Here is a 71,465-nt window from a genome sequence, read left to right as displayed (position 1 = left end):
ACAAGTTGTAAAACCATCTAGAACAAAGAGTTCAATTTATACCTAGAGAAACTGAAGTTGGAGAGAAAAGAAAGAAGTAAAAACCATTACATTTTTCATCTAATATTGAGGAGTCAGTGAGGCAAGATTTCAGATTCTGGGTTCTTCTTATTTTTAGAATTAAAAGTATTCTGAAGTCAAATGCAAAAAGATGCATATATCCAACCTGGTGGAGAAAAGTTTAAAGAAGAAAATGATTTATTTATTCATTTATTTTTCTTTGCTGAGGAAGATTCGACCTGAGCCAATGTCTGTTGCTAATCTTACTCTAATTTGTATGTGGACCGCTGCCACAGCATGGCCACTGACAGATGAGTGGTGTAGCTCCATGCCCGGGCTGCTGAAGTAGAGCATGCTGAACTTAACCACTAGGCTACCAGAGCTGGCCCAAAAAATTATTTTTCATAGGGCAAAACTAGTAAAAATAAAAATGTCAAATATGAAACAGGACCACAGAGATGAAGGTACACGTATCAATTATACTGTATTTAAGTTACTTAAATCACTTCCTTTTTTTTTTTTTGAGGAAGATTAGCCCTGAGCTAACTGCTGCCAATTCTCCTCTTTTTGCTGAGGAAGACTGGCCCTAAGCTAACATCCGTGCCCATCTTCCTCTGCTTTATATGTGGGATGCCTACCACAGCATGGTGTGCCAAGTGGTGCCATGTCCACACCCAGGATCCGAACCCTCGATCCTGAGCCACCGAAGTGGAATGTGTGAACTTAACGGCTGTGCCACCAGGCCGGCCCCTTAAATCACTTTCTCAGTATTGAATATTGTTCTATGTCACTCACAGAAGACACAGGAAATCAACATGGAACATAAATACTGAAATAAAGGGGATTATCAATGATATTCTTTTTTTTTTTTTTTTTTTAAATATTTTTTATTTTTTTTTCCCTTTTTCTCCCCAAAGCCCCCCGGTACAGCGTTGCATATTCTTCGTTGTGGGTCCTTCTAGTTGTGGCATGTGGGACGCTGCCTCAGCGTGGTGTGATGAGCAGTGCCATGTCCGCGCCCAGGATCCGAACCAACGAAACACTGGGCCGCCTGCAGCGGAGCGCGCGAACTTAACCACTCGGCCACGGGGCCAGCCCCTATCAATGATATTCTATACAAGTGCTCACAAAAGCAAAGCCACAATTAATATGAAACTATTATACGTGTAAGTGTGTACTGTAATACACGTATCTGAAGGCAAAAGGTACTAAGGAATACAATGTAAGTAGAGTTTAAAAAGCATATGCTAAATAATATATATAAAGGAAAGATTTTAGAAATATGAAATAAAGTGAATCTAACTATAACCACAGTAAGAGAACTCACTGTAACCTCTCTTAGTCTTTGTCCAAAATACATCAATATACTAATCATGTACAATGTTAACCTTGGTTTATTATTAAATATTTGAGAAACAGACCCAATCTACATATAAATCTCAAACTTTCTAACTTGAAAGTAGAGAAAGCATATTATTATGAAATTGATCCTTTCCTCATTCAGCAAGCAAGTTCTATATCATAGTCAATTCCAGAAATCTCCTGAAGACAGAGATCCTTTGGCCAACCACAGAAATTCTGATTCAGAAGCTCATCATGTGAACAAGTAGATTTGAAGTCCAGCTCTGTAAACCATGCACTCACACAAAATCCTCATTAACTACCAACATATTCTACATAAATCAGATAGTTATTTTTTTGAGGAAGATTAGGACTGAGCTAACTGCTGCCAATCCTGCTCTCTTTGCTGAGGAAGACTGGCTCTGAGCTAACATCCGTGCCCATCTTCCTCTACTTTATATGTGGGATGCCTGCCACAGCATGGCTTGACAAGCGGTGCATAGGTCTGCACCCGGGATCTGAATTGGCGAACCCCAGGCTACAGAAGTGGAATGTGCGCACTTAATCGCTGTGCCACTGAGCCTGCCCCATCAGATAATTTTTAACCACTAATCACTCTAATGTATAACTCTTGGTTCAAACAGGAAATCAAACCAATGATTAGAAAGGAGTAGCAAGGAACCCAGGAGAGAGAGGAGAGAGAAAGGAAGAAGAGAAAGAAGATAAGCTCTCAACCCAATACAAGGGGAAAGAAGAAAGAAAATATATATAAAATAATTTGAAAAAAGATATAAGCAGACTTAAGCATATAAACAAATAAAACACAAGTCCAGAGGAAAATTAATCAGTTGTTTTAATTCTCTGGAAAGATCTACAAAATTGACATCATTCAGACAAGACTAATTAAAAGAATACTTTGAAGAAGACAAACCTTAATGACATTAGGTGGGAGAAAGGGACCATGAGTGAAGCCACAGAGGAAATTCTATAGCCGTCATGAGAATACTGTGTATAATCACCTGGAAAAATTGTGTATAATCACCTGCGTATATTTCACCTGGCATCTCAGTGAAAGACCTGCTTTTTACATGAAAATGTAATTACCAAACACACTCAATCATAAAATAAAGAGGAAATTATATAAATGTTGCTACATGCCTTCAAGAGAGATTTTAAGAAATAAAATTCAAATCTATGGCAGGGCTCAATGTCTTTACAGATGAGCTGTTTCTAAAACTTAAGAATAGATATTTACCCTATTAGGGTACCCTTCCCTACCCTCCCAGAAGATAGAGTAAGGAGGTATATCTCTATTAATTATGAAGTTAACCTGAGCTTGTTACCAACACCAAAAGGAAAATATGAGCAAGAAATCATCACAAACAGACTATTAGAAAATTAGATAATCTTTTCATATCCTCACATTCAATGTCCTCACATATCTGCCAGGAGATAAACACTATGCTCATTGAAGTATACAAAGGATTCGATACCATTTGACATGCATTTCTAACAGAACATATGATTTTTGGAGGACACTTCCTTAAAATGTTTTTTTTTTTTTAAATAACTAAAACTAAAAAATCTCCTCTCAAGTCAAAACACAGGTCTTCTTCAAACAAGAACAATGAGTCACATTTACAGGTGGGTGAGGGGTGGGCACAGAAGATCACCCCAAATGGGGGCTGCTCTGCACAGGCTGGGATGTTTCCCCCGGCAGATCTGAAGGTCCAACACTACGAGCCATGGCTACTGCGACAGCGGCTCATCTCCCTTGAGTGCTGTGGGATGAAGATGCTTAAAGAATCTCTGCATGAAGGGCATGTCCATTAAAATCAGGGACAGCGCCATAACTTCTGTTAGCACCAATATTATTGAGTATCTTTCTGAACTTCCTAATTTATTAGATAATGCAATAAAATAACAGGTAAGAAAGAATGGAACAAGGGAGCAAGCAGTAGTATTTTGCAGAGGATAAGATTATTCACCTGGGAAACCAAAGAGAAAATGTGGAGAGTTCTTATAACCAAGAGATAAGGACAAGCCAACCAAGCACTAAATAAATATACACCTGCCAATCGCTTGTCAACGGAACATCAGTGACATAACAGCATTATTGGAACCTATATATAACATAGCAATGCCCTTAAGAAAAATCACACTGGCTTTTGGGGATAATATCATAAAACCCTATTTTCTTATGTTTCTTATATAAAATATTGCATAGATGTTGATATTCTCCAGAAAGTGCTGTCAAAATAATATAACAAGCTAAAAGTTGCAAGGTAATTTTTTTAAGATAGTTTCAAAATTACTTTAGAGGTTTCCTGGAAGCATGGAAGTTTCAGGAAGGGAGTGAAAATAATTCAGACTATGAAGGGGATAATGTGATTTTCCAGAAACGATCATTACAATCATTGATTTACGCAATATCTTACACAGGGTGGTGTGGGAAGACAGAAATTCATCAACAGCACAGAACAGAAAATAGAGAGATGACTGTGTTTATATAAATGTGCCATGCATCACACAGGTGTTATTGGAAATCATAGAGAAGTAATGAATTGTTCTATTAATGGTAAAGATAAGCTCATGTGGAATATAAAACCAAGTTAATCCACTTAACACCTGATGCAAAATAAATTCTGAAGCTCTAACCTGTTCAGAAGAAAAATAAAGTACTGAATTAAGACATTTCTATCTATAAAATTGTAGGTTGGAGAAGGCATGGCAAAAAGCCAGAAAGAATAAGCCAAAGATGATTACATTTTACTCTACACAAAAGTTCATGTTCTTTTCTATTTTGAACACTCCATACACAAAATATTTAAAATCAACAACACCCTGGTAACACACTTTCAGAATATTCACAACCAAATCATTTTGTCTTCAAAATGTAAAATGTTCTTTAAAAATGAAGAGGTATAGTTGAATACAAAATGGCAAAAGTCACAAAAAGTAACCCATCAAAGAACATATTCTTAAAATTCAGTAAAAATATGAAAATGATCAATCCAACACTAACAAAGGAAACACAAATGTAATTAATGAGATCTCATTTTCACACATCAAATTGGCCAAGTAGTAAAAGAAAAATGTGAAGGAAATACATCCTTTCCTTCACAGTTAATGAAAGTATCAATGAGCACATTTCAGGAAGGTTCTTTGGCAATATAGCTTGAAAGCCTTACAATACACCTAGCATTGCACCTAGCCATTCTACATCCAAGAATTCATTTGCTTTAACTGGAGTAGAGTGCAAATATGTGTCTACGAGCTTGCCTGCTATGTTCCTAACTATAGTAACAAAAATTAGAAACAAATTAGTAATCCAAAAATCAATGTTGATTAAGATTTGGCTAGCCTCAAGGCTACAATAAGTACTGTATAGGCAAAATAATTACCTTCAGTTGAGGACAGTAGTATCGTCAGTTAAGGACTGACATTAAGAATAATAAGCTATTTACTTCTTTTTCTATAAATAGATATTTACTTATATAGATACATATTTATGATATTTTGTTATGTAAAATGATTACAGAGGAAGGGGGACAGATAACACCACTTTTATAATGTGTTCATATTTATAAGCAGAAGAATAAAAAGTAGGATCAGGACCACATTACGACTTTCTTGGGCTTGAGGCACTTTTGCCTTTGGGGGCCTCTTGCTCTCTCAAAAATACTAAAACGTAATTCATGGCTGTGTTGATATAGAGACAAATATATTCATCTTGTCTATAGAAACATGTTTCTTTTTCCTAGAGTTCATTTTTCCCTCCTGATTTTAGAAGAAATTAAAACATTCTCATGGGTCCCTAAAGTCTAATGGATACTGGTTGCCCTGTGCCTAGGGGAAAAGTCAGCTCAGATGTGAAAATCTCCTGTTTTCTTTCAGCAGGATGTTCTTTTAACAGAGACAGAGTTTCCAGGGCACACGTCTTGTGAGAGCCGACCTGCCCAGGGACAAGATCCTCTGAGCTTGTGTGTGTGAGTTGAGAGCACAGGACAAGAAGAAAAGCATTTAGCCTCTCGTCCTGCGAGGAGAAACCAACTCTGCCTACACCATCCAGGTGCCTGAAGCTGCGGGGACATAGGAGTTGAACTTACCTTCCATGTGGGAGACTCAGGCCACACCTTCCCGGACTCAAGAGCCCCCAGATCCTGCAGCCCTGGCGCTGGCTAAGGAACCACAACCAGCAGCCCCCCTCAGAATGACAGTGTGTGCCTTAAACACACTGATAACAAGATGGCAAATACAACTGGGAAAATCATGGAAAGAAAAGAACAGGTAAACGTGGAAAGCATCAAGGAATGAAAAGATAAGTAGACAAAATATCTAGAAGTAAGAGGGGATATAAGCTAGGTGCAGATACTCTGGCAGGGAAGGGGCCCCAACTCCCAGCCCTGCCATCCTCACCCCCAAATGGGTGCAGCTACTGCAGGCAAAACTTGAGGATCCAGCGCTGTCCTGGGGAGTCAGCAATCACTGTCTTCAGAGAAATCCCCTCTTCTCACACGGGCACTGACCCTCTGTGGGAATCCCTGAAATTCTGCCTCCTCAATGGTTTAACTAGACCTTAGGATGCTGAACTGACATAGGCAATATCCAAAGATGGAGGAACAGATCCAACAATGTTCTCAGCCCGGCTTGCAGCTCTAGGACGCATGGAACACCTCACTATGAAACAACGATATCGAGATGTTTCAAAGAGTAGCCAGATGCCTACAGGAAGAAATCTGACCATGCAGGCGGGGCAGAGACAGCAGTGGCCTCCCTGTAGGGATGTTACAAATAAAACGCATGACAAAAGGGACATTGGGAGACTTTTCACTTAGTGAAAGGGACATTTTGCTCTAGCTTCTTCACATTGAACTCCTGCCCATGGGCTGTGTTTCTAAGGGACTTCACTTGATCCAAGGCTGTGGCAGCCCAGGCAGAAGGGGAGGGCAGAGCTGCTGGAGTACATTGGTACATCTCACTAAGCTTGCAGCCCTGAAAATGGGGAAAAAAAGGAAGGAAAGCAGAAAACATAAAATCTCTCTTTCCCCTCTGAAGGAAATGATGAAGTCCGTGGGAAAAGACAGAATTAATTATGGAGAGTTCCGGGGAGGTGAGGGTGCATGGAGAAAGGAAAGACCAGGCAATGTGGAGCGGTATGGTCTATCCAACCACAGATCTCCTAGGCATCATTTATCTAATAATGAAGCAGAAAATAAATAAATAGAGAGGTACTTACTGCTCCAAAATGATATCCTTGACAGGCTTAGTGTTCCTACTGTAAGAGAAAATTGTGTAAAGGGGGAAAAACCCACCAACAACGATGTCTCCATCCTTGTATACACTGGGTTTCATTCTCCAAAAGCAGAGGGTATCAGCGAAACGTTACACGAATAGAGGAAACTGCAGGAGCAGAAAGATGAAAATCCAAAGGAACATCTTAGAAGCGTCTGCAAATCCCTGAGTTTGTGTGAGGTTTGGGGCGGGAGAAGCAGAGGTGGAACATGCAGCCTAAGCAGATATATAGGTGCATATATACATACAGATCTATATGTATGTGTTATTGTTGTGGACTAGAGAAGCAACTCTAATGCCCCCCGACTCCTTTCAGCAAAGTCTCTTCCTCTCCCCTCGAGAGATCCAGATCCCTTTCTGCCCTGGGGCTCTGCGTCTGAGGTCCCGTGTCGAGACGAAAAACACAGGTTGGAAAACATGTTTGCGGATCATCCTCTGCAGCCCGAGGTGCTATGATTTCATCCGTGTCCATGAATAGCAAGGCCCCGGGGACCACGTCCTCTCGGGCAGATTGGGTCCCAAGCCTGTGTCAACAAGTCATCTCCATGAATGCCATTTGTGATGATGCAAATGAAGTGCATCAGAGGATGCGATGTCAGGTGAAAGGGTCACAAAGGACTCATGCTGCTCAGGGCTCAGACAAGAACATTCCAGCATCACACCCTTCAAAGTCTAAGATAGGGGACAGCCTCCCATCCTAGTCCCAGGACAGACAACCAAACAAAAAGACCAAGAACCCACTGCACAAATGGACACATGCTGAGAACAGTTCACAGAAATACAGAGCACTCTCGGTCTGAGAGATGATTCCTAACTCCGCCCATCAAAACAAAAATACGAAGTAAAACACTGAAATGCCATTTTTATCTAGCAGATTAGGAATTTTTTTTGAAATACGTTAATGTATTAGCCAGGACTGGAGAAAGTGGCACTCGGATACCACCGTGAGCAGGTGAATTTGAACCACCTTCGCCTGAGGCCACAGACGCCTTGCACGACTACCAGAGCCCAGCCGAGCCCGGGGCGTGGCGCGGAGAGGCGGAAAGAGCCGAAGTCCGGCAGCGAAATCGGAGAAAACCGAAGTCAGGCTGAGAGAACCAGACGGAACCACTGAGCCGAGGACAGGAGAACACAGGCAGAGAGAGCCGAGGTTAGGCGGAAAGAGCCGAAGATGGACGGAAAGAGCCGAAGATCTGAGGAAACAACCGAAGTCTTGCGGAAAGATCCGAGACCTGGCGGAGGGAGCCGAGCCAAGGCCAAGCCGGGAAGAAGTGAGGTCCTTGGGCGGTAGAGACACGAGAGGCTGGCTGCACCGCTGAAGGATGCGGAGGCGAGGACCACGGAGAGCGAAGGCGGTCGCACTGGAAGGAGCCGTGAGGTCGAGCCTGGAGCCTTCCGCGCCCCCGAGCTGCCCCAAGCGCCCCGCCGGAGGGTCGTGGACGCCGGTCCTCCGCTGCCCTCCTCGCTGCTCTTCCTGCCCCGCCACTGCCCATGGTGTGGGGTGGTCTGGCCGGACAGCGGCGTGTCGTCTGCCCACGAGGAGGACGCGCGTGTCCCCACGGCTGGATCCTCCGGATTTGATGGTTCCGTTGAGCCTCTGCACCATTGTCCGCGGAGGGGACTGACCCCTCGGGGTCCAGCCTCCTAAAGACACGGAGCTTGCGGACCCAGCCCCGGGGGAAGGCTGCTGGTCTGCAGTGACCATGCCGGCTGCCCTGAGGTCTGGGAAGAGGCGCAATCCAAGACCAAGGCTGGAATGCAAATTGTGGGCCCCTCCTGCGCATGTGCCCACTTCGAACACCAACGCCAGGCTCTCTCCTTCAGGGTTCTTGATTGTGTGCAGCAGGAGGATTGTTACCGTCATCACTCACGGAGCCCCTGGGCGGACTGGGACCTAACTGAAGCCCCACTGAGGCTGCTTCTATTAGCTGTTGCCCAAATGCATCATCATCGGAGCCTTGCTCCTACCTCCGGGTTCAGAGTCTGTGTGGGTGCGTCTGATCCACAAACGGTGCCCTGGCTGCAGTGCGGAGGCTGCAAGTGGAAGTATCTGGCATTTTGTGCTTTTAAATTGGGAAGCTGGTGTTATCTCCCCCAGGATCATAAAGTGGGGAAAGTCCTCAAACATGGGATAGGGGTTCAGCAGCTGAGAAAACAAGAAGGATGGCAGATGTCTCCTAGGAGGCCCTGTATTTTAAGTTCTTTTAAGGGGAACCACTGGAGACCCCACGGGCCAGCAACTTTTGGAATGTCTGCTCTAATAGTTTATATTAAAGTTACTCCGCTAGAGTGCATGTGTTGGACTTGGTGATCTTCAGTGAGCTGGCCAGGACCTCTCCCAACCTTTGCCATTTAGGAACCTTGCCAAGGGCTCCACCGGTGGTTACCTTGAGGAGAGCTGGTGTCTAAGCAGGTCTGAGCTGACTGGATCTAAGCAGGTCTGAACTGACTGGATGGCAGGGAATAAGAAGGGTGATGGGAGACATTCACCTGGGGCCACTGAAGGTGAAAGTGGGACCAGCAAAAGGTGGACCAGAGCAAGCCGATGGCCATCAACGGAGGAGTGAATAAACAAAATGTGATCCGTGTATCCATACACTGTATATTATTCAGCCATAGAAGATGCGAAGGACGCATACTACAACATGGAGGAAAGTTGAAGACATATTGCTAAGTGAAAGAAGTTAGTCAAAGAAGACTGCATATATGATTCCATTTACATGAAATGTCAAATATGGGCCAATCAGTACGGACAGGAAGTAGACTCATGGTTGCTTCAGGCTAGACAGGGGAGAAGGAAATGCAAGGGTAGTCCTCAATTATTTCTCTCTGCTTCTTTTTGCAATTTCTCTCTCTTGATATTCTCTGTGAGTTGAGACATCATTCTCTTTGTTTTCTTTGGTTCTTTGTCCCTACTTTCCATTAGCCTTTAAGACAGTTGTTTTCTAGCCTTTGTCTCTTAAGCCCAATGCCTGGGCTTTGTCAGGGACCGTTTTTGTCAATTTCCATTTTATTTCACATGAATGGGCTGTACGTTCCTGTAGGTTCGTATTCCTTGTAATTTTGTGTTGAAAACTGGAAATTTTGCAAATTGTAATGTGGTAATTGTGAAATTCAGATTTTCCCCCCTCCCCAGGTTTTCTGCAGTTGCCTTTTATGAGCAGCGGTCATCCTTTTGTTTAGTGACTTTTCAGACTATTTTTGCCAAAACTGTATTCCTTGATGTGTGTGGTCACCGAAATCTCTTTTTGGTTAACTCAGAAATCAGCCAGTGACCTCATGGAAGTTTCTTTAAATGCAAGGATCTAAAAGAACACATTTAAAAAAGCAAAAAACCCAACTCTGCAGTCTTTGAGCTGGGCCCTCTGCAACTCTTCCTCAGACTCCACCACCTGCTTGCGTGGAGCCCACAAATCTTCCAAAGGTACAACCCCAAGGTCTTCTCAGGTCTTTTCTGAGCTCATCCAGCCTTGTGCATGCACATTGCTCTCTGGCTTCCCTGGTACATGCAGTGGCCCTTCTAAGCCTTTATTACCCTGAAAAACTTCCTCCTCAGATACTTCCTCTCCAGATTTTTGTGTCTGTTTGCTGCTTGCCACATCCATCATCCCATGCCCAGACATTTACTTATAGCATAAATCTTTTAAGTCTTTCATCATGTCATGATACTACCTGGAAAGTCTTTCCAGCCTGAGGGGGAGAAATCCCTGCCAACTTCTGCACTGGTCCCTCAGGGACCCAATAGACAGGCCACCACCCTCGAGTCACACAATCCCCCTATTTTTTTTTTTTAAGATTTTATTTTTTCCTTTTTCTCCCCAAAGCCCCCCAGTACATAGTTGTACATTCTTTGTTGTGGGTCCTTCTAGTTGTGGCATGTGGGACGCTGCCTCAGCATGGTCTGATGAGCAGTGCCATGTCCGCGCCCAGGACTGGAACCAATGAAACCCTGGGCCGCCTCCAGCGGAGCACTCAAACTTAACCACTTGACCACGGGGCCAGCCCCACAATCCCCCTATTTTAAGAACCAGGTTAATAGTTGACCCCTGGCATGAGGGAGCCACACATGGAGTCTGGGCTCCTTCCTCACTACCTCCAAAGAACCAAGGAATGGCAGTAGGTAGACATTAACCAAAAATGCTGCTATGTTTCCTCGCCCAAATTCAGCCACCTCTTCCTTCATTCATCACTCCTCTGGTTGATGTAAGTTTTTTATTGTATTCCAGAGTTCTAAAACAGTTGATTCTGTCAGTTTGTCCAGCTGAATGGTTGCTTCAGTGGAGAGACTGATTCTGTGAGCACATTACTCTGCCAGTTTTGTCAATGTGGCTGGGGAAATGTTTTGATATGTCACCTTTGTCCTTATTCTCTCTCATATTTATTTTGTTTGGTGGTTGCTTTTCAAAACTGCTTTCACCTTGACAAATTTCCATATGAATTTAAGAGTCATCATCACAATTTCAAAAAAATTATGATTTTTAACTTTCTTACATTGAATCAAGTACTTTTGAGGAAGACAAACTCCTCCCACATTGTTACCATTCAGATCTGCCTGAGCCACGAAGACTGTGTACTTTGTATGGCTACTGCTGACGTAACCCCTTCAGGTCCCAGCAGGCACAAGAAAGTCACTTCCAAGATGAATTTCTCTCAACCTCAACTTGATGGTAGACGATTTGGTGGGTTGAATAATGCCTCCCAAAAGTCATGTCCACCCTAAAGCTCAGAATCTTAACTTATCTGGAAATAAGTCTTTGCAGATGTGATTAAAGATCTGGAGATGAGCTCATCCTGGATTTCGGGTGGGCCCTAATGACTGGTGTCCTTGTAAGAAGAGGAGGACACAGAGGCATGGAGGGAAGAAGATGATGTGAAAGACAGAGGCAGAGGTTGTACATCTGCTGCCCCAAACCAAGGAGGCAGGAGCCGCCATGAGCTGGAAGAGCTAAGAGAGGATTCTCGATTCTTTGTTGTTGGTAAACTGTGAATCAATTGGAGGGGTCCCCACTTCTCACTCAATCCATTGAAACCTAAAAGTACCTTGTCTTAAAAATTGTAATTATCATGTGGCTTATGATATGGATGTCGTGAACAGCATGACCATGCCAGATGCCATCACTTAAATTTCTCAGGTCCACAGTTATCACACAAGAGCTCCATTTTTCAATGTAACTCAGAGAAGTCATACTCCATCTAGGAGTCAGTCAGGAATAATTTAAATATGGGAGAGGAAACCCAACTAAAATTAGCTTAAAATAATTTAACAGAATATAAGAAGGAAGAAAAGATTCAATGAGGGAAGAAATCAGCTCATGCTAATGAGACTTGAGTAGATTGTGTCTGGCACAAATACATGCAGGATACAAATGAGGGGGCAGGCCTTGTCCTGACCACCCCTCATGTCTCCTCCCAGGTGGCCTCAAACCCTGTCAGCTGTGACACTGTGACTCTCTCAGCTCCACTTCCCAGACCTCCAGTTCTCTCAGATAGAACCCTCTGTCTACCTGGCTCCACCTCCTCTTCTATAAAAGGGTCCTGCCTGGATCCTGTTGGACCAGAGAGGGCCATTTGACACCCCCTGTTCCAGGACATTGGTGTTTGGAATATGAAGGTTAGCTCACACTGAGGAATTAGAACACCCTAGACCTCGGGCAGAGTCAGGCCCACAGCAAATCTGTGGGCTCTGGGAGGGAGCCATCATCGTGTTAAATCCAGCAGCCATTGTCAAGAGGCACAAGGCACAACTCTCCACCTCCACTCACTCTCTACCCTTCCGCTTCTCAATCACTCTTTGACTCTCTGAAATCAGGCTTCCTTCCCCACCAAAGCTAAAACTACTCTATGAAAAGTCTTCAAGGAGGTCCAGAAAATGCGAGATGCTTCCCAAACCACATCAGTCCTTTTCCTTCCTGACCCAGAGAAAGTCTTCCCATCACATTTTTATTGAATGATTATTATGTGCCCCACACTGTGAGCATGTGGACGAGTTTCATTGAGTCAGGAGCCAGTGTCAGGGCAAAGGCAACTAGCCTGCTGCCAAGGTTCTCTCCGTGTGATATGTTCCCAGTCAACGTTTTCCTTCTTCAGAATCTTAGGTTAACTCTACTTTAAAAAGCCACGTAGGTAATTTTAGATAACAGATAAGGCTGTAACAGGTAGCCTAGGTGCTAATTAAATTATATGAAAATGGCTTATGGCTGCAATAGCATTTGGCAGAAATACAAAAACAAAGAAAAGGATGGAACTTATGTTAGAATGAGATGTAAAAGCAAGCTTAATAAAATAAGATTTATGGAATCATTTTAATGTTAAAAAATTAGCTCTTTACAGTAGGTATCGTCTTTCCCTGAGTGTAAATATTATAGGAAAATATTATAATTAGAAACACTAAATAACTGCTCAGGATAAATTACCTCTGTAGAATTTAATATAAAAATGAATAAAAGTCATGGTAAACAGAAATTATGGTGTACCAGGACAAGTAAAGATCTTTCTTGTCACATGAAACCGATGTCTCACACACAAGACCAACTACTCTTCACATTTTTGTGTCTCAAAAAATTTAATAAAGTACAATTTTAATATGATAAAGCATCACAGTCCAGATCAAGAAGCAGAACGGACATTAAAAGAGGCGAGTGAAACTGAGGGCTGCTCACAGGGACCACCTGCCCAGGGCCACACTTCTTGGCTTCTTCAGCACACCGACCTATTTCCATCAGTTCTCAGAACATCCTTCCTGGCTCCTCCCTCTCTGCCTCCCTGGCAAGCCTGTCTGCCCTCAGGGCCTCAGCAAGTCTCTCCCTGGCTTTTTTCACTTTCTGATGCTGTCTGCGGATATCTCCATAAGACACCGACTGTCTGCAAACTGACTGTGGGAGACGGAGACCTGCTCCTGGGATCATCTCCACCCAGTCTGAAGACTGTGCAGCGGTGGGCTCGGGGCTGGTGTGGAGAGACCCGGCACCAACATGGTCCTGGGATTCACCTGGGCTATGAGGTGCAATTATTTTTAAAGTATTTGTAATATCGAAAGTACTTAAAAGTTCTCCTTCAGTGCTGCAGGCCTGGAGACCCTGCAGTCTCCTGTAAGCACAGACTTGCTGGGGCTTCTGCAAGGTCTCCTCCCATCGACGGCGCCTGACCCGATTGCCAGGATGGGAAGTTATTTTCGTGACAGGCCGCTTGAAAATGCAGCTGGTGAGTCTTATAGGAAGTTCACACCTTTCACGATGTCTCCGCTTCGTCTTGGCTAAATGAACTTGTCTTTTCTTCTCTGAAGTCTGGGGCAACATGTTTCTTTTGAGTTTCCCCTTTAGAAACAAAATGAAAGGTGAAATTTGAATAAAATGGGGGAGGCCTACTGCCAGCCATAGAGAATGTTCTCAGCTGATTTGGATCTTCCAGTTTCCTCTCTACCTGGAGAAATGTGTCTCAACTTTCTGTGACTCATTCATTCCACATCCACGCCCTCTTCTAGGCCATCCCATCCATTTCCCGGGCTTCAAACACCATTAATGAACTAGAAATGCCCATTGAGTCAGCGCAGATCTGACTTCGACCCTGAGACCCAAATAGCCATCTGCCCACATCCACATCAGTGATAAATCAATGACTCAGCTCACAGCGAGCAGGTCCCAAGGTGAAACAACTAGCTGTCCAACTAATTCACCCCATCTCAGTGTCCCCTAAACTCACCTGTTGGTACTAATATCCTGTTTACCCCTGAGTGTCATCCTGGACACCCTGCCACCCCACACTCACATGTCAATGAACCATCCATCCACCCTCCTGAATCCACCTAAAGCTTCTCACCTTTTCAGTAATTCTCGAGCACATTTCAGGTTTCCCACAAAATGCCATTTCCAGAGTGACCTTTCCTCATCCAGCAATCAAAATTAATATCACATTCTCTCTGTGTTAATTTTTAAAATTTTAATTGTATGTATATTATCTATTTCTTTCATAGTATTTTTCTCACTAAATTGGATACTCCATGAGGAGAAGACTAATGTGGATTTTAATATTTCACACTGCTGTATTCATTTATTGCTTTGCCCTTAGACGGTGCTCAATATATTTATTGAAAGGAAGTATTCGAACACAAAAAATACTTTCTAAGTTTTTCAAACAAATTCACTCTACTACAATTATACAATGATAAAATCTCTTTCCTGGTATACTTCAGTAAATTGCTACTGAAATTTCAAATCCTTTCTCTCTGTAATCCATTATAAGACTCTAGTCACAATAATCTGTTTAAAATGTAAACCTTATCAGTGCACCTTTCCTTTATAATCTCTCATTTCTGTCCGCAGAAGATATTTTTTCAAAGGGAAACCATACATCTCAGTTCATTCGTGTTGTCCTGCCATAAATGGTAACACCACCCCTTTCATTCTCCAACATGTCCCAGCTTGGAAGGGAAGTTATTTGGTCCTCCCATTTATAAAGAACCTAGTATAGGCCAAGTTATGTACTAAAACCCGTGACCCACAATTTAAGTCACTGCCCCTGTTTATTTTAATCTTGGCTAGAGGAAAGAGTAAATAAACAAAATAATGAATGTCTAATATAGTGTTAAGTATACTTAGGTCCTTTGATAAACAATGCTGACAGAGAGAGAGAGGGAGGGATGTAGGAAGAGAGATGACGGATAAAGGGAGAAAGAAATTAACTGCAATTATTGATGAGGAGATTAGGGAAGCACTAACTGAGTAGAGAACTGATTTTTTTTTTTTTAAAGAGGAGCCAGCCCAGTGGCTCAGCGGTTAAGTTCGCACGTTCCGCTTCTCGGCGGCCCGGAGTTCACCGGTTCAGATCTCGGGTCTGGACATGGCACCGCTTGGCTAAAGCCATCATGCTGTGGTAGGCGTCCCACGTATAAAGTAGAGGAACATGGGCATGGATGTTAGCTCAGGGTGAGTCTTCCCCAGCAAAAAGAGGAGGATTGGCAGTAGTTAGCTCAGGGCTAAACTTCCTCAAAAAAAAAAAAAAAAAGACAAAGAACATTGTGGGTAAAGAATTTTCCAGAGAGGGGATTAATTGAAACAGTGCAGGCTGAATACTACTTCCATTCCTTGTGATGTTGTTTAAAAACAAAACAAAACAAATCTCGAGACTATTATCCCAAGAAAGTTCCGTATACAAAAAAGTAGAGTACCTTGAACATGACTCAACAAACACTAATGCCTAGGAAATAACTTTCCATAAGCTATCTTCCTGTTTGAAGAGCTATTTTCTGCTCACTTAAAGAGCTTCCACAGAAGGACAGATTATACACATGGACACTCTCACTGTCCGTGTGGATTCCACACTCACCAGAATAGGCTGGCTGGGCAACCAGGTGGATGCAGGTGTCTCCAGGGCTGCAGACTCGTCCTGCTGACCCCACTCCTGACGTGCAGACAGCCTGTGGCTTGCTGGAGAAGGCAGTGACTTCTGCCTCTGATTCCCCTTTTATGGGGGAAGGGAGTGGATAACCCAATCAGGGGACAATCCAGAGGAGACATCCTGTCTCTCATTGATGGGATTTGAGAGATTCCTAAGTTTTTATAGGGAAACATGAAAAGGTGGGGTTTCTGACACTGTCAGATACTGTTGGTAGATGACAACATTTAATAAAATTGTGTGTGGGGAGGTGGTATTTGCAGTTTCTATCCCCATTTTAATGTTTCCTTTTTCTCCCACTATGAATACCTTCTATAAATATAGGAAGGGAAGTTACTATGCACAAAACTTTCTCATGTTTTAAGAACAACAATGTTCTTATGTCAAAAATCAACATGTTTTAAAAGGAAAAAATTAGAGACTGTGTAAATGTTTATCAATAAAAGAATGTCCAACACATTTATTAAAAACTTTATATCACAAGCCCTTAAAAATAAATTATTTTGTGCATTTAAGTTTCACCTAATTACCAATCTAAATTTGAAATTATTTCAACCATCTTACCTTTTCCTTCCCTTTGACCTAAATAATTAATGTTTCTTTTTGAGGAAGATTAGCCCTGAGCTAACTACTGCCAGTCCTCCTCTTTTTTTTGCTGAGGAAGCCTGGCCCTGAGCCAACATCGTGCCCATCTTCCTCTACTTTATACATGGGACGCCTACCACAGCATGGCTTGCCAAGTGGTGCCATGTCCGCACCTGGGATCCAAACCAGTGAACCCCAGGCCGCCGAGAAGCGGAACGTGTGAACTTAACCGGTGCGCCACTGGACCGGCCCTAGCTAATGTTTCTTTACTCTCTTTACTTCTCTGACTTTGATTTAATAACTCTTTTATTATTCCAGTATTTCCTCTATAAACTCATTACTTACAATCATATAGAAATCTGTGTCTAATTGTGCTAATGGTTAAATCGTGAATCCTTTACATAATGTAGTCTAATACAAATAATTACTTTAACCACCTCCCCCAAATGCTAATGTAAGTGAGCAAAAGTGAGGCCATCTTGTTATGCTAAATGGCCCCAGCCCCTCCTCTGTTTGACTACTTGCTGCTCTGCACATGCTCTAAACAAGTCACATGCTCTCCTGATTTATGGCCTCTGCTTACCTATGTACTCCCTGATACCTTGATAAATTAAAACTTTGGTCTACGAGTTTCTCTCCAGGAACAGACAGACCATAGGTGAGAAACACACCTATAAGGGATCGATCACAGCTGACAGACAGTGGAACAATGTGATGCCTGGAGCCCAACATCCCTGGACACCCTCCTCACTGCCCATTTCCCAACATAACTGCCTCAAGACTCTGTAACCCTTGAAGATGGGTTTTTGAGACATTAGTCACCCATCTTTGGATTGGCTGGATAATCTAATTAAACTTCCTTTCTGGAGCTCTAACTTGACGTGATTAAGTGGCTCAGCTGCAAGCAGAGCGAGCTCATTGCCAGTATCACTAACACCTTAAATACTTTCCATTCTACTGATGACCTTCCTGACTTTTGTATTACTATTGTCACACATTTTAATTCTATATATATTTTAATCTCCATGAGAGATTTCTAGAAATGCTCCATAAAACAAAATTCATTTGCATTTATTTATAAATTATCCTTTCCTTTCTTCTTCAGTCCTTCCTGCATTCCTGGTTTTCAATCTGGGATTATTTTCCTTTGGACTTCACTCACTCTAGTATTTTCTCTAATTCAAAACTGGTAACAATGCAAAGTTTCACTTTAAGATTTTTCTAAGGCATCATTATTTGGTGCACTATTGCTGCTGGGTATAGAACTCTGGTTTGACATGCGATTGATTTTAGCATCTTAAAAATTGTACTCTGTTTTTTGGTTTTTTTTTTGGAGGAAGATTAGCCCTAAGCTAACTGCTGCCAATCCTCCTCTTTTCGCTGAGGAAGACTGGCCCTGAGCTAACATCCATGCCCATCTTCCTCTACTTTATATTTGGGACGTCTACGACCACGTGGCGTGCCAAGTGGTGCCATGTCCGCACCTGGGATCCAAATCAGAGAACCCCGGGCCACTGAAGCTGCACCACCAGGCTAGCCCCCAAAATTGTACTCTGTTAATGTCTACCTTATTTTACTTATGGCCAGAAATCACTAATTAGCCTTTTTTCTTGCTTATTTGTCCTTTATAGTACCTAAAATCCTTTACATTAACTTTGGTTTCTAGACCATAGTGTAGCTCGTTGATATTTCCTGTGTATTCACTCTGCTTAGGGGATATTGCATTAACTGAATCTGTGGGTTGATATCTTTCACCAACCTGGAACCTGCTTGTGTATTTTCACTTCTGATATCAATTCTTCCCCAGATTCTCTCTGCTCCCCTTTCAATCACATCACACGTGTCCTATAATTCTACCCTAAATTTTCCAGCATTGTTGGCCCTGTGGTTTGGTTGGGAGATTTGCTCTTGAATTGTCTTCCATTTTAGAAACCAGCCTTTTGCTGGAATCAATTCCTTCTTAATCACTTAAATTCTTAATTTCAGTTCTAACATAAACACAATACATAGCTTTAATTTTTTAAAAAAGAGATTAGCAGACCAGTTTCACAACAAGGAGAAAATGATTTCCATGTGATACAATAAAGCTCACGTAAATAGGAGAAAATTATGAATTGAATCTTCCTAAGATATATGAGGAGCCAGTATGCATTAAAATTCATCACTAAGATAGAGGGGGTGGGAATCCTGAGTATGTTGTTCTTCCTACTGATGTGGGCTACATTTTGAAATGATAATATTTAGATATTTTGGGTTAAATAAAAATGTTATAAAACCCAGTTTCATCTCTTTGTATTTACTTTCTTTAACGTGTATTCTAGGAAATTTGAAATGACATAGGTCACATTGTTAGATTTCTATTGTTCTTGGCTGGATAAAGCTATGATGTGATTGTTAATTTTAGGTGTTAACTTGAGGAGGCTAAATGATGCCCGGATAGCTGGCGAAGTATTATTTCTGGGTGTGTCCATAAGGGTGTTTCTGGAAGAGATAAGCATTTGATTCCAGACTATGTAAAGAGACGCACCCTCAGCAGTGTGGTTGGGCGTCATCTACTCTGTTGAGGGATCAATAGAACAAAAAGGGAAAGAAAGGCTGACTCCACTCTCTCTCCCTGAGCTGGGACTTCCATTTGTTCCTGCCCTTGGACATTGGAGATTCTGGGTCTTAGGCCTTCAGATTCAACTGAATTATATCACCCAGTTTTCTGGTTCTCCAGCTTGCAGATGGCAGATTGTGGGACTCCTCAGCCTCCTTGACCCTGTGAACCAATTCCTATAATAAATATCCATTTCCATATGTTTATATCTGTTCTATTGGTTCTGTTTCTCTAGAGAATGCTGATTGATACACATGGAAAACTAAGTCCATAGTAGATGCACAGGGAGGAATTTCCCAAGGCATAAGAGGCCCCCTCACCCACCAGGAGGAAGCAAACCATCCCACCCTGGCAGCCTGCATGAGTACACACACACACAAACACAACTAGCTTGAAAATATGCTCAGGCTCAAACTCTCTGCCTCATTGTTCATCACATCAGGAATTTCTACATGACATACTACAAATGTGTCCCTCTGTTTATTATCTCTTTCCTCCCACTAACGCTACGTCAAACAGGGGATGTGAATCTGTTCAGTTTTTTTCTGGATCACAGGTTTTTTACGAGAGCTTTGCACGTAGTAGGTGCTTGATAAATAAAATGGCCAAATAGTTTTCTCTCCACACTGGAAAATATCTGGGAATGAAAAGGGTAGGATTAGGAATTATGATAGGACAACAGGGAAAATATCTGCTTAGACAGAAATAGAGGATTTAAAAGTTAAGGTGAACTGATTGGGTTTGCATTTTAAACAGATCATTGTAACTAGAATCTCATGATTGGATTATGGGGAGATAGGATTTGGAATATTGAGCTGGAATTGTTAATTTATTGCTGTACACCCATCAAAAGATACTATCTTTGTATAACGAAGTTAAGTGGATGGGTTTAAAATATTTCAGGAAATGAAGTTTTAGTATTTGAATTAGATGGATAGATGACAGATAGATATGATATCTGAGCTCTTTTTGTGTGCAAAGCCATATGTGAACACTGGTGAGGGAAACATCTGGAAAATCCATATTAGTCCTGCCGTCATAGACTATCCAATTTAATGAGAAAGAACTAAACATTGAAAGAAATAGATAATGTACATATAAGTAAAATACAAAAAAATAATCAACAAAGAAGAAAAATGGAGTTTCATAAATTAGGTTGCTAGAGCAGGAGAGTTCACTGTGTGGGAATGATATTTTGTGTGAGATCTGACAGGTGATTCGAAATAATTCAAAAGTGGAGAAATCTGTAGGTGGATTCAGGAGGGTGGATGGATGTTCATTATGAGTGTGGAGTGACAGTGTGTCCAGAATGACACTCAGTGGTAGACAGAATATTTGCACAAACAAATGAGTTTGGGAACTCTCAGAGAGAAGTGAATTATTGGGGCAAGCGGTTTGTTCAACTTGGGACTTGGTCATTGTGAGGTGAGTCATCACTGGTGTGCTGATGTACAGGAACATCAGTGAGGCCACCTTGTCACACGAATTAATCCTTTCCTGGTTAAAACCCTTCTAGCAGGTGATCAGTATAAACTGCTGCATGCTTTCATGACTTGCTGGCTCTGATCCTGCGCACATACCCCTACTGAGGTGCTCTGATAGCTTTGTTCTTAACTATTTTGATGAATCTTCCCAAGGAATAAGAAGGCCTCCAGGAAGAAGGGGATCATCATCACTGACGAAAGAGACAGAAGGAAAGAACAATGAGAGATTCCACAGTCTGCTGTCATGTACATTTCTAAACCCCCTCCTTACTGCCCATTTTCCCTATATAACTGCCTCAAGATTCTGTAATCATTAAAGTTGGTTTTTTTGAGATATTAATCACCCATCTTGTGATTTGTCAGCTGATCTAATCTAGACTTCGTTTCTTGATCCCTAACTCATTGTGATTAATTGGCTCAGATGGTGGTGAGCTGAGTGAGTCCACTGTTCGGTATCAGTGAGTGGGCAGGTAGGTATTTGGGTCTAGGGGTCAGAGTCACATCTCTGCTGAAGCTTTGAACATTTTCAGTTCATTAGCGGTATTTGAATCCAGGGGAAAAGATGGGATTGCCCAGTAGAAGGGTGCCGGTGGAGAACAGCTAGCACGGCAGGGCTGAGTTCTGGGAAGCCTCAGTCAATGTGGGTTGGTCATGTAGTGGGGGAAGACATGTCCTCTACCCTCTGGGTCCTCCTGGCTGGGCTACAAATTCAATTCACGTGAGACGAATAACAGGAGAAAATCAAATAAAACTTTATAACATGTACACATGGGAGACACTCAGGAAAACTGAGCAACTGGCCAAAATGATGGAGGCTCTCATCATAAATACCATCTTCAGCTAAAGACAATGGAGGATATTGAGGGTAGTGGTTTGGGACTTCAAGGGGGTGGAAGGCAATTTACATGGAGATGGAAATGCAAATGGGCCAACTACAGACAATGTGACCTGAGAGACTCTTTACATTACATTACAGTTAGCTTGTGGTATTAGCTCCTTCCTGGAACAGGCCCTTCTATTTTAAATTCTTTCAGGCAGGTGTGTGTGTGTGTGTGTGGGGGGGGGGGGGTGTCAAAGTTTCTTTCAGAGTCTTTTGTTATTAAAAATAATCAAGCCAAAGAGACACCTTTTAGGGCAACCAACTCTGATTCTCCACAGTCATGCAGAGAAGCCAGGAAGTGGCTTAGGAAGTTTGGATCAGGATCAGGACGGAGTAGGCTGGATCCCAAGAAAAACGGTCACTCTAAAGTTAGTTGAAGTCCACAATGTCACATGCCACTGCAGGGCACGTCAGAGAACAATGAAAAGTTCACGTTGGATTAGTAAGAAACATGACTTTTGAGTTCAGCAAGAGAAGCATCCACAGAATGGGGATATGGGATCGGGTGGGCACTGTAGAAACAGAGGCCTTGGGATGTATGCGAACTTTTCACAGTGAGTCCCGGCAGGAGGAGGAGAGGGAAGGCATGTGGGTGAGGAGTCCTAGGAAATGTTCTATGAGGGATGGGTTTGTAGATGGCAGAGATCTGTGCATTTTTGAAACATGAAGGATGATTACAGTAGGGAAGTGATTGAAAGTACTATGAATATTGATGGTATAAGGTCACTGAAATGGAAAGGATGAGATAAAAGTCAGAATGGTTTCAGCTGAGAAAGAAAATTTGGCTCTCACAATAGAAAAGATGTGATAAATGATTTCCTTAGAAGGAATATTTGTAGATCTGATGAAAAGAGAGTGAAATAGCTCTTGTCTGGTGGTTAACAATTTATCCGTGAAATATAAAGTAGACCAGGAGAAAATAGAGTTTCATGGAATTCAAGAAACAGAAAGAGATTAACAGCATTCAGGAAGCATTAGCGAATGCACATAGGCCCACTGGTTGCTCTTGATTCTCTGTTGGGATCCAGACTCCTCGTGTGCTCTCTCTTCAGTGGTGATGCTCAGTGCAGGTGTCAATGTGGCACGGGAGGTATTTGGAATTATCCAAAGTCAGAGGCTGGCGGGGTAGATGTGATGGGAGTAAGGAATGTGGGAGCATAGTCAGTGGATCATTGAAATGATGGACCACAAATCCAAGATTAATAGGGAAGAGTAGGAGGAGAAAAGGAAGAGAGGCTTGAGAAGATATTCCTGCTGGAGTCATCTATTTTCGGAAGGATGGTTATTTAGAGTGGAGTTCTTTGTGTAAAACCATAAAATGTGGAAATCTTAGTGGGAATGTGGCGTTTCTGAGTTACTGCCTTGTGAGCATGAGAATTTTGGGTGAAGATAGGATCTGGGTGTGGAAGTGAGTATCTAAGGGTGGAATAGTGCATGATTTCATTAGAGACGGGACAGCATAAGGAGCTGTTGAGTCCTTGGGTCCCTGTGTCCCAATAATGGTGGTTGTGGGGTGACAGCATGTTTGTAGTTGACAACGACAGAGAAGGGAAGACAGTAACATCCTGAGGAAAGACGGAGGAGAGAAGTTAGTCTCGAGTTGGCCCTGGATAATGACCTTGAACTTCCTATCCTGGTCTCATATCAGCTTGGTGTTGTCCCAGAATCCCATTCTCAACATGTGGTGCCTGTACCAGCAGCATCACCACCACCAGGGAACCTTTTAGAAATGAAAATTTTCCATCCCTACCCCAGATCTACCTGGGTTAAGGTCCAGCAATATGAGTTTTAAAAACCATCCAGACAATTGTGATGCACAGTATGATTTGAGATACATTCTCTAGGGAGAAAAGGAGGATGGAATATCCAAATGAGCTGAGAACATTCTCCATGGATGGTAGTCTTCATCCCCCATTTTGTTCAAATTTAACATTTCATTTTGTTTTGAAAGAGAAAGCTCAGAAACTAGGACCCAACTTCCCAATGGAAAGAGAGACCATGAAACCAAAATCAAGCAGAAACCTGCAGCTGTGTACACCCTGAAGGCTGAGCATATTCCAGAGCCCAGGTACTAGGATAACTTCCCATCCTGGCCGTGAGGTCTGGGGCCGTCAGTGGGAGGAGCCCTCGGAGAAGCCCCAGGGAGTCTATAGAGAGGAGACACTGCAGGGCCTCCAGGCCTGCAGCAGTGAGGGAGAACTCTTAAGTCCTTTGGATTCACAAATCTCTTAAAAACAGTACATTGTGTATCCAGGAGATTCCCTGGGCCATGGGTAGAGCTGAGGGATGTGCACACCAGCCCTAGCCCACCCCTTGCCAGTGTCCATATTGGGCAGAGATGAGTCCAGGAACGGGTCTGGGTCTCTCACAGCCCCTCTGTAGGCAATGGGCAACTTCTGGACGTATCAGGAGACAGATGCAGAAAGGGAAGAAAAGCATGGGAGAGACTGAGTTGTTGGCTTGAGAACAGAGGAGACTGCCAGGGAAGCAGAGAGAATCAGGAGCCAAGAAAGGCGCCTGAAAACACGGTGAGGAAAGCGATATTGGTGCTGAAGGAAAGGAGAGTGGCGCAGTGAGAAATCCAGCAGGAGACAGCCTTGACCCCCACAGCATCTCTATGTAGCGTCCATCATGATCCTTACCTTTCATGGGAAACCTAGATTTTTACTTACCACAACTTTTTCCTTTTTATATTAAAATAAAAAGGAAAATCAAAGCTGAGGAATTAGTATTTTGAACTTATTTACTCCTTCTCGTACTTACACTCAGTGAAGAGATGATACCTGTTCAGATGAGATTCATCTTTTAATGTATATTAATTCTAATGCCATAAATTATTTTTATGATTTTGCATCTAATTTTAACATAAAATTCATTCTTTCAAATCTTGTCACATGTTAATTCAAACATGGGTAACTTCTATACTATAAAATAAGTACCTCTGATTTGTTCCCTGGCAAACTTGCGTAGCTTTGATTTTGGAATCTTAGTGATGACCATACCCCGTGGGGCATTATTTGCCACTTAGAGAACCTTGGCAGCTGGCTCAGTGCCTTCATTCCCACAGTAGATCCAGAGTTGTGGAAGGCATTCACCTTGCACACAGCACAGAGCACATAGTAATTACTCCATAAACATGTGATAAAGGAATAATCTCTGGCATCATCAGATCATTCACAAAAGCCAGACTGAGAGAGAGCTTCTCTAGGTCAAGAAGGAGAAGGATTCCTTCATATTTTCAGTGTTTTCATTTTTAATATTGTAGTGTGAACAGCAATTATACTTTTTCTTAAAACTGTCTTCTGAAAGTTTTCAAAAGTCTCCAAATTTCAGAGAAGAGAAAAATCAACCTCTGTGAACCCGTCACTTGCTTCAAAGGTTGTCAATTCATAACCCATCAGGCTTTGTTTATCCTCACTCCCACCCCCCCAGAATTAGCCATCCGTCGATGCTGGAAGCACCTCCTTTCAGGTGGAAATAGATCCATTTCTCTTACCGAAGAGATTTTTGCAACACAAACAAAACAAAGTTATCACACACAAAAATAAAAATGTTATTCTTATAATCAACTATCTAGTCAGTATCCAAAGTCTACTAGTTTTCTCTAGCTTGTTTCTTGGTTTTACATTTTATTTGAGTCAGGATCTTAAGAAAACCCTTCCTCTGCAATTGGTTGACCTGTTTCTGAAGTCACTTTTCATCCCTGTAGTCCATACATCTTGGGCATCGGGTGGGATATGCGTGTGTTTATGTGTCTACACCAATAATGTGAACTCTTTCTTTCCTGGATGGCTGTGGGAAGCAGGATTTATACTCGGCTTCTGGCTGAACTGAAAAGGGCTCCCTGGGTGACACTAGCAGCCTTCAGAAAGGAGGAGGAAGAGGTTCCAAGGAATGCATGTGGCCCTTGTCTTACAGGGTGTTTCCAGGGCATGATGTTCAAAATGCCAGGTGGTAACCCTTTAGCTCCTGGTCATGGGGTATGTTCTCAGTGTGAGCTCAGAGCAGCATCTCTTCACTAGCCATATGGGAAACATTTCAGTATTTTAATTGGTGAGGTTGTGTCTGTGTAGGCCCACATTCATCAGTTTGGTGACATTCCCCTGCTGGACCCCATCCCTGCTCCTCTCATGCCTCATCTTTCAAAACTCCCAACAGGAAACTTTGCCATCCCCATAACACATAACCACATAACCACAGCACAAGACTGGAGAAAAAGAACACAGCCATCCTGGGGGCTACACGCTGTATAGGATCAGGGCCAGCTGGCCCTTTAGTTCAAGTTGGTAACAACACGACTCAGTGTGTAAATTAGTGATTGTCCGAGACCATGAACCTCAGAACCACATGGGCTGAGACGTCACCCTGGGCAGCTAGGGAGAGTGTGGATCATGCAGCGGCCAGGATGAAGGTCCATTTTCCAGGCAAACCAAAGCTCACCCCTGATCCATCAGGCCCGGCCAGGGAAGAATGGCCACGATGTACCTGACAGAGAGGCTGGGGCCTTAGGGAATTTCTGCCCAAAAAGAATTGTAGAAGGAAGTGAGGGATGCTGGAAATCTAGTTCACAGGGAGCAGTCAAGCTTATGGAACAAAGCCCTGTTGTAGCTTTAAAAGCTGCATCACAAATCTTTCCCTCTGGATAGGAAACAAGCAGGAAAAGGACCTGCAAGTTCATGGACCAGGATCCTGGGAGGAGTCCAATCCAGGTAAAGCATGAACAGGGAGCCCTTAGAGGCGGCCTGTGGAGGGATGTCCTGCCTGCCCTTAGTCCGTCTGCAAATGGTCTTCCTCTGGTCTTGTCCTTTCCACATGCAACACTTTAGCTTTTTACATTTTTTTCCCCATTTAGTGTTGATGCATTTCCAGAGATTGATTACAAAACTACATGTTCCAGTAATTGATCAAAAGAAAGCTCCACAAGAGAAGCAGAAAACATTCCTTCTTCTTCGAAAGCTGTAGAAAGGCAGCCACTGTCCTGGGGCAGGACATGGTCCTGGCAAGTGCCATCTGAAAGACCCACATTTCTGTGCTGGTTGCTCTGCTGGGAAAGTCCCTCCAGCCTCTAAATCCAGGGGGATCTGAGGGGCTGTCTCTGCTCCTGGCCCAGGGGAACCACACTGAAACGAACCTGTCCTCTGAGGAATGGGGACATGGGGGGCGGGGGGCGGTCCTTAACTAGCCAGGGACAGGGGCTGGCCTTCCTCCCTTCTCTCACATACAATGAGCTGTGACCATGCACCAGTTCTTAATTCAAGGAGGAAGGTGAGGTTCTGTGTCTCGTTTACATGAGCACAGGAGGTGAACCACACCACAACTCCCAGGCTATAACAGAAACAGGAATTTAATAAACATTCAAATGGAACATTCAGTATTAAAGTGATAATATGCCTTCTCCCCAATAGGTCAATAGACACTGGGGTAAAGATGTCAGGGAGTTGGAGGGGGGTCATTCCTTCCCCATTCAGATTTAGGGGAAACCAGGAAAATCCTTACAATGTCCTCCTTCACATCAGGATGGGAAGAGCTGGCCTGGTGCACCCCAAGTGTCCCAGCCATGTCCCTGCGCCTGAAGAGTCTGAGCTTGTGGTAGTCTCCAGAGTGTGACAGTTCCCTGAGAAGGGCATGGCAGCTGAATAGAAGAAACAGGCTATTTTGGGGTCCCTCCCTGAGATTCATGGCCCACCTCCCTGCCCCCACTGCACTCTGTGCTCCAAACCCGGTGCTGAGTGCTCAGTGCATCCACAGCACCCCATTTGTCCCTGACATTGAGGAAACGATGCGGGGTCGGTGAGCCGAGAAGTCGAAAGAAAGATTTCTTAGACTCTTAAGATCTGGCAGTAGTGCTCTTTTATTTAGAGAACAGAATAGCATAGGGACAGGACCCACGGGCAGTCAGAGATGCTGCTGGCATGGGGAGCTGCTGCTGCTGCCGCTGGCATGAGGACAGGACCCATGGGCAGGCAGAGCTGCTGCCGGCATGTTGCTGCTGCCGCTTCTGCTGCTGCTTCTGCTGCAAAGTTGGGTGGAGAGTAAGGCTAAATTTAAGGCATAGGTATGTGAGTTATCTCTTTACAAGACAAAGGAAAGAATATGTAAAAAAGTTAAAAATGGTATCATTGCCTGTAGGGTCTGGCCATTTGGCGGTCCCACAACTTTTAGATAAGAATCAAACTGGATTGAGTAAATGGCAGAAGTCACCACTTAAATATTATCCTCAGCTAAAGACAAAGGAGGATGGGGGGGGGGGGCGGGGGTCAGTTACATGAGGTTGCCAGACAGTAACCAACTTAAGTTCTTGCCTCTGGCATTAAGAGTTTCTAGAGATAAGGCCATCCCCCTTCTTCCTGGCACAGAGAGGGAGGCATCTTTACAGATAGAGATTTCCCTTAGAAATGTAAATGTTTCCCAACAAAGGGGCAAGCAAATTCCACTCCTCAGAGCCTGCTTCTCATCTGTAGTTTTAAAAGTAACCAGCCTAAAAATCCTCATCATAAACCGTTTTAAAATTAACCAGCCTAAAAATCCTCATCAGTACCATAAAGCATCACCCATTTCATAGCTGGCAACTGAGTCCCAGCAAAGAGAAGGGAGTGGCCTGTCATAGGACTGGTCAGCAGGGGAACTGGGATCCAGGCACAGACTGAGCCCAAAGCTTTATGAGCCCCTGGATTCAGTCCCTGCTGCTCCCGACACTCACTCAGCCCCAATCTTGAGCATGGCCGGTTCTTCTTGGTCCTGAAGAAGCCTCACATTTTGCTCACCTTCAGGTCTGGGGGCTCCAGCTGGCAGGACAGGCTGCAGTTACAGGACAGAGTGGACCTGTGAGCTACCAGGAGCCACACCTCAGGTGTCCCTCCCAGAGCCTGCCAGCAGCTGGAGTCTTGGTTCCCCAGGGGTCACCAAGCAACAAGGTCTGGGGCTGATCAGGGAGCCGTGGGCACATGGTCCGGAGCTGACCGTCAGAGAGAGTCTGCCCTGCCCTCACCCAGCTCCTGAGCCCTCACCTCTCATCCTCACGGAGGGGCTCCATGGCCTGGAACCAGGCCCCAAATTGCTCCTCGGGCTGCAGGTGGCATTCATTGGCAGCCTCCTGGAGCAGCTGGATCTCTTTAATGACCTGGAATTTCTGGGAGGAAGGACAGGATGCAGATGGGGCCTGGGTGGGGAACCCTGTCGGGGGCTTGTGGGGATTGAGGGGCTGGTCTGGGGTCTTTGCTCACTGGGAACTCTCCTTTCCGGCCACTCCATTTGATGAGGATTTTTAGGCTGCTTAATTTTAAAACGGTTTATGATGAGGATCTTTAGGCTAGTTACTTTTAAAACTGCAGATGAGAAGCAGGCTCCGAGGACTGGAATTTTGCTTGCCCTTTTGAGAGACATTTGCAATTGTGAAGGAAGGGGGATGACCTTGTAGGGACCTGAAATTGGCCACCCCAAGCTATGTCTCTTTGGCATCGGGATTGTTTTGGGGCTGATTGCTTTTGATAAACTGGGACAGGGAAGGAGGCTCTGAGGAATGGAACTTGCCCTTGTTGGGACACATTTACATTTGTAAGGTAAATCTCCACCTGTAAAAGGTGCCTCCCTCTCTGTACCAGGAAGAAGAAGAGAGATGACCTTATCCCTAGAAACTCTTAATGGGGAAGGCAAGAACTTAAGTTGGTTGCTGTCTGGCAATCTCATGTAACTGATTTAGGGTGGTGGCTTCTGACCTTTACTTAATCCGATTTGATTCTTGTCTAAAAGTCATGGGATCACCCAACGACCAGACCCCACCTGCACTGATACCATTTTAACTTTTTTTCATGTTTTTTCCTTTGTCTTCTAAAGAAATGATTCACATACCCATGCCTTATAAAATTAGCCCTAACCCTCAACTCGGGGCAGCAGCAGGAGCTCTGACTGCCCGTGGGTCCTGTCCCCATGCCAGCGGGGGCAGCAGAAGCGGCGGCAGCAGAAGCTCTGACTGCCCATGGGTCCTGTCCCCATGCTATTCTATTCTCTAAATAAAAGAGCACTACTGCCAGATCTTAAGAGTCTAAGAAATCTTTCTTTCGTCTTCTCAGCTCACCGACCCCGCATCACATTCAGGACTTGCCTGTTCTCACAGTTGAGTTGAACTAGTTCCTCATCCAGGAACTAATTCCAGGATCCAATGTGATGGGATCCCAGCTGTGTGTATCTAACTCTCCTAATAAAGATAAGACCCAAGGGATGAGGCCAGAGAAAGTCTTGCAGGGGACATCTCTGACTGCCACAGTCCCACCCTCCCCACATTGAGGGCACAGCTGCTCACCTCACTCTATTTCTGGAAGTTCACCCTATTTCCCTGGAAGGCAGACAGCCAATGTCCATCAGAAACAGCCCCCTTGGCCCATGACTAGCCCCCAGCCCACCCCTTCCCAGGTTGCAGGACTGCCAGGGCCCAGCAGAGGGCAGACACTGCCACAAGGGGAACCTGAACCTGGGCCAGGCTCCCTGAGGCCAGAGACTCTGCAGCCCAACCCTCTCTGATGACAGACAGGGAGACTGAGGCCTCGTGCAGGGAGGGACAGCTGGACCACAGATGTGCTTCCTGACCTTCAGGGGCTGACTTCACCCCCCCAGGGGCAGGGCCTGAGGGAGAGGCTCAGTCCAGCTCTGACACCACCTCCTGCAGCTCTGCAGTCAGGCAGCTCTGAGCTCCCCCAGCCCAGGGAGCCTGGAGGGGGCTTATGCAGAGCCTTCCTTCCCCCATCCCTAAGATGTGCCTGAGGCCCCAGCCCCAGGGGCGGCCAGGAGGCTCTCAGGAGAGGAGCTTTGCCAAGTGCTGAGAGCTCAGGTCCCAGGGCGGGGCTCTAGCCTCCCAAACCTCTGGATCCTACTCCCTGTTCCCCACTCCAGGCTCACTCACCTGCAGATAATCCTCTATCTCAGTGTCCAGCAGCTGCAGGTAATCGAGGAATGCGCCCAGGAAGGGAACGATACCCTGTGCCAGCAGGATGGGAGGGGGGATGAGGCGAGGCTGTCAAGTGCCACCATAAAATCTCCCCCAAAACCCTCACCCCAGCCTCCTGCCTATGCCAGACTCCCACATAGAGCAGCCCAGGACCCTCAACAATCTCCCCCAGGAGCCCCCTCCAGGAACATCAATCTCCCCCGTCACCTCCCAGGGTCGGCTTTTGCCAAATCCCAGGGAATATGGTCCCTGCCCCTCCCCACCCGAAGTCCCTCCTGGGCCCAGCCCTGCCAGGCCTCCTCCTGCTCACTTCTAATGCAGCCGGTTCAGGCTCTGAGTGGCCAGGAGCTGGGCTGGAGGAGGAGGGGCCCCTCTCTTGGTGGAGGCCTCGAGCTTGAGGGTAGAGGCCCCTCTCCTCTGACACATGGAACCCTCCCCCACATCCACCCTCACCTGCTGCTGCTGCCTCTCCTGGGCTCCCCAGGGGCCCATCTCCAGGGCCTTCCAAAGAGAGGCCACTTCCTACAAAGTCAAGAACAGGGTCAAGGAGGCCAAGGAGGCCATACTCCCTTCCACATGTCCCCCATGCCCCTGATCCTGTACCCTGGACATCTGGTGTGTGTGGCTGCTCCCTTTTCCAGAGTGCTCTGATTCTCGATCAGTCCCAGCTCCAACACTCGCTCCTCTGTGGCCTCCGGCCTGCCCAGGCCCCTCAGCCTCTCTCCTCATCTGGAAAGTGTGAGGAGAACTCCACCTGCCTCCCAGGGCCTCCTGAGGACTCAGTGTCGTCTGACTGTCATCACTGCTCTCCCCTCACCCCTCGAGGAGGAGGCGGCACACAGCTCCTGCACATTCCTCTCCTCCCTTGAACCTCATCCCCCATTTGTGGGGCTTGTAGCACAGATCACCTCCCTCCACGTCCCACATGAGGAGACCGAGGCTCACAGAGGGGCTTGACTTGCTCAGAGGCCCACAAAGGAGACACCACTTCCCCTCCCAGCCAGAGGCCCTGTCCCCCTGCCTTCACCCCACCTACAGACACACCTCTGAACAAAGTCATGTCCTCTGGACTCTCAGAGTATGAACAGGCCCTCAGCCAGGCTGAGCGATGGATGGGGAGGTGCAGGCTATCTCGGGGCACCTGTCCAAGTGGCATCTGCCTGTCCAAGCCCCATTGGATCAAGGCCTCAGCTCCCTAGGATCCCTCAGGATGTTCCCCTGAACAGAACTTTCTTTTCATCCACTCGGGAAGGTGACCCTTTGTGCCACATGTGAGTGACAGTTATGAGGTGACCAGGGCACTGGTTGATGGTGATATTTGCTTCCTTTTGTTCTTGGAAACTTCTAACATCCACTCAAGAAGGTCCATGAAGTATCTATTGGATCCCCCGCTACTCTCATTGCCAACAAGGCACCAGGTGAGAACCCCACTGGGTGTGTCAGCAGTGACCACTATCAGGGCACAGTGGGGAGTCCCAGAGAGCACACAGTTCTGTCCCAGATCCACCATTCATCCCATGCTGGGCAGTGCCCATGTCCACCTGATCCATAGGACCCCGCAGTGCCCATCCCTGGGGCAGGCAGGGTGCCCTGTCCTTTGAGGTGCAGAGGTGACAGAAGGAGCAGCAGGGGCCTGGCTTCCTGAGGACAGACTGGGCTGCTTTAGGAAGAAAAGAGTCCCCACCCCCTCCATCCACCCACAGCCTGGAGAGAGTCAAGTCCCAGCTGATGGACCCGCATGGAAGCCAGAGACCTGCTCATCCTGCAGGCTCCTCTCCCTCCTGGAACAGTCCAGCCAACACCCCTGGGTCCCATGACCAAGGCCTCCTGTCCCTACTGCCCCCACCCGTCCACGCAGCTAACACCTCTCTTCCTGTCAATCAGAACAATATAGACGGTTATTCCTCAGAGAAACTTTAAGGGAAAAACTAAACCAAGCACATCTGGCCCAGTCCCCCCTCCCCTCTCCCCTCCCCTCCTTCCAGATCTGCAGCCTCCACTCACCTCCATGAGCAGCTTCCTGCTCACTCGCTGGTCCTTCATGCACAAATTTTTAAATTTTTGAGAGCTCTTCCTGAGGGGGGAAAGAATGGAAAGCTTTGTGGTGGTTTAGGGATAAATCCCATTTCTTCGAAAACCCAGAAGATCCAAGCATCCTGGATGAGGGTTTTCCCTGGGTCCTCTGAGCCCTGGGGTCTCCATGGGACTGGGCGGGGGGGGCTCTCCCGGTGTGACCTGGGCTCCATTCCTGTAACTCCTGAGCAGATGTGTTTTCAACAGTCGTGGTTTCAGTCGGACGGAGAGTTCTGTTGCTGCAAAGCAAATACTTGAAAATCTTCAGTTTGGCTCCACCCAGGACCTGACATTCAGGGACACTGATTCCTGAAGCAGAAGCCCCCGGCCTAAGTTTCCAGAGAGACTCAGAGTCCGCCAACCAAGTGAGTCTCTGTCGCTAGCGTTTACTGTCTCCCAGGAGGTGCCAGTTTACTGAGGGGGCAATGCCAGCACTATGGGGGTTGTCTGGTCCACCCAGGTGATGCTCACATGAAGAGAGGCCTACCCGCCTGGAAACGTGTACCCAAGTCTTTTTGAGCTGATGGACGGTGTGGCTCTGCAGAGCAGAGAGGATGGCACGGAGTGAAGCAGAGTTCCTCACGCTTTGGCACTCCTGGGGAAGGGAAGAGAGTGAGCTGGTGAGGGGAGCTGGAGCCCTGCTCCCTCTGGCTTCTGTTCCCTCAGGAAACTCTGCTGTCCTGGATGAGACACATGCTGAGGAACCCGGGGAGGGCACCCCTGGGACCTGATGAGTAACACTCCCAGACTGGAGGATTTGAGCTCAACCCAAGGAAGGAGCCCAGGAAGAAGTGAGCTTCCCACGCTGGGACCAGAAGTCAAGGTCAGTGACACCCCGGCAGGAGGGGCCTGGGGACTGTGCAAGGGCTCAGAGCACAGACTTCAATCCTGAGAGCTGAGGAAGGAGAAGAGGCAGTTTTACGACTCCAGAGAGGGGCTCCCTGGGCCGCCCACAACTTACCCTGGCCCCCTGGATCCAGAGCTCCACCACCCTGGCCCTGTCCTGGGCTGTCATGCTCAGGTCTCCCAGGCAGGTGGTGACAACACAGTTGACCACTGTGATAAACTGGGTGACGGTGGCACAGATGGTGGGTGCCAGATGCTCATTGCCCCTGTTGTCCCACGGGGACCAGATGGAGTCCAGGCAGTGGCGGGGCATCACTTGCTTGAACAGCCCCTGGGGAGGCAGGGAGTGTCACCCAGCCCTGCCGCATCCCAGCTCAGTGTCCACAGCCCACAGTCCCAGGCAGGGTCAGTGCTCAGAGGTGGAGCTCAGGAAGCTGAGGATGTGGCCTGGGGCTTGTGGGGGTCCCTGGGTTTCGTCTATGTCCACTGAGGGCACCCAGCACAGGATGACCCAGGACCAATAGTGTGGGGAAGGAAAGTGGCATTCGCTCCCAGCCCAGTCTCACTACTCCAGGCACCAGAACCCGGCTGATACTTGACCATCGCAAGGGGCCTTATCCACCCATTCTGTCTGACTCCTCATTCAGATGCACGATCCCTTGAGGCAGTGACGACCATTTGCTTTGTTTGTCTGTCTCTCGCGTAGTCATATAGAAATGAGGTGCCTAAATAATTCTGAGGCTGTTGAGGCCTCCTGTGCAAATGGACGATCGACCCAAGGACCTGACAGCCCTTCAGTGACCTCCCCTCCCCCACCAAAGGGCCAGACTCTGCCCAACTTCCTCTCTGTTCCGCCTCATTCATCTTCACAACTGCTCTGCATGGCAGATGCTCTTAGTGTCCATCTCTAGTGTCCCCATTAGGACAGCAAAGGCTTGGGAGTTAAGAGGTTGCCCAGGGCACATGTGTGTAAGTGGGGAAGCTGGGATTGGACTACATCATGGGATTCTGGATCAGGAAACGGCAGGTCTTGGGCCGCTGATGGCACGGGGAAGGCCAGCCCCACCTGCCCTGAGAGCCCCCCTGCTCACCGCATCCATCACTGTAAACTGGTCTGCAATCAGCTGGGGAAGGAACCCCAAGGAGTCAGGCTTCTGCTCCCATAGCAGGCTCTTGGTGGTCACAGCCCGGGTGCAGGTGGGCTCTGGGGCTGGATCCGGCTCTGATGTTCTCTCTCCAGACGGAGTTAGAATTCTCCCTGGAGACAAGGGTCCAGCGGGATCCAGCTCAGGAGCTGGCGCTGGGGCTGGAGCTGATGTTGGCCCTGGCTCTGGCACTTGTGGGACTGATGGAGGTGACACAGCTGTCAGCTCTAGCACAGGTGGTGGAACTAGAGCTGGAGCTGGCTCTTGCTCTGGCTCTGGAGCTGGTGGGAGCTCTGGAGATGGTCCTGGAGCAGGATAAAGCAAAAGTCTCACTCAAGTAGCTGACTTCCCCTGAGTCTTTCCAAAGACAGCAAAGACCCCACTGCCTTTAAGGGAACCCAGCCCATGAACCCCCTGCAAATTGTCTTCCCAGACTGCAGGGCCCTCACCTTCCAGTTCTGCCTCCACGGGCTCTGGAGCCTCTAGGTGGACTTGGAGGAGGGAGGCGTGGCCCTCCAGCTCTGAGGCAGGCGAGCTCACATGCACAGGGGCCAGCTTCATCCTGAAGCAGGGGAGGTGCAGGGGCTCCCAGAAATCCTGCACTGGGTCCAGGCAGGTTCCCACCAGAGAAGAGATGGCACTGGGGGAAGGCATTGGGCAAGAGATTCAGAGGCCTGGTCTTTCCCTCCACACTGCCCACCGAAGATACCCTTATTTGGTCTGGGCCCCTATGCCCACCCATTCCCATCCAGAGGAGAGCCCCAGCCCAATCCCGACCCCTGTGTGGCTGTCCTGGTGGTGGCAGGACGGCTCATGCAGCAAGTTGAACACAGAGTCTGCTGTGAGTCTGTTCTTCCCACTGACACTCTCCTCCTAAAGTGCCTCGACAAGGCCCTCTGCAGCCCCCCAGGTACTTGGGCAGCTGGACTGAGGACTGAGGCTGACTGAGCAGGTTGTTCACACACCTCCTGTTCTGGCCTGGTGGTGGTGCTCAGAAGAGGGAGGTGGATGTGGAGAAGAAGAAGGTGGTGGTGAGAAGGTAGAGCCAGATCAAGATGGGACTGTGGTGGGGATGGGTCTCTTGGGGACAACCCAGCCCAGCCACCACTCTGGTTCCCAGGGGTCCTGGGACCCATCTACAGCTCTGTGACTCCTGTCCTCCTGGAGTGGAAGCCATCAGCCCTCAGCCTTCCCATGGGGATGGAAAGATGTGTGAGATGTAGGGTGATGCCAGGCCAGCCCCCCTACAGCCGCTGTACTCTCCGCCACCCTGTTCTGTAGAGACAGGAAGCCCTCGTTCTGGACCAAAGACCACTCACTTTATTAGGGGGTCCTGTGGTCTGTCCTCCTCGTTGTCATAATGGAAGATGCCTCCGGATGTAAAGGTGGTGACGAGGGCATCATTTGGGATGTGTGATGGACGACAGGACCTGCGAATGTTGTGTAATGTGACTGTTTGACTCTCAGATTACAACTGAGCTGCAGGAATTGTGTCTGTTTCATTCACTGAGTTATGCTAACTGTCTCCAAAAGTCCTGCATGTAGTAGGTGCTTCGCATCCACGGTTGAATGAATGAAGTCCAACGAGAACCATCCCAGATGTCTGAGTGGGCCTGGGGCCCCTCTGCTCCCCAGACATCCTTAATTGGCTGCACCAAGCACAAGGACCAGGACCATCTCTCTGGAATCTCAAACTCCTTGACAGGGTGCTGTCCGTGTGCTTTGCCAAAATCAGAAAGACCACATCCCAGAGACGGGTGAGGCAGACTACTTTCCATGAGGAAGAACCAATAATAACGATGGACAACCACAGCTCACCCCACAGCCCTATCTGCAGAGCCAGGCACCAGGTCAGCACCCGCCATGGCTGATCCCATTAGTCCCTCCAAGAACCCCATGACGTTTATCCTCTCCCACCCCGCTTTTCAAAGGAGTAAACTGAGGCTCAGAGAGATGCAGTGACATTCCCAAAACATAGAGCTGACAGTGGGCAGAGTCACCCTGCGCTGAGGGGGGTGGGAACTCACCTAGTGAGTACCTGGTTCAGGATCAGGTGGGATGTTTTGAAGGCTGGGTAGCTGAAGGTAGTGACATTTGAGATGTTTCTCCCCAGCAAGGCTGGTGCCATGGACTCTCCCAGAGTCTCCATCAGGCCTGCCTGGAGGGCATACATCCTGCAGGCTTCATTGGAATTCATACTGGACTCATTTTCAAACTGGGTGAGAGGAGGAGGGACACGGTCAGTAGCATCACTGGGAGCCAACACGGGGATCAAGGTGACTTTCTTCCTGCCTATGTGGCTGGTGGGGAAGAGTGGAGCTCCCTCTCCTGTGGGAATGGAACTGTGCGACATGCTAGTATGGAAAGCCGCGGAGGGTCCCAGGGGAGTCTCAGATTTGGGTCTGGATTCTGGTACTGCCTCAGTCATCTCAGGGTGCTGGGTGTGAAGACCCCTCTGCACCCACACTCACCTTACCCCAGCCCTGGTCATTGTTGGTGGGCTGGAGCACCCGCCCCTGTCCAGGGAGATGGCATATTTGAAACCAACCACCAGCTCCTTGACCATCTCCTCGGTGCAGCTCTGCAAAGACAGAGCCCGGGAGTCAGGCCAGGAGGTATCTGGGGCCTGCCTGGACCTCACCACAGGGGAACCCCCACCACAGATGAGGCTCAGAGGGGCATCTGCATAGACCTCCAGCCAGGGCTGGAATGTGATGACACCTGGTGGGCTTGGGATTCACATACGGATAAAGGAGCTTGCTCCCCAGCACTCAACTTCCTACCCTGCCAGCCAATATATGGGGTATGAACACGATACACCACCAGGATTCTAACATCTAATTACCTGCTCCTGCCCAGGGTGGGTCCCCCCATCCCCACCTTCCCTAAGTCCACCCCCCAACACACACAATGAGGGTCAAGAGGTTTGGAGCTGCCCAGCTTGGATCACAGTTGTGACCTGATGTGGCATGGCCTGCCGGGTGCTGCCCTGTGTTACTTGAGTATTCTTCCTGCCAAAAGGCCCGAGGCATGAGAGGTGAGAGTTGAGCCAATGTCCACCGCGATGAAGAGGCTCTCATTCTCAGCTTTCCAGCAGCCAGAGAATCTGCAAATTGGGGCACAACACGAGAACATCCTGTTGTGTTGAGTGTCTCCACTCAAGTAAGCTGGACATGAGGCTGTGTCTAGAATGTGGGTGCTTGGTAACTGGAGGTCTAAGTTCTGTTGGGGCCTGCCACCAAGCAAGAGAGGTCACTTCTTAAGGTCCCATTACCTCAGCCCCTTCCATCAATCAGACCCACCCAAAGCCCCCTTCCAGCTGTTGGCTGCTCTCCCTCTTTGCCCATGTCATCTCCATCACCGCACACAAATGCCCATCACTGCCCTCCCCACCCCTCCTTGGGAATGGAACCAGAGCCCAACTTTCAGGAGACACAGCTGAGTTAAGATCTCTTTTTTTCCTATCAGTTCTGTGTCCTGCAAAAGCCACTGTGCCTCTTAAGATCTCCCCAGTTTCCCAACCTGCACATTGGAGATGGTGCTAAAAATAGCTTCCTAGGGACATTTTCAGGTTCATATGTCATAATGCCTATAACACCTGTGGGCTGATGTCACATGTGTCTGATACACAGACTTAGAGATGGAAGAATTACAAGAAGGAGTAAGATGTAACTTGGAATACCACCTAAAACTTCCCTGGGTTCCAGATGTGTGATCTTGGGAGGCACTGCTGCTCTGGGCCTCATTTTCAGGTCTGTACCTTTAATGGGTTGAAATTAGAGGAAATTCAGGTCTTGTCATCCACTGGCACTAAACCTTCCATGGTCTCCTGTTTTACTTAGAATCAGACCCAAGTGCCTCATGTTGGCCTATGTGGTGGGCAGCCTCCAAAACGGCTCCCAGCGCTCCCTACCTCCTGGAGTGCACGTCCTTGTGTGACCACTAGGTGGTTAGTAGCTGGCTTCTGAGCAACAGAACACAGCCAAGGTGCTGGGAAGTCACTTCCAAGTTTTATTACAAAAACTCTGTCACTTCCCTCTTACTGGCATTCTTGGGTTCCCTCCTTCTCTCTCTCCTTCTGTTTTCAGCTCTCCTTCTCTCTCTGTCATATCTCTGGAACTGGGAGAGCAAGTGCTGATGCTTTCAGTTGCCCTGTGTAGAGGCTCCATAGGAGAGAACTGAGGGGGTGCCCAGCCAACAGACAGCCAGAACTCAGACTCTCAGTCCAGATGAATCCTCCCAACACCCATGTCAGTGATCTTGGGTGGGAGTCCTCCCCTAGTTGAGCCCTGTTGAGACCGCAGCCCCTGCTTCATAGAGAACTTGAGGCAGAGCCCTCTGCTAAGCCGTGCCTGATGCCTCGCCCACAGAAATTGTCAGATGTTATATATTTGTACTTTATAGGTGAAAGTTTTTGTAGCAATGTTGTCACAGAGTAACAGAAACTAACAGTCAACCATGTCCCACGGTCTGGCCCCATCACCCTCCGTTCTTACTACCTCTCTCTTCTCAGGCTCCCTACAGCCACAATGGCCCCCTCTCTGGCCTCCTCTGAGAGGAGGTCCAACTTCCTATGAGTTTCTGCACCAACTTCCTATGAGTTTCTGCACCAGGGGTGCCTTCTCCTTGACACACTAACAGTTCCCAGACATAGGCAGGGGTGGCTCGCACTTGTCATTCTGGATACAGCAAATGTCACTTCAGTGAGACCTTTCAGAACCTCCCAGCAAAGTCTCTACCATCAAAGATCTCACATCCAGAAAAGCATTGCATTATTTCCTCCTTCTTGATCCCTTTGAGATAAAATGAGTCCATGAGGAAGGGCTGTCTGCTCTGGTTGAAGCAGATGCAATTCCTCCTGTTTACACCAGTCACATGACTATCTTCCAGACTTAATATTTCCTGCCACAAGTCCATTGTTTTAACCATCTTTCCCTGCCTTTCATGGGTCTGGCTTCCCCAAGAACACAATGAGCCACCCCCTCTCCCTGTACTGCAGCACCAACCACTAAACCCACAGAAAGAAAATAAGCACCCAGGTTGAAACACCACAAGATCCTGAATTCACTTGCTCCTGAGACCCTCCCATGAACTCTGTAATCCAATGGTAACTCCTGAGGTCACCTTTCCCCTGAGACACAACTCCCAGCCTCTTTTTACCTTATTAGAGTAACACTGAGATTTAATCAGAGCCCTCCCAGCCTGGGCAGGAAATGTTTGGAACTGTCCTCTGCATTAATTTTCAGGAACTGGGGATATCGGCAGAAGTAATTTGGGTGTATATGTGCAATAGTTTCCATGGAGGGAGTATATTATTCAGGCACAGACAAAATAGCGTGGCTGTTGGATGTACCAAGAAAATGGATACTTGATCACAGTTTTTCATGCTGTGAAGTCTTTAGAGAGCAAAGATCATGGTTCAGAGCAGAGACTATGGAGCCAACACCTTATGTTCAAATTCCAGCTCAATCCCTTACTAGATACTAGGATTGGGCAAATTACTTACCTTCTTGGTGCCTCAGTTACTTCATCTGTCAATTGGCAATAGTGATAAGTGTACCTACTTTTGTAAAGCATTCACTAGCATTCTCTGACCACCCAGATCATTCACGTTCTGCTTTGTTGTATCTCTTACTGGTACAACTCAGCAACAATCACTCCTTATCGCAGGTACCTGATTTGCTCCTAAGTCAGTCAAAGTTGACTGCGGTGATGTCTCTCACATTACATATTCCATTTCAGTGAAAGGTCACCACATCTGCCAATAATACCTTCTGTTATATTCTCTTGCATATCCTAACTTCAAAGCACCTACTGTGTCTTTTTATTCTAATAACCATTATGAGAAGGGAAAGGCACGTCACTTAGATCAAAGGCTGGCGAACACTTTCTGTAAAGAACTGGATAGCAATTATGTTTGCCTTTGTGTATTATATGGTCTCTATTGCAACTACTCAACTTTGCTATTACAGCACAAAAACAATCAATGATAAAACCGAACAAATGGGTGTCACTAAGTTCCAATAGAAATTTGAATTTCATATCATTTACATGTGTCACAAAACCTTCTTCTTTAATTTTTTCAACCACATAAAAATACAAACACCATTCTGAACTCATAGGCCCTAAAAAAACAGGAGGTGTAAGGATTGGGACTGTAGACCAAAACCTGATTTATATAAACCTATTTCCAAGAAAATTTTTTTTATAAAAATTAAAGTTTGGGGCCAGCCCGGTGGTGCAGTGGTTAAGTGCACACGTTCCACTTCTCGGTGGCCAGGGTTTGCCGGTTCAGATCCTGGGTGTGGACATGGCAACACTTGGCAAAAGCCATGCTGTGGTAAGCGTCCCACGTATAAAGTAGAGGAAGATGGGCATGGATGTTAGCTGAGAGCCAGTCTTCCTCAGCAAAAAGAGGAGGATTGGGCAGTAGTTAGCTCAGGGATAATCTTCCTCAAAAAAAAAAAATTAAACTAACAAAGTCATTCCTTAATAATATAGTGAGTTTGACTCTGCCCTGAAGAGTAAATGTGAGCATTTTATAATTAAGGAAAACAACCAAGTTCATACAGATAATGATATAACCATTTAATATAATATTCTTGGATCCTAACTCCCATATCAGTGTCTTCTTTCAATAGCTAAGCAGTTGCTTTAAAAAATCTGTTTACTCCTGAATTTTTAGGTATGAGAAGAATACAAGAAATATTTTATTTTTGTGAAAAAAATGGAAAGTTGGAGTTACGTGCTATCTGGCTCTACTACCCACCATGTCTCCTTGCTTGAGACACTCATTTAAATCAATGCTTCTTAAAACTTAAGGGGCCTACAAAGCACCTATAGATCTTGTGAAAATGTTGATTCTAATTCAATATGCCTTGGGTGAAGCCTGTAAAATCTGCATTTCTAGCAAGCTACCAGGTGTTGCTAAAGCTGATGGTGCATGGACCAGACTTTGAGTAAAAAGAGTCTCAAACAAGGGCCAAATGGTGCAGAAAGCACTGAAAGGAGGGACAGAAATCAAGCAGGATTCAAGCAGGAAATTGTAATTTACAAAAAAAATGAGTGCCTGCTATGTGCCAGGCACAGTTCAAGGCACTAGGGATCCACATTGAATAAGACGGACATGGACCTGCCGCTATGGGGCTGACAGTCCTCTGGAGGAACAAAGGGTAAATAAACCAATCATTGCACAGGGAGGTGAATGTTCTGCAGGAAACCACAAGGGACTCAGATATCAACAATAACAACTACTCATATTTACTGAACATTAATAGTGTATTGACTGTCCTCTTATCACTTCATGTGCCTTTAATATTTCATTCAACTCTCATCACAATCCTATTGCTATTATTAGCACCATTTTACAGAAGAAAAGTCAAGGCACGGAAACTGCCTAGCTTGACCAAGGTCCCACTGCCAGTAAGTTTGGTGCTGGGATTCAAATCCAGCCCACTGGGCTCCAGAGCCCACATTCCTAACCCCCGGGTTATACAGACTAGAGAATCAAGGTGTGTGGGCGTGACGGCAGGGAGCTCCTTTATATAGGGTGGTAGGAGAAGGCCTTTCTGAGTGAGAGCAGTTCAGTAACCAGGCGAGAGATGGTGACACGGAGCAGGGAGCGAATGACAGGGAAATGGAGAACTAAATGCATCCAAAATGTTTTGGGAACAAGAATGGAGAGAATATATCGATGGATTGGTTGTCGGGTGATGGAAAAACAGTAGTTAAGGACAGCATCTTTCAACAAACATTTATCGAGCACCTATCATGCACAAGGCCCAATACTAGGGGTTTAGTATGCATGAGTGAAAAACCCAGACAAAGATCGAACTGAGGAAGGTTACATTCTAGAGAAGACAGTCCATAGATGACAGTTGTAACATAAGTAAAATCTACACAATGTTGGGAGATAAGTTATATGGGACAAAAACAAGAAGTAAAGTTGGGTAAGGAGAATCAGAAAAAGTGTGGATACGGGTTTGTCAGATTGTAATTTTTTTGTTTCTTTGGCTGTCTGGTGTACAATATGTTCTCTTTTTTACCTTTACTGAGATCTTCTTTTATATAATTCAGCGGTGTTTTATGGTGAAATCTGAATGAGTTAATGGTTCTATGTCAATGTCAAGTTGGGACCATTGGTAAAGACTCGGTAAAGGTTACATGAAACTTCTCTGTGCCAGGGGCCGGCCCCATGGCCGAGTGGTTAAGTTCGCGTGCTCTGCTTCAGCGGCCCAGGGTTTCCCCGGTTCGGATCCTGGGTGTGGACATGGCAGCGCTTGTCAGGCCACGTTGAGGCGGCGTCCCACATGCCACAACTATAGGGACCCACAACTAAAAAAAAACATACAACTATCTACTGGGGGGATTTTGGGAGAAAAAGCAAAAAAAAAAAAAAAAAAAGATTGGCAAGTTGTTAGCTCAGGTGCCAATCTTAAAACAAAAAAAAACTTCTCTGTGCCATTTTTGCAACTTCTATAGTCTATAGTTATTTCAAAATAAAATGTGAACTAAATTAATAGACTTTAATTTATATTTTTTAATAGAGTTTTTAAGTGTTCTATCATATTTTCCAGTTAGTGATTGCTGATGTAGAAGAATGCTACTGGGTTCCTTTGAGATTGATCTTGTATTTGGGAGCTCCATTGAACTGTCTTTTTAATGCTAACGGAACTTTTCATTAATTCCTTTTGGATTTTTATGTGTGAACGGCACAATGAATGCACAACTGGTCAGGATGAAAAGCCAGCTTGTTTTGCTTTTGTTTTTTATCTCCCACTATCCTTTCAAGCTTTATTCAAGTCTTGCATTTTCTGGCTTAAAATAACCCTAAAGTTACGAAGTCACTAAACAGTATCAATTCAGCAATTAGAATATCCCATCCAAGATACTAATCAAAACGCCAAACTTAGGGACCGGCCCGGTGGTGTAGTGGTTAAGTTCACACACTCTGCTTTGGCAGCCTGGAATTTGCTGGTTCAGATCCTGGGCTAGGACATAGCACGGCTCATCAAGCCATGCTGTGGCAGGTGTCCCACATTTAAGTAGAGGAAGATGGGCACAGACGTTATCTCAAGGCCAATCTTCCTCAACAAAAAAAGAGGCGGATTGGCAGTGGTTGTTAGCTCAGGGCTGATCTTCCTCAAAAAAAAAAAAAAAAAAAAGCCAAACTTAATCTAATACTAAGTCTTTTCTACCTGCCTGCCCCTCACTCATCTCAAATCTACTTGAAGCTAGAAGCCTGGACAGGAAAAGGGGGCTTTACAGACTTCCATTTTTCTGGCTTGGCTTTTCTCTCATTCCTCCATCTATAACACGATAGCCAGTTTTTCACTCTGCTAGGGACTAAGAGGGTAGTGAGGAGGATACTGAAAAGCATTAGGAAATGTCTTACTTGAACTCATATAATCATAAACTTACTTTCTTGTATTTTGTTGAACAGTATCACTGCTTAAGGGCACTTTCTCTAACATTTTGCTGTTAAGTACAATGTTTTCTTGAGGAAGATCTCTTGTATTCCTATTTTACTGAGGCTTTTTAGTGTAAAAAATGGTGTTAATCTTTGTTAAGTACTTTTCTACATGTATATAATTTTCTCCATGCTTTCATTAATGTGGTGAATTACATTTTAGCTTTTACTCATGGGATGAAATCCATGTGATTGTAAGGTTTTTCTTTTTCAAATTTTGATACACTTTTTGCTTCTGTTAGCTAATTTTTTTTAGATACACACATATATACACACACGTACGGGTGTGTGTGGAATTTGCTTATACTTTCCTTGTGTTAGCCTTCTCTTATTTGAGGTTCAGTTTGCTTAAAAAGAGCTGGGTAGTTTTCCTCCTTCTTCTACTTTCTAAAACAAACAATATGCAAAGGAGATTATCTCTTCCTTGAAAGTTTAATGAACTTTCCTGCAATATTATCTATGCCTTTGTTACCACACAAAATTGGGGTTCACTGGCCGGATGCACATAAGCCAATTAAATGCAGTACCAGCCTTTGGGAAAGGAGATGGGCTTTATTCTGTGAGATCCATCTGCAGGGAGAACAGGGGCGTGTGCCCACAGATCTGTCTCCCTGATTCAGGATTTGGGGTGAAATTTAAGAGATTAGGGGGAACAGGATGGCACACAGAAATGCTGGTGAGGCAGGTTTTGATTGGTGGGCTTCAAGCTATTATGGTGAGGTTTCAAACATTTCTGACAGGGTTCTAAACATTTCTATGAGGTTCCAAACTTTTTATGACAGGATTCTAAACATTTCTGATGACGTGGGAAGGAATTTTAACACTGGATCTTCCTGAATGAAGGACCCCTTTGCTTCTGATAGAGTTTGACTTTCAAGTTCTGGAGGGGGAGAGAAGGGAACCCTTATACACTGCTGGTGGGAATGAAGACTGGTACAGCCACTATGGAAAACAGTGTGGAGATTTCCCAAAAATTAAAAATAGAAATACCATATGATCCAGCTATCCCACTACTGCGTATCTATCCAAAGAACTTGAAATCAATTATCCAAAGAGATTATTGGATGTGCCAAGAAAATGGATAAACTGATCAATTTTTTCCATGATGTGAAGTCTTTAGAGAGCAAATATCATGATTAAGAGCACAGACTATGGCACCAACATCTTATATTCAAATCCCAGCTCAATTGCTTACTGGTTATTTGTATTGGGCAAGTTACTTACCTTGTTGGTACCTCAGTTTCTTCATCTGTCAGTTGACAGTAAGGATAAGCGTACCTACTTTGTAAGGTCATGGAGAGTACTAAAGGAGTTAATGTTTGAAAAATACCTTGAACACCTAGCATATCACAGTGCTGTTATCTACATATTATAAATACAATTTAAAAATTCTTCTGACACTGTCTGTAAGCCCCAGAGGGTAAGACTAGTGCCTGGGTGTATGTAGGAAGCGCTCCATGACATACAGTGAACAAACAAATGAACACTGTTGGTGAATGGATTACCAACGTCCCCTACGTCATCCTACAGGCACTCCCAAGCAGAATCACACCCAGACACACCTGCTGTGTCCTGCATCGTCTTCCTTGGAGGAATCGCTGGGGCTCCCTGGGCCCCCCTAACTATGTCCACTAAAAGGTCTCTTCTCTGTCAGCAAACCCCAGTCCTTGTCCAATTTCCGCATCTCACAGGGTCTGCAATCTGGTCTTTTTCTCCACTCAAGGGAGAAAGGTTATCTCCAGAACTAGGCACACAGAGAGCATGAGCCTTGGATAAAATGTTTCCCTTGCCTGGGGCAAGAAGAAGAGAGCAGTGGCAGAGTGGGATTTGGGGACAATCCCCCAGGTGTTGTAGAAGAGACAGAGTCGGGATTCATCAGCAAGGACTGGGCTGGTTGGTGGCCCTTGGTGGTTAAATAGCAGGGGAGGCTGGCACATTTCATAGGTCCTAGCATAATACAATCAACATGGTGGTCATGAAATCAGGATCAGTCTAATGAGGTCCACATTAAACCAAATTTATCAATTTCCTGACTGACTCTCTAATTCAGTGGATTTATAATAATAGTATTCGTGTTCTATCATCTCCTTGTCTTTGATTGGTTAGAGTTTTTATTCTTTACATATCTTGTGTATTTTTACATAGTAAAGAAAAAGTGAGTTTTAAAACAACCCTCCTTGAGAAAGTCTCCCTAACATATTGAATTAATAACAAAAACCATCACGGAAAATTCACAAAAAAACCTTGACCTTTACTCTCTGCTTTAAGCCATTCCTAATTGGTGAATTTTCTTGACTTCGGACTTCCTCCTTGAGATTAGTCCACTTAGGACAATGTAGGAGTGTAGCCTCTTTCCTTTTGAGACTAGTAGCTGGACTCTAGGATGATGTTGGTTTCATTTTGTAAGAATGTGTGTGTGTGTGTGTGCACGCGTGGGCGCGCGTATGAGTGTTTGCTGCACCCTGCTGTGTGGGCCAGGGCCAACTCCTTTTTTCTTGGGAAAACATTTTTCTAACCACTTTCTCTGGGCTTTATTTTCACTCATGGCTTGACCAGTGCAGTCCAATAGTAGCATGAAGCTCTCTACATCAAGGAATTTAAATTTTTCTTTGAACTTGCATTTAAGAAAGTGAAAAGAAACAGGTGAAACTAATTTTAAGAGTCTATTTTAACCTATTATAACCAAGATATTATCATTTGTGCATGCAGTCTATATAAAAATTAATAATGAGATAGCTTACATTTTTTACTGGGTTCCCCAAATCCAGCTTGTACTTTCCATTTACAGCACAATCTTCATTTGTAAGTTGAATTTTTTTCAGATAAACATTCTCTGTATTAAGATTTAATGTTCACAGTTGTAAAATACGACTTACGTGTCTAGGTTGTTCTAAACATACTTAAGAGTTTTACACATGAAGATCATGTTGGTAATTAATGAAAAATTCCTATTGGGTCTAGTAACAAAGGAGTCATTGTGACCTTACCAGGCGAGCAGCCATAGAATGGTGAGGACAGATGGAGTGTGGGGTGGTCTGTGGAGGTAGCTGGAGGTGAGGCCTCAGAGACACATCACGTAGATGACCTTTTCTCAATGGTTCTCAACTGAGGGGAAGAAACAGAGACAGCAATTTCCCTGTGAAATATCAGGCAAGTTAAGGGACCCTGAACGTGTATTAAGTAAAAAGAAATGTGGGGAATATTTGAAACAAGCATGTGAAAATCAAGGAGTAAATATGCCAACACATGAAAAGAAAGTAAAATGTCCAGACATTATGGATGTTTCCCAGTTAATGCGGGTGATTTTGATATATAGTGGTACCAACATTATGCTTTTCGTAGCAAGTATCATGAGACCAGCAGTAGCTAAGATATGGCAGATAATTGGGATCTTCTGGGTTCGAAGTTTTACAAGGCATATATGATGAGTGGTAAGGAATTCTGGATCATTCCAAGGGAATTATTGAGATCATAGACCATGGAATCCAGGATTGATAGGAAAAGAAGAGAAATTAAGGTGAAGATATGGACATCTGGCATCACTTTGGTCTTGAGGAACAGGCATCTACTCTTAGGAGTGAGTAAAAAAAAATGGAAATCAGGAATTTGTGGTAGGTGAATATGTTTTCTGAATTTATTTTTGAACATGCCCACTTGGGTTGATGGAAACATCTGGGAAATGAGAGTGAGTCACTAGGAGTGGGGTGGATGATAATTTCACTATTGATTTAAGCTCTATAGGAGCTATGAACACCAAGTGGTCCATGGGGTAACCAAATGAACAGTCATATAGCATAGAAGAACGATGGGATTCGATTCAGAAAAAGACTCAGGACTGTGCGTCCTGAGAGAGACTTCCAGGGCTTGTGCAGTTGAGTGACAAGGACAGCAAGAGAGTAAAGTCATACACATAAAGGAGAGAGTCCTAGAAGATGGTGGACGAGAAATAATCTGGAGTAGTCTTGAGTTTTGACCGTGAGCTTTCTGTTCTTCATCCCAATCTCTTTGATGATGTCCCAGGAGACAGGTGAGGTTAATCCCCACAGTGAGAGAGGGAGGGCAGAAGTACAACACATCTGGGATAATTTTTCTGTGAAGGCAAGCTTCATTTATCACTTTGATCCAATTTTGTGATTAATTTTTATAGGGTAAGAGGAAAAGAAGTATGATGGTGAAGTCTGCACAGAGGAAGCAACATGACTGTGGGAACCAATCCAAACCAAAGCCTGGGTTAAGCACCTCCATCCCTTTGAGGCTGTCCAGTTACATCTTCCAGAGGCCAGTTACTAGAATCACATCCCATCCCGGCAATGAGGTCAGATGCCATCAATGGGAGGAAACCTTGGAGCGGCCCCAACAAGTCTGCTGGCAGAAGAGACTGCAAGGACTGCAGGCCTGCAGCAGCGCAGGGGAACTGTTAAGCCCTCTGGATCTTGCCAAAGCCTTGCACAACCTTACACCCAGTTGCACAGGTGCATCCCTGCCAGGCGTGCTCACGGGTGGTCTGAACTCCAGTCCCATGCCCACCCCTTCCGGGTCTTCAGATTTTGCAGAGATGATTCCAGGAGCTGGTATGGGCGTTCCACAGCTCCTCTGCAAACAATTTTTGGTGACTGAGGAAGACATCAGGAAACAGGAAGGGAAAGTGAAGATGGCAAGAGAGAGACTGGCGATGGCACTGATTGCAGATAGACTCGCTGGCGAGGCAGAGAAAGTGAGGGCCCAAGATGGACGTCCTGACAAACACTATGAAAAAAACAGAAGATGGTGCAGATGATGTGGAGCACCACACTACATTAATGCCTCTCTAGTGTTCCTAATGTTTTCTCGCTTTGAGCTCTTGAAACTTTAAAATATAACAATACTTTCCTTTTACTCAATTCTTTTGCATGACATAGAAGATACAGACAGTGATTTTTTTGAGGCAAGAGATTGGGTTTCAGGTGATGAGAGAAAGGAGATCTTTCCTTTTCATGTTCTCTCATTTTCCTTTTGTAAGTATGTTATTTATTTGTATTTTAAGGTCAACAGAGAGTTATCAAAGTCATGGGATTCTTTAGAGTTTTGCCCTCACAGTCACAGAGTAAAACCTACGTAGTCAGAATGGATTCTCCTGTTTGTGTAATATTCCACTAGATTCCAACATAATATTTCACTAAAGAGCTGTTACATCTGTGTTCTCCAACAAGATATCCACTTTGAGAGCTCTGCATTTCCGCTCTTTGTTGCACATTGATTCAGTTCCATATGATGAATCTCAGACATCCCCTCATTTTTAGATCTGTATGTGTTGCAAACTTGACATGTCATTTGGCATCTTTCTATCAAGAGAAAGACTATTTTCAGCATCATGAGTCTAAGAACAAGCCACTGTGTGTCGGGACTTGTCGATCGGCCTGATCAAGCCTGTCGTATTATTCGCATGCTGTTTATCATTACTTTCTCATGTCTGACAAAGTTATTAGTTTCTGGGAGTGATGTGTTAAACAATAATGGAGTGTCTTATTATTTACATCTTCCCTTGAAAACGAGCTATTTTTTAAGTGAATCTTCTCTCCTCAATTCTCCCATGTGGTAATCATCTGGGATGTTAGTAAGAAGACGTTAATGTCTTGTTTTAAAACAAATTCCAGATTAGATACACTATTTTTTCCTTTCCCCATGACTGCTTTGTTTTTCTGGGTTCACATTTCTTCTTCCTGATGTATACTCTTTACCGGTTCTTTCACTGAAGGCCTGTGGGAGGTCAACTTTGAGTCTGTCTGTATGTTAGAAAACGTCTTTATCTCTTTCTTTGACAGAGTTTGGCTAGATGTTTAAGTTAGTTTATTTTAGTTTTTTCCTTCCTTATTAAGAGATTTAATATTTCTGACACTCCATTTCTTTAGCTACAAAATGGGAATAAAACCATAAAATGGTGAATGTAACTAAGCTAATACACACAGAACTTTGAGTCACATTCCTTAGCAGATATTAAGTACTCAATAATGATAGCTATTATCATTATTATAATCTTCAGAGAGTGCACTCTAGGAGAATGACTACTTAAGATCGAGAATGTGAAGCTCACACCAGAAAGTCTGAGCAGTTGGCATGACAGTGATTTGAATTCTTAGCCCTTGGGGAGCTTCAGCTGTGGTCTGCAAAGCGTGTACAGTTGAAATAATTGATTCCTGCAAACCCACCACAGGACAGTGCAGCCTGCCTCACGCCTGGGATGCTCTGGGCTGCTTGTTGGGGAACCCCTGCTGTAAGTCTGGTTGGATTCTGTGCAGGGATAGATGCAAAAAAGGGTGCCTTTCTCTTCTCTCAGATTTTTACAGCAGAGTTTTATTCATTTTTACATCCAAAGCAGACACTCTCCTTCTAGAGCCTTGGTGTTACTCTGGGATTCAGGCTTCCCAGACACATAGTCATTTCAGTTCCCAGGTCCCAAGGTGACTGCAGAGTCACGTCTGACCCACTCCTTCCATCTTGGCCTGTTTCCCATCTTGAAGGACCTATGAGCAGGGAGAGGAGCCACCGAGGCAGATGGATCTGGAAGTCCTGGTGAACCTGAGCTTCAGAGAATGAAGCAGATATTGGAAACCTGAGACTGCCAAGGCTTCAAGGGCATGGGAAAATACAGAACAACTGAGAGGGGTGTGATGGCTGGCACAGAGGCAAGGGGAGGGGTGCTCCAACGTTGCCTAAAAGGGAAACCTCGCACTGAAGTGGGGATTTGATTTTACATGATAGCAATGTCTGTGCCAGTTTCACCAATTCTGGTGTCCCTGAGGGATGCAATGGTGTGAAACCACAGGACAGAAGTTGCAATTGCCTTCAGGACTTAAGGAGGGGAAACATTTTATCTTAGTCCCCTGTGAGCCAGTCAGGGGCCACATCTAGAGAGGCTCAGAGGCTGTGTCTGACCAATGTGGTTTATTTCTGTTCCAGCCAAGCTCCTCTGGACCCCGGCTGGGAAAAGGGGGTCTCAGGCAGATCTAGTCATCGCAGCTGCTGCAGGTCAAGGTAGGGCAGGTAATAGCCCAGGCGTTGTCGCTGTACCTCGTAGTCGCCCTCCTTCTTCCACAGGCAGACGGTGAGCTGTGAGGGGAGCAGCGGGCATCAGAATGGACCAGTCCGCTGCCCGATGCGGGAGACTCCAGGGGAAGGAGATCCCAAAGCCACAGACACCCGATGCTTGTCGTCTCTCTCTTCCTTTTTTCCCCTTAATTTTTCTCTCTTGGTCCTTCTTTTCCTTCCCTTTTCCTACTTTCAGTTCTCTCTTCCTCTCTACCTCCAACAAGCTCTAGCTTAATTGAAGTATTAATGACATCTAATAAACTGCATACATTTAAAGTGAATGACTTGATCAGTTTTGATTAGAACTTACTGAACCATCACAACAATCAAAACAAGGGGGCCGGCCTGGTGGCCAACTGGTTAAGTTTGCACACTCCACTTCAGCGGGGCAGGGTTTTTTGCTGGTTCAGATCCTGGGCGCGGACATGGCACCGTTCATCAGGCCATGCTGAGGTGGCGTCCCACATGCCACAACTAGAAGGACCCGCAACTAAAAATATACAACTATTTCCCAGGGGGATTTGGGGAGAAAAGGGAAAAATAAAATCTTAAAAAAAAAAAAAAGACAAGGAATGCCCACCCTCGCCAAATTTCCTCATGCTCCTTTGTAATTCCTCCTTCCCTGCCCTTTGCAAACATATTCTCATTCCCAGGCAACCACTGATCTGATATCTGTCCCTATAGATTTGCTTGCATTTTCTAGGAGGTGTTTATAAATGGGATCACACACTATGTGCTCATTTTTATCTGGCTTCTTTCACTCAGCATAGTAATTTTGAGATTTCTGCATGTCATTGCACGTATGCAGAATGCATTCCTTTTTATGGCTGAATAATATGCCACTGTGGGACAGTGTGTTTATTTATTGACCTGTTGATGGACATTTGGGTTGTTTTCCAGTTTTGGCTAGTATAAATAAAGTTCCTGTGAACGTGTGTACAAGTCTGTGTACAGACATATGTTTTTATTCCCCTTGGATGGATTCCTAGGAGTGAAATGCCTGGGTAAATGAATATAATTATTAAAAATGCATCCAAGCTATTCTTCTCCAGCACTCTATGAGAGTTGCCTGACATCTTCCCCAACACTTGCTACAGTCAGTGTTTTTAATTTTAGCCATTCTCAGGTGTGGTGGAATCTCACGATGACTTTCACTTACATTTCCACAATGACTGATGTTGTTAAGAAAAGGAAAAGTCAGGGGCTGGCCCCGTGGCCGAGTGGTTAAGTCTGTGCGCTCCGCTGCAGGCGGCCCAGTGTTTCGTTGGTTCGAATCCTGGGCGCAGACATGACACTGCTCATCAGACCACGCTGAGGCAGCGTCCCACATGCCACAACTAGAAGAACCCACAATGAAGAATACACAACTATGTACCGGGGGGATTTGGGGAGAAAAAGGAAAAAATAAAATCTTTAAAAAAAAAAAAAAAAAGAAAAGGAGAAGGCAAGCCACACAGAGATTGGGAGAAAATTTTGCAAAACATATCCGTAGCAAAGCACTGTATATTTAATATATAAAGAGCTTTTACAATGCAATAGTAAGAAGACAAGCAACAGCTTCTTGCTTACCAGAGACAGCAGATCAGGCATGTGATGAGCACCAGGAGTCCCACTAAGAAGATGAGGAAGAAGGCCCAGAAGGGGAGGTCTGGGGAGACAAGTGCTGGGGTGAGCCACCTCCTATCATTCTCCCAGGGCTCCTCCTGTGCCCCCACTGTGCCTCAACCATCCTTGACATGGGTTGGCCAAGCCTCCTCATCATCCAAGATCCTGCATGCGTGGTTCTCTTTGATGAGGCACAGTATCAAGATGCTCCCTCCCCATTCTGGGCTAGGGCTTCCTGGAGGTTTACCATGACTCTCAGTCAAGGCGTCATCTGTGCTGGGAGAATACCCTGGAAGTGAATGAATTGGACAATCCATGTGAGTATGTTTTACTCTTTTCAATAAACTTTTGAAACACACCGAAAAGGGGCCAGCCCTGTGTCTAAGTGGTTGGGTTTTTGTGCGCCGCTTCGGCAGTCCAGGGTTCCACTGGTTCGGATCCTGGGCATGGACATGGCACCACTTGCCGGGCTATGCTTGGGTGGCGTCCCACAGGCCACAACTAGAAGGACCCACAACTAAAATGTACAACTATGTACTGGGGGGATTTGGGGAGAAAAAGTAGAAAAAAAAGAAAAGGAAGATTGGCAACAGTTGTTAGCTCAGGTGCCAACCGTTAAGAAATACACAGAAAAATAGAGAGAACAGTCTCATAAACTTCCATCACCTAGATTTAACAAAGCATATTTCATTCAATTAAAACAATATTTCAGGGGCCTACCTGGTGGCCGAGTGGTTAAGCTGGCGCGTTCCGCTTTGGTGGCCCAGGGTTTTGCCGGTCCGGATCCTGGGCGGGGACATGGCACTGCTCATCAGGCCATGCTGAGGCAGCATCCCACATAGCACAACCAGAGGCACTCCCAATTAGAATATACAACTAGGTACTGGGGGGCTTTGGGGAGAAGAAGAAGAAAACGAAAAAGAATATTGGCAACAAATGTTAGCGCAGGTGCCAATGTTTAAAAAAAAAAAGGTTCAGGAGACCCCGACTGGTGTTCGCGGCGCCCGGAGGGTCCCAGAGAGAGTCGCTGAGGGTACGGAGGTCTCCAAGCTGCTGTTGCCCGCCCCGTGGGACTAGGGATTGCCGGAGATCTCAGAGAGGACCGGGGCTGGGGGAACTTTCAAAGGCCGGCTCTGCAACCCGGAGGGGAAGCGCGGGAGTTCCGGCCGGGCAGCAGACAAAACTCTCTGTCTGCCATTAGCAGAGGGGCCACGCCGAGCATTCACGGCTCCGGGAGAGGCCCAGAGAGAATCCCAGAGGGCGGGGCGACCCCCAGCTGCTGTTGCCCGCCCCGTGGGACTAGGGATAGCCGGAGATCTCGGAGAGGACCGGAGCTGGGGGAAGTTTCAAAGGCTGGCTCTGCGAACCAGATGGGAAGCGCCGGAGTTCCGCCCGGGCAGCAGACAAAGCTCTCTGTCTGCCATTAGCAGAGGGGCCACGCCGAGCATTCACGGCTCCGGGAGAGGCCCGGAGAGAATCCCAGAGGGCGGGGCGACCCCCAGCTGCCGTTGCCCGCCCCGTGGGACTAGGGATAGCCGGAGATCTCGGAGAGGACTGGGGCTGGGGGGAGTTCCAGAGACCCAGCTTCGTAGCCTAGGGGGAAACCCTACAGGCTCACAGCAGCCTTAGGGAAAGCCTCTGCACAGCACCAGTAGAAGGCACTCAGCCACCAGCCACAAGGCTGGAAGACCCCAGGGCAAAAGCAGCATAGCTAGGTGAACTAACCACAGACTGTAGAAGATGCCAACAGCTCTCCTGCGACCCATAGAGGACAAGTGAGATTTTGTGGGTGCCGACAGCAACGGAGCGACAAATATAAGTGATCCCACCCCTGGCCGCTGGAAAAGCCCATAACACTGTTGCAGACCCCAAGGAGAGAGCACATCTAGGTGGGCTGCAACAGTAGGCACCAGCAGCCTGAAGCCTCCCTGTGACGGCCCCCACAGCAGAGGAGGGAATCCAAAGGGCCACTGTGGCTACGAGGAGGGGCCCAGGCCCAGTTAGCAACTGCGGACAGGGTTCCTGGTTGGTGCAGTATAAACAGCTGCTCCCCCACCGCAGCAGCTGAAACAAGTGAAAGGAGCAACTAAACTCTATCTCCATGCGGAGGCACAAATCAACAACATCAAGCAATATGAAAAAATACATTAAATCTCCAGAACAGAAAGAAAGTAACAAATACACAGAAAACAATCCCAAAGAAAATGAGATATATAACCTAAATGATGATGACTTCAAAACAGCCATCATTAAAATTCTCAACGAGTTAAGAGAGAGTTCTGACCGTCAACTCAACGAGTTCAGGAGCTATGTCACAAAAGAGTTTGATACGATAAAGAAGAACCAAACAGAAATATTGGAAATGAAGAACACAATAGAGGAGATTAAGAAAAATCTAGATGCTCTGAACAGTAGGGCCGATAATATGGAGGAAAGAATTAGCAATTTGGAAGATGGCAATATAGAATTGCTGCAGGCAGAGGAGGAGAGAGAAGCAAGACTAAAAAGAAATGAAGAAACTCTCCGAGAATTATCAGATACAATTAGGAGATGCAACATAAGGATTATAGGTATACCAGAGGGAGAAGAGAAGGAGAAAGGGGCAGAAAGCCTATTCAAAGAAATAATGGCTGAGAACTTCCCAAATCTGGTGAGGGAGATGGATCTTCAGGTGACAGAAGCCAATAGATCTCCAAACTTTATCAATGCAAGAAGACCAACTCCACGCCATATAGTAGTGAAGCTAGCAAAAGTCAACGACAAGGAGAAAATACTAAGGACAGCCAGGCTAAAGAAACTAACCTACAAAGGAACCCCCATCAGGCTATCAGCAGATTTCTCAGCAGAAACTTTACAGGCTAGAAGAGAGTGGAATGATATATTCAAAAATCTGAAGGACAAAAATCTACAGCCGAGAATTCTCTACCCAGCGAAAATATCCTTCAAATACGATGGAGAAATAAAAACTTTCGCAGATAGACAAAAATTAAGGGAGTTCATTGCCACAAAACCTCCTCTTCAGGAAATCCTCAGGAAAACCCTCAGTCCTGAAAAATCAAAAAAAGGAAAGGGGCTACAAAACCAAGAGCAGAGGAGATAAGTAGAAGGACAACAACAGAGAGTAGCAGCTCTACATCAGAACAGATTAAACCATGGGACGAGAAACAAAGGAAACTGAAGAAAAGCGGAAAACAAGACACAAAATGGTAGTGGTAGGCCCCCACATCTCAATAATCACTCTAAATGTAAATGGATTGAACTCCCCAATCAAAAGACACAGAGTGGCAGGATGGATCAAAGAACAAGATCCAACAATATGCTGCCTCCAGGAAACACACCTCAGCCCCAAAGACAAACACAGACTCAGAGTGAAGGGATGGAGAACAATACTCCAAGCTAATAATGAACAAAAGAAAGCAGATGTCGCTATACTAATATCAGACAAGGTAGATTTCAAAGCAAAACAGATAAAGAAAGACAAAGAGGGACAGTATATAATGATAAAAGAGACTCTCCACCAAGAAGACATAACACTTATAAATATATACGCACCCAACACAGGAGCACCAAAATTTGTAAAGCAACTCTTAATAGAACTAAAAGAAGACATCAACAACAATACAATAATAGTAGGGGACCTCAACACACCATTAACACCAATGGACAGAACATCCAGACAGAAAATCAACCAGGAAATAATAGAATTAAATGAAAAATTAGACCAGATGGACTTAATAGATATATATAGAACACTTCATCCAAAAACAGCAGGTTACACATTCTTCTCAAGTGCACATGGAACATTCTCAAGGATTGACCATATTTTGGGAACCAAAGCAAACATCAATAAATACAAGAGAGTTGAAATAATATCAAGCATCTTTTCTGATCCTAATGCTATTAAACTAGAAATCAACTACAAGAAAAAAGCAGAGAAAGGTGCAAAAATGTGGAGACTAAACAACACGCTTCTCAACAAACAATGGATCATTGAAGAAATTAAAGAAGAAATCAAATTTTATCTGGAGACTAATGAAAATGAGAATGGGACCTCAACACACCATTTGGGATGCAGCAAAAGCAGTCCTAAGAGGGAAATTCATCGCAATACAGGCCCACCTCACTAAACAAGAAAAAGCTCACATAAGCAACCTCAAACGACACCTAACAGAACTAGAAAAAGAAGAACAAACAAAGCCCAGAGTCAGTAGAAGGAGGGAAATAATAAAAATAAGAGCAGAAATAAACGATATTGAAACAAAAAAGACAATAGAAAGGATCAATGAAACAAAGAGTTGGTTCTTCGAAAGAATTAACAAAATTGACAAACCCCTAGCCAGACTCACCAAGAAAAGAAGAGAGAAAGCGCAAATTAATAAAATTAGGAATGTCAGAGGAGAAATCACAACAGATACCAATGAAATACAAGAGATCATAAGAGAATACTATGAAAAACTATATGCCAACAAATTGAACAACCTGGAAGAAATGGACAAATTCCTAGACTCCTACAATCTCCCCAAACTGAATCAGGAAGAAATGGAGAATCTGAATAGGCCAATCACAAGTAAGGAAATAGAAACGGTAATCAAAAACCTCCCCAAAAATAAGAGTCCAGGACCAGATGGCTTCTCTGGAGAATTCTACCAAACATTCAAAGAAGACTTAATACCTATTCTCCTCAAACTGTTCCAGAAAATTGAGAAAGATGGAGAACTCCCTAACACATTCTATGAAGCCAACATCACCCTGATCCCCAAACCTGACAAGGACAACACAAAGAAGGAGAACTACAGGCCGATATCACTGATGAACATAGATGCAAAAATCCTCAACAAAATTTTGGCAAACCGATTACAGCAATACATCAAAAAGATTATACACCATGATCAAGTGGGATTTATACCAGGGACACAGGGATGGTTCAACATCCGCAAGTCAATCAACGTGATACACTACATCAACAAAATGAAAAACAAAAACCACATGATCATCTCAATAGATGCAGAGAAAGCATTCGACAAGATCCAACACCCATTTATGATAAAAAACCCTCAGTAAAGTGGGTATAGAAGGAAAGTACCTCAACATAATAAAGGCCATATATGATAGACCCACAGCCAACATCATACTCAATGGACAAAAACTGAAAGCCATCCCTCTGAGGACAGGAACAAGACAAGGGTGCCCACTTTCACCACTCCTATTCAACATAGTACTGGAGGTGCTGGCCAGAGCAATTCGGCAGGAAAAAGAAATAAAAGGAATCCAAATAGGTAACGAAGAAGTAAAACTCTCGTTGTTTGCAGACGACATGATCTTATATATAGAAAACCCCAAAGAATCCACAGAAAAACTATTAGAAATAATCAACAACTACAGCAAAGTAGCAGGGTATAAAATTAACGTGCATAAATCAGTAGCATTTCTATACACTAACAATGAACTAACAGAAAAAGAACTCAAGAACTCAATCCCATTCACAATCACAACGAAAAGAATAAAATACCTTGGGATAAACTTAACCAAGGAAGTGAAGGATCTATACAATGAAAACTACAAGACTTTCTTGAAAGAAATTGACGATGACATAAAGAGATGGAAAGACATTCCTTGCACATGGATTGGAAGAATAAACATAGTTAAAATGTCCATACTACCTAAAGCAATATACAGATTCAATGCTATCCCAATCAGAATCCCAAGAACATTCTTCACAGATATTGAACAAACAATCCTAAAATTCATATGGGGCAACAAAAGACCGCGAATTGCTAAAGCAATCCTGAGCAAGAAAAACAAAGCCGGCGGAATCACAATCCCAGATTTCAAAACATACTACAAAGCTACAGTGATCAAAACAGCATGGTACTGGTACAAAAACAGGTCCACAGATCAATGGAACAGAATTGAAAGCCCAGAGATAAAACCACACATCTATGGACAGCTAATCTTCGACAAAGGAGCAGAGGGCCTACAATGGAGAAAAGAAAGTCTCTTCAACAAATGGTGCTGGGAAAACTGGACAGCCACATGCAAAAAATTGAAAATTGACCAGTCTTTTTCACCACACACCAAAATAAACTCAAAATGGATCAAAGACCTAAAGATTAGGCCTGAGACAATAAGTCTTTTGGAAGAGAATATAGGCAGTACACTCTTGGACATCAGTTTCAAAAGAATGTTTTCAGACACTGTAACTCCTCAGTTGAGGGAAACAATAGAAAGAATAAACAAATGGGACTTCATCAGACTAAAGAGCTTCTTCAAGGCAAGGGAAAACAGGATTGAAACAAAAAAACAGCTCACTAATTGGGAAAAAATATTCACAAGCCACTTATCCGACAAAGGGTTAATCTCCATAATATACAAAGAACTCACACTGCTTAACAACAAAAAAACAAACAACCCGATCATAAAATGGGCAGAGGACATGAACAGACATTTCTCAAAAGAAGATATGAATATGGCCAATAGACACATGAAAAGATGTTCATCATCGCTAATCATCAGGGAAATGCAAATCAAAACTACACTAAGATATCACCTTACACCCGTTAGATTGGCAAAAACATCCAAAACCAAGAGTGACAAATGTTGGAGAGGTTGTGGAGAAAAAGGAACCCTCATACACTGTTGGTGGGAATGCAAACTGGTACAGCCACTATGGAAAACAGTATGGATATTTCTCAAAAAGTTAAAAATAGAAATACCCTATGACCCAGCCATCCCATTACTGGGTATCTATCCTAAGAACCTGATATCAGAAATCTCAAGAGTCCGTTGCACCCCTATGTTCATCGCAGCATTATTTACAATAGCCAAGATGTGGAACCAGCCTACATGCCCAGAAACTGATGATTGGATAAAGAAGATGTGGTATATATACACAATGGAATACTACTCAGCCATAAAAAAAGACAAAATTGGCCCATTCACAACAACGTGGATGGACCTCGAGGGTATTATGTTAAGCGAAATAAGCCAGTCAGAGAAAGACGAACTCTATATGACTCCACTCAAAGGTGGAATTTAGTATATTGATAAGGAGATCTGATCGGTGGTTACCAGGGAAAAGGGGGGGTGGGGGGAGGGCACAGAGGGGGAAGTGGTGTACCCACAACATGACTAACAAAAATGTACAACTGAAATCTCACAAGGTTGTAATCTATTATAACATTAATAAAAAAAAAAAAAAAGCTAACACCTAAAAAAAAAAAAAGGTTCATCCAATGTATAAGTTATTAATACTTGCCACCCTGCTTCATCCCACATTTTCACTGAAATATCAAAGCCAAGCAGACATCATTATGTTTCACCCCATTTCAGTTTGCATCCCTAAAAAATGAGGACATGTTACTACATAATCCAAGACCATTATCACACTACAAGAGTGTAATAAATCAAATCAAATTCATACCTCTGGGCATGGAGGACTGAAATTGGACTGGACCATCTTATGATGGGTGGGGTGAGAATGGGTCATCCCAGTTGGAAAGCCTATGAGACCTTTCTAAATTTGTAAATTCCCACTTGAAAGCTTTCTTCTCTGGCTAGAAACACATTCCTCCCCTTCTCCTTTACTGAGTTGTTTTATATTCATCTTCCCGGATTCACCTTCACTGTAATTTCCTCCAGGAAGCCTTCTGATTACCAATCCCAAATACGGATTGGTTCACATCAAATAATTTATCATTTACAATTGCTTATTGTTGTTATTGCCAATTACAACATAAACTCCAGGAGGGTAGGGACACACAGCACCCATTGGGCATGGGGGGAGGGTTGCAGGTCCCCCTACTTGTCCAACCTCTCCCCAGACAACGTCTTAGAGGTGTGCTGTCTGATATGGAGCAGCAACAAGTGCCTTTCTAAATTAAAATTAATTTTAATTAAATAAAATAAAAAATCTGATACCATAGTAACATTAAAAATCAGTAACCATAAAAAACAGTCACAATACCATCCTTCGAGTACGCAATACCCACATGTGGCTATGCACTGGACAGCACTGATATATAACATTTCCATCACTGCAGAAAGTTCTAATCCATGGTGCTGATCTAGAGGAGGACTTCACAAACTACAGCCTGTGGATCAGGAAACACAGCCACCCCCAGCACCTGTAAGGCTGGTTCACACAAAGCTGGAGGCCCTCACTGACCATGTGGCTGAGTGGCTTTTAGTGCAGAGATAAGGAACCAGAAGTCCAGAGAGGGGTGGTGACTAGCTTGAGGTCACAAAGATGCCTAGGAGAAGGTGAGGGCTGCCTATATTCCACTGGTGTTCTTTTCTCTCTCTCAATGGTGGGTAAAGCCTGGGGAACTATGCCATCTCCTGTCAGCCTGAGAAAGCTCAATGCTTTCTCAGCGCCATGCCTCCAATTCCCAGTAAAAGCCCCACTTTCTTCTCCAATGACCAAGGAGACATGCTCATCCACAAAGACACCGTTCCTGTCCAGGGTGAAGCTCTGCAGCTGGGTACCCCTGCGTCAGCTGCAGGAATCCCTCACAGATAGCAACTCTGTCCAGTCTCTGCGCCAACGGTGAAAGGGTACACAGTGGGTCAACCCCAGCGTGGTCACTGTGGGGGACAGACCTAGAAGTGCACAAGGGATCAACAACGGTGTCTGGAATTCTACCCTGATTCTACATTCCCTGCTTCTAGGTCCTCTCCAAGGGAACTTACTGAAACAATGTAAACATTTGTGTCTGCACTATCCAATATAGTCATTATTAGCCCCATGTTTTTACCAAGCACTGAAAATGTGTCTAGGAAGGAACAGATTTTCTCATGTGATTTAATTTAATGTAATTAATTTATAAATAAGTAGCCACAGGGAGAACATTCTTTTTGAAATGTTGTTGGAATGTATTTATCTTCTGAAAATAGATAAAAACAATGAGAATACTGGTAAAAATGGACAAAATCAACTTTCTCAGAAGTCTAGAAATTAATCAAAGGCTCTTGCAACAATCTGAGAGAGTTTAATTAAGAAAAATGATTGCATCTTGGTAAAGGAAGGAAACTTTGTGGCATTATAACTTGTACTATTCCATTTCTGCTGTCACAATATCTTCAGTAGCTTTTAAAACCTTCAGTCTCAGAACCATGGCAGCTGTGAAAACCAGCAGTGCAGCAGCCATAAGGGGTTTGGAGCTCCCCAAAAGACACATCCCTATTGAACTGTCACTATTTGTCTTGTGTGGCAGCTCCCTGAAAAAGCCGCATGTTCAGGGTTTGTCTTTATTCGACTCAGAGCTTGCTAAGTGAGGAAAGCCTATCCTCAGGGCACTTGCTAAAAACAATCAGCGGTAACTGTTTTACACTGTAGTTACCTGAAGGAGTGACCCCAGGTGAGACAGGCAAGGGGTGAGCCAAAAACTTAAAAGAAAAATCTGGGGATTGAGATGTCCATAGGGGACTTTGAAAAGCTCCAATCTATCTGTGGGGATCTAGAAGACCAGAAGTGTGCATGGCTGTGTGCACATCCAGGAAAGACTTGAGAAAGTCTCAATCTCTCACCTGTAGCTGAAATGTTGGCTTAACATCTGAAAAATTGATTAATGTAACAACATATTAACAGAATAAAGGTCAAATACCAGATAACCTTGACACAGATACGAAAAAGGATTTCACAAAATACAACCAACATCCTTCATGATTATGAAAGAAAACTCAACAAATTAGGAATAGAAAAAACTTAACCTGATAAATAGCATCCATGAAAAACTCATGGCTAACATCACACTCAATGACGAAACAGTGAAAATTCCCTCCTAAGACCAGGGACAAGACAATGATGTCTGCCGTCATCTCACATGCTAATCACAGGTACTAGAGGTTCTCATGAGGGGAATTAGACAAGAAAATAAATAAAAGGCATCCTCAGTGGAAAGTAAGATGTAAAACTATTTCTTTTTGCAGATGACATGATATTGTATATAGAAAACCCTGTGAAATAAGCACATGCCTACACACAGTATGTGAATAATACCCAATAGGTGTATAAAAAATTTCAATTGCTTCATGTGGTTAGAGACTGAAACAGTAATCAAAAGCATCCCCAAAAATAAAAGACCAGGACCAGATGGCTTTCCTGGAGAATTCTACCAAACTTCCAGAAAGGACTTAATACCTATCTTTCTCAAGCTCTTCCAAAAAATTAGGGAAGACGGAATGCTACCTAACACATTCTACAAGGTCAAATCACTCTGATACCAAAGCCTGACAAGGACAACACAAAAAAGGAAAACTACAGGCCAATATCATTGATGGACATAGATGCAAAATTCCTCAACAAAATATGGGCAACCCAAATACAGCAATACATCAAAAGGATCATACATCACGATCAAGTGGGATTCATACCAGGGACACTAGGATAGTTTGACATCTGCAAATCAATCAATGTGATACACCACATTAACACAATGAGGAATAAAAACCACATGATCATCTCAATAGACACAGAGAAAGTATTTGACAAGCTCCAACAGACATTTATGATAAAAACTCTTAACAATATGGGGATAGAAGGAAATTACACCAATATAATAAAGGCCATATATGACAAACTCATGGCCAACATCATAGTCAATGGGGAAAAACTGAACGCCATTCCTCTGAGAACAAGACAAGGATGCCCACTCTCACCACTCTTATTCACCAGAGTACTGGAGGTTTTGGCCAGAGCAATTAGACAAGAGAAAGGAATAAAAGGAAAACAAATAGGGAGTGAAGATGTGAAACTCTTGCTGTTTGCAGACGACATGATCTTATATATAGAAAACCCTGAAGAATCCATTGGAAAACTATTAGAAATAATTAACAACTACAGTAAAGTTGTGGGGTACAAAATCAACTTACAAAAATCAGTTTGCATTTCTATAGTCTAATAACGAACTTACAGATAGAGAACTCAAGAATGTAATTCCATTTACAATCTCAACAAAAAGAATGAAATATCTAGGCATAAATTTACCAAGGAGGTGAAGGACTTATACAACGAAAACTATAAGACATTATTGAAAGAAATTGATAATGACATAAAGAGATGTGAAGACATTCCATGCACGTGGATTAGAAGAACAAACATAGTTAAAATGTCCATACTACCCAAAGCAATCTACAGATTCAATGCAATCCCAATCAGAATCCCAATGACATTCTTCATGGAAATAGAACGAAGAATCCTAAAATTTTTATGGGGCAACCAAAGACCCCGAATTGCTAAGGCAATCCTGAGAAAAAAGAACAAAGCTGGAGGCATCACAATCCCTGAATTCAAAATGTACTACAAAGCCATAGTGATCAAATGGCATGGTACTGGTACAAAAACAGGCACACAGATCAATGGAACAAAACCAAAAGGCCAGAAATAAAACCGAACCTCTACAGACGGCTAATCTTTGACAAAGGTGCCAAGAACACACAATGGAGAAAAGATAGGCTCTTCAATAAATGGTATTGGGAAATCTGGACAGCCACATGCACAAGAATGAAAGTAGACCATTATCTCATGCCATACACAAAAATAAACTCAAACTGGATCAAAGACTTGAAGAAAAGTCCTGAAACCTTAAAACTCCTGGAAGATAATATAGGTAGTACACTCTTTATATCGAATTGAAAAGGATCTTTTTGAATACCAGGTCTTCTCCAGACAAGGGAAACAAAAGAAAAAATAAACAAGTGGGAGTTCATCAGACTAAAGAGCTTCTGCAAGGCAAAAGAAACTAGGATCAAAACAAAAAGACAACCCACCAATCAGGAGAAAATATTTGCAAATCATATATCTGACAAGGGGTTAATCTCCATAATATATATGGAACTCAAACAACTGAACAACAAAAAAACAGTTTGATCAAAAGATGAGCAGAGGATACGAACAGACATTTTTTCAAAGAAGATATACACATGGCCAATAAGCACATGAAAAGATCTTCAATATTGCTAATTATCAGGGAAATGCAAATCAAAACTATACTAAGATACCACCTTATGCCTGTTAAAACGGCTATAATCACTAAGACTAAAAATAACAAATGTTGGAGAGGGTGTGGAGAGAAGGGAACCCTCATAAACTGCTGGTGGGAATGCAAACTGGTGCAGCCACTATGGAAAACGGTATGGAGATTCCTCAAAAAACTAAAAATAGAAATACCATATGACCCAGCTATCCCACTACTGGGTGTCTACCCAAACAACTTGAAATCAACAATCCAAAGTAACATATGCACCCCTATGTTCATTGCAGCACTAATCACAACAGCCAAGACATAGAAACAATCTAAGTGCCCATCAACTGATGATTGGATAAAGAAGATGTGCCATATATATATAATGGAATACTACTCAGCCATTAAAAAAGACGAAATCATCCCACTGGCAACAACATGGATGGACCTGGGAGGTATTATGCTAAGCAAAATAAGCCAGACTGAGAAAGAGAAACAGCATATGATTTCACTCATATGTGGAATATAAACAAACACATGGGCAAAGAAAACAGTTCAGTGGTTACCAGGGGAAGGGGGATGGGGGGTGGGCACAGGGGGTGAACGGGAGTACCTATAAGGTGACAGACAAGAATTAACGTACTACTGAAATTTCACAATGATGTAAACTATTATGAACTCAATAATAATAATTAAAAAAACCCCACTAGCCCAGGCATGTGTATCAAAGAAAGTCTTGTTCCAAGGTGTGACTTAGGTATGTGACCCTGAGGCAGATACTGAACCTCTCTGTGCCTGTTTCTTAATTTGAAAAATGTGAATAAGAACCTGTCTTTATGAATTTTTATGAAAAGTCACCCCCTGACTCCTGACTGTTGGGAGGCCATCTCTACGTGGGAAAAGAGTGGACACACAACCCCATGCTCACCGCATCCCTAATGCTTCTCTTGCTCCGCTGGTGTTTGGTGGGGCCTGGCTGGCCGATGTCCTGGGAACAGAGTAGGCTGGTGCCAGTGAAATTCAGCTGGAAGTGCTGGGGGCTGGGACTGCTTGTTGGCTTGTCTGTTGGTAGATGAAATGATGGCTCCACTTCTAGAATAAAAAGAAAGTATAAATGTCCTCTATGAAAGAAAGATGCTAACAAAGAAGTCATTCCAGCCAGTCTACTTATTCCTGGCAATGTGACCTGGCTGGGTTTTTTAAGTTGGGCTACAGAAGACGCCCCCATCCCCCTGTCCATCTGGAATCCTTTCATCTGTCTACCTGTCCAGCCCTACACCAAGCATGATGAGTTCACTAGGATGTAAAGAGGAGAATGGGCCTCTCTGAGGCTTAGACAGCAAGTGTAGGGTGTTGACTCCCCAGTGGGCATCTGTCACATACCTTTCCTGATCCAGCTTCCTAATGGGTTTTCCTGCCTCTGGTCTTCTTCCCCCTCCCAATTCATTCTCCACACATCATGAGAGGACAAGCAGAACTCTGAGTGTGTCATGCTCCTCCACAAACCACTCCAGTGCCCAAGAAAATCCCTGCCCATACCTTTAGCCTCAATTGTAACCTCTCCCATGTCAAAGTGTATGTTCCAGGCACACAAAAATTCTTACAGCTTCCCCAAACATGCCATGATACTTCTATCTTCTAGGTTATAGACACACATAGCATGATTCCCCATCTCTTCCCCGAGCTGGGTCCTGTTCTCCAGCACATCTCAGTTTCTTCATCACTTCCTCCAGAAAACTTTCTAAGACAGGGCTGTGAGTCCTTCATTGGGGTTCCCACAGGCTGTTAATGTTCCCCGATTATACCATTCCTCACAAGGTATCACCAGTACCTATTTACTTGCATTAAATATTTGTTGAATAAATTAATGAATGAATCAATGTATGGATCATATTTGGAGGCCTAAGAAGGCAACTCAGGATCCTCTATATTTGGCGATGGAAAAATTTATGCGTAAAAATAACTATCTTCTTGGGTGCAATTGCTGCAAGTTCTCTTCCTGCCTCCTCTTGGATGACCCATGGCCATGGGTCATCCACATGGGCCTCCAAGAAAGCCCCTTTCCCTACAGTCTCCATCCAGTCCACGGCTACTCAGAAGCCCCATCCTTCCTCAAAGCCCCATCTCTTCAAGCCGTAAGACCAGTCCCCCACCTCACAGCTGTCACATGCACGTTCAACAACTGGTAGCTGGCACCCACCCAGTGGGATGAGGCACTCAGGTCTTGTCTAGGTCTCATGAAGACTTGCTTCACCATGCCGGTGTCCAGACTGGAGGAGAACAGTGCCTCGATGGTGACCAACACAGAATCCAACTTAGAGACAGAGACCACAAGAATTCAGCCAACACCAGCACTGTCTCCCGAGTTCCTGCTTTATACAGCGAGAGACCCAGGGGCAAGCAATGGGGGATTATCTGGTTGCCTCCCTCCCCAGGCTAGAGAAGAGACCCTGACCAAAAAGGTAAGGTTCCCAGGAGCTGGGGACAGAAACAATGACAGGAACAATAATGAACATCTATGGAGCGCCTCTAAGAAGTGACTTACACATTCCCTCACCATCACGCTGGTGGAAGGTATTGTGATAATTATCCCCACGTTAAACAGGAAGGAAGTGAAGTTTGGAAATACTCAAAGTCAGCACTGTGCCCTATGATCCTCCTCCTCCCCAATGTAGATGCCCTAGTCCCTCACCCATCCTCAGAGACCTGGGATCAAACCCAACTGTGACAGTTCTTAGACTGTTCACCTCACTTCTCTGAGCCTCAGTTTTCCTATCTGAACAAGAAGGATGATCACTGTATGTACCTCCTGGGGGAAGCTGTGAGAATGAAATGAGATGATCTTGCACGAAAGTGCTCAGCAGGGAGCTTGGCCATGGTCAATGTCATTATTGGGTGAAATTTGTTGAAAGTGTCCGGAAGAGAAGAAGGTGGTGGATGCTGCAGGTTGGTGGCCTCAGGAGGTTAATACTTTTCCCATCCCCCGAAGACCTATGGAACAAGATGGCAGGATCAGCTGACAGGGATGTGGGGGAGAATGGGCACCATGTCAGCAACTTCCAGATCAAGGGTGTGTCATGGGAGCTCAGAGTCACCAGCCACCAGCTTAGTCAATACTTCCAATCTCCTCAACTTACGTCAAGTGGGTTACCAGGCATGAGTGGAATATGTCTCGTAGCTGGCTGCCTCTGTAGAGCTCAGTGACCTAGGACAGAGGGTAGGGAGAATGGGTGAGATAGAGGTCTCCTGGGGCTTCAGGGACCACAGGAGCCAGTGAAAGATCACAGGCCTTGGAGCAAGGGAGACCTGAGTTCAAATCCTGACTCTGCCCCTACCTCACTGTGTGACCTTAGGCACATAGTTCCCCTTTCTGAGCCTCAGTTTACCCATCTGAGAAATGGGGAAGGCACCTAGGCCACCGCCTCTGGAAACTGAAGGGTAGAAAGAATCACGTAATAGATGTAAGTCAGATGGAGGAATGAGGGGGCCCCCAGGGAAAGGAGAGATGGGATGGGGAGAGACCCACTTGGTCCTGGATGTCCCTCAGCAGGTGGTGTACTCTGAGGACGTGGGCTCCGAGTGCTGAGGTTCCAGTTGATGATGCGGGAATGTGGCTGGTACTCTCTCTGGATGGATAAACTCTGGGGGGCACAGCCTGGAGCCACCAAGAAGAACAGCCAAAGGGAGACTCCCAGCTTTCAGCACAGAGGCATGGCAGCCCAGGGGGCCCTGCCTACTGTCAGAATCAGGCCCACAAGCTGGGGCCCGTGGGGACTTCCAAATGGAAGTCACCCCAAAGAGGGGAAAACTGGAATTTTACAAGGCTCTCCTGAGCTGAGCTTGTGCTTGGGCTGATACAGTTCCTGCTCGTTCATCACTCGTTCAAAATCCAAATTCCCTAAGAGAATATAAATTCTATGGAGGTGGGACAAGGTCTGTTTGGTTTTCCAGGGTCCCCATGCATCTGGCCCAGGGCCTGGCTCACGGAAATGATGAGCCATCCTGGTTTGTCTAGGATTGCCCTGGTTTGAACGCTAAATGTCCTGTGTCCTGGCAAACTCCTCAGTCTTGAATTAATGAGGATGGCTGGTCACCATAAATTGTCCATTCAGAATAGCTATTGCATGACAAGCACATATTCCCCTCAAGAATGTCACAGGAAAGCCAGAATGAGAAACACACACACCCCAACACTCACAATTAGTAGAAGCCAACAATTAAATATAAAATTACTTAACATCATTCCCTTAATGTGGATCACCAGACTGTTACCTCAGAAAAGTTTCAAGAAACAAAGTCAATTCCTCGTAGAAGGCAAGGTGCAGCGGACACTCTGTTTGCAGACTAGTCCCGACCCTTCAATCTACAAGGTGTCGCTTAACATTCCTCCAGATGATGCGAAATCTCATAAAGAATAAAAACCTACTTGCTCAAAATACATCTAGTTGCTGGTCAATTCCATTTTAAATTTCTGTTACTAATATAAAGAAGTTCAAATAATCGTTTTCCCCAGGTGTCCCTATATTGTGAATCTCTGTGGAGAATTTACAGGGCTTCAGAAGTCTAGCTGAATGGGCCTGAGGAATGTTGCTGCTAATATTTAATGGGATGTCTTGTAATACTACGTAAACACAGAAAACATTCACATATTATACATAAAATCCTTTTTTTTTTTTTTGAGGAAGATTAGCCCTGAGCTAACATCTGCCGCCAATCCTCCTCTTTCTGCTGAGGAAGACTGGCCCTGAGCTAACACTGGTGCCCATCTTCCTCCACTTTATATGCGGGATGCCTACCACAGCATGGCATGCCAAGCGGTGCCATGTCCACACCCAGGATCTGAACTGGCGAACTCTGGGCCGCAGAAGCAGAATGTGAGAACTTAACCACTGTACCACCGGGCCAGCCCCTGACATTTTTAAAATTATGGAACGCAAGTACATCTATATTTCTCTACTACACACGTATTTGCAGTTATTTACATGTTTGTTTAACGTGCTATTTGCATATAACTGTATTTTCTGAATTGTTTACACACAGAACCACACACACCTTACCCTTTCCCTTCAATATTATCAAACATTAATAGTTTTTCCTACGACACCCTCCCTCTTAGTGGCTCCTCGTGTTGACACCCCGAGCCCAGGAAGGCCCACAGGCAGCTCTTCTGCACAGCGGGGGCTGCTGGAACCTGCTGGAATGAGTCCACGTGGCGCTCACCTGGTCACACAGAAATCCACCATCAGTGAGGACAGGCGGACCTTGAGCCTGGTTTCAACTCAAACTTGAGCTCCATGGATGCTGTCCTTGTCTGAGGGGGAAAACAACAAAAGGATAGTTTTTGAGGCCTTTTATAGACTGTAATACAGTTGGAGGGAAAGGAAACCCCATTCCCTTTTCTTTTCTGTATTTACTGATTTAACGGAAACTGTTGGCTGTGACTGGCTTTCCCCGATTCCTAGCCAGCCACCTGCTCCCCGAGCTGGGAGAAAGCAGCCCTGGGCTGTGTGCGTTTCCCTTGCTCACCTCACTCGGCTGGACAGAGAGTTTTTGGTGACTCCAGACCCTTTAAACAAACTTGTCACTTAGGGGCCCTGTAAGGCCTGTGTCCTGGCAAACCCCTCAGTCTTGAATTAATAAAGGCCCCTTTCCACAGTCCGTTCAGGGCTTGGGAGAGTCTAAGGCCCTGGGGCAGCGTTTCCCACCCTCGGCACTGCTGACATTTGGGCCGGATAATTCTGCGTCGTGGGCTGTCCTGTGCCGTGGAGGATGCGGAGCAGCATCCTCGGCCTCCACCCTCCAGGTGCCAGGCGCCCCCAATTGTAACAACCCAAACAACGCCTCCAGACGAGGCTAAAAGCCCCTGGGGCAAATCCCACGGAGCACGGGGACGAGGACGGTGAGGAGGGGATGGGGGCGCCCAGAGGAAACAGCGGCTCCGGCGACCTGAATGAACAGCCCGGGGGAAACGGGGCTCCGGGGCGACGGAGGACGCCGGGCCCTAACGGGGCTGCCCCGGCCCAGGCCCCTCCCTGGACCCCGATCAGAGCCCGGCCCAACCGTCGCTCCCCGCGTCCCCTCCCTAGGGCGCACGTGCCACTGGAATCCCGTCCGCGCCGAGAAGAGAGGACACAGCGCGCAGACACACCCGGGTGCTTCCTCGGCACTGTCCCGGCTTTCGCTTCCGGTCTCGGGTGAGCGGCTCAGAGCTTCAGCTTCCGGTTTTGGGCGGGCCTACCGGGCAGAGCCCTTTGGGGGCTCCAGGTTGAGGCGCGGGGCGAGGTGGGGGCGGGGCCGAGCGGGGTGGGCACCCCAGTTGCGGGCGAGCAATCACACTGGGGCTCCAGATTGTCTCTGCCCACTCACATGGTCTCAGTGGATCGCACTTGCCCCCTCGGGGCACTGCAGATCTATGGATGTTTAATGTAGCTGGCGGGTAGGTAGCTCACCCAGCTGTACCACTTCTGCTCCAAGGTCACCCAGTCTTTGTGCTTGGTGGGTGTGGCCTTTCCACTAGGGCTGAGCAGAGACTCTCCCTGGGGCCACTGTGGGACCCTGTGATGGGGGTCCGTGAGCCGAGGAGTCAAAAGAAAGATTTCTTAGACTCTTAAGATCTGGCAGTAGTGCTCTTTTATTTAAAGAATAGTATGGAATACCATGGGGACAGGACCCATGAGCAGTCAGAGCTTCTGCTGCCCCAAGTTGAGGGTTAGAGCTAAATTTAAGGCATAGGTATGTGAGTTACCTC

The 71,465-nt window shown here is 45.2% G+C and overlaps 2 protein-coding genes across 22 annotated transcripts; one reads left to right on the top strand and one right to left on the bottom strand.

Annotated features, from left to right (window-relative positions):
• Positions 1–27,446: 27,446 nt before the first annotated feature.
• LOC103541329 (ral guanine nucleotide dissociation stimulator-like) lies at positions 27,447–70,903 on the bottom strand. 20 transcript variants are annotated; one of them, XR_011541074.1, is made up of 24 exons: positions 70,244–70,795; positions 69,938–70,028; positions 67,855–67,922; positions 67,524–67,708; positions 65,646–65,809; positions 53,478–53,648; positions 52,722–53,046; positions 47,075–47,192; positions 46,829–46,920; positions 37,578–37,724; positions 37,090–37,199; positions 36,646–36,833; positions 35,938–36,048; positions 35,068–35,258; positions 34,565–34,923; positions 33,589–33,804; positions 33,115–33,222; positions 32,559–32,628; positions 31,158–31,283; positions 31,008–31,076; positions 30,510–30,584; positions 28,621–28,742; positions 28,314–28,411; positions 27,447–27,626 (listed from the first exon to the last, which is right to left on the bottom strand). XR_011541074.1 is itself a non-coding variant. In XM_070623743.1 (19 exons), the coding sequence occupies exons 10-18, from the start codon at positions 37,696–37,698 to the stop codon at positions 32,608–32,610; spliced, it is 1,425 nt and encodes a 474-aa protein (XP_070479844.1). In that variant the 5' UTR covers positions 37,699–37,724; positions 46,829–46,920; positions 47,075–47,192; positions 52,722–53,046; positions 53,478–53,648; positions 65,646–65,809; positions 67,524–67,708; positions 67,855–67,922; positions 69,938–70,028; positions 70,244–70,795; the 3' UTR covers positions 32,058–32,195; positions 32,559–32,607. The 20 variants fall into 20 exon arrangements, 12 of the variants coding, with proteins under 12 accessions (XP_070479844.1, XP_070479840.1, XP_070479848.1 ...); XR_011541075.1 differs by lacking the exon at positions 31,158–31,283; XR_011541077.1 differs by lacking the exon at positions 37,090–37,199.
• Positions 38,228–51,433, top strand: LOC103541488 (methyl-CpG-binding domain protein 3-like 1). Of its 2 annotated transcripts, none has more exons than XM_008508318.2 (3): positions 38,228–38,370; positions 48,235–49,081; positions 51,162–51,433. In XM_008508318.2, exons 1-2 carry the CDS (start codon positions 38,326–38,328, stop codon positions 48,862–48,864), a joined length of 675 nt encoding a protein of 224 aa, XP_008506540.1. In that variant the 5' UTR covers positions 38,228–38,325; the 3' UTR covers positions 48,865–49,081; positions 51,162–51,433. The 2 variants fall into 2 exon arrangements, with proteins under 2 accessions (XP_008506540.1, XP_008506541.1); XM_008508319.2 differs by lacking the exon at positions 38,228–38,370 and adding an exon at positions 47,100–47,237.
• Positions 70,904–71,465: the final 562 nt, after the last annotated feature.

Source organism: Equus przewalskii, chromosome 6, assembly GCF_037783145.1.
Source record: "Equus przewalskii isolate Varuska chromosome 6, EquPr2, whole genome shotgun sequence".
NCBI lineage: Eukaryota > Metazoa > Chordata > Mammalia > Perissodactyla > Equidae > Equus > Equus przewalskii.
The sequence above is the reverse complement of the archived record's forward strand: the minus strand, read 5'-3'. Positions and strand labels throughout refer to the sequence as shown.

Excerpts from the sequence above, each read along its gene's own strand:
- LOC103541488 (XM_008508318.2), top strand. The coding sequence starts at position 38,326 with ATGTGTGATCTTGGGAGGCACTGCTGCTCTGGGCCTCATTTTCAG. Across the intron at positions 38,371-48,234 it reads GCTCTGGGCCTCATTTTCAG|GGTAAGAGGAAAAGAAGTAT; the intron begins GTCTGTACCTTT and ends TAATTTTTATAG.
- LOC103541329 (XM_070623739.1), bottom strand. The coding sequence starts at position 37,698 with ATGAGAGCCTCTTCATCGCGGTGGACATTGGCTCAACTCTCACCTCTC. Across the intron at positions 34,924-35,067 it reads CGTGGAGGCAGAACTGGAAG|GACCATCTCCAGAGCTCCCA; the intron begins GTGAGGGCCCTG and ends ATCCTGCTCCAG. Across the intron at positions 33,223-33,588 it reads TCTGGATCCAGGGGGCCAGG|GAGTGCCAAAGCGTGAGGAA; the intron begins GTAAGTTGTGGG and ends TCCCTTCCCCAG.